The sequence below is a fragment of the Nicotiana sylvestris genome, chromosome 4 (genome assembly GCF_000393655.2).
Source record: "Nicotiana sylvestris chromosome 4, ASM39365v2, whole genome shotgun sequence".
Taxonomy (NCBI): Eukaryota; Viridiplantae; Streptophyta; class Magnoliopsida; order Solanales; family Solanaceae; genus Nicotiana; species Nicotiana sylvestris.
Window position 1 is genome coordinate 37,076,386 of NC_091060.1, and position 72,089 is coordinate 37,148,474.

General features: G+C 37.8%; 2 protein-coding genes across 4 annotated transcripts; one reads left to right on the forward strand and one right to left on the reverse strand.

Annotated features, from left to right (window-relative positions):
• The first annotated feature begins 17,684 nt into the window (after window positions 1–17,684).
• Window positions 17,685–41,505, forward strand: LOC104211685 (protein FAR1-RELATED SEQUENCE 4-like). Of its 3 annotated transcripts, XM_070171889.1 has the most exons (4): window positions 17,685–18,137; window positions 31,401–32,561; window positions 32,810–33,551; window positions 33,635–34,188. In XM_070171889.1, the coding sequence occupies exons 2-4, from the start codon at window positions 32,371–32,373 to the stop codon at window positions 34,094–34,096; spliced, it is 1,395 nt and encodes a 464-aa protein (XP_070027990.1). In that variant the 5' UTR covers window positions 17,685–18,137; window positions 31,401–32,370; the 3' UTR covers window positions 34,097–34,188. The 3 variants fall into 3 exon arrangements, 2 of the variants coding, with proteins under 2 accessions (XP_070027990.1, XP_070027991.1); XR_011406740.1 differs by lacking the exons at window positions 31,401–32,561; window positions 32,810–33,551; window positions 33,635–34,188 and adding exons at window positions 29,234–29,301; window positions 41,271–41,505; XM_070171890.1 differs by lacking the exon at window positions 31,401–32,561.
• Window positions 37,354–38,741, reverse strand: LOC138888993 (uncharacterized). Its single transcript, XM_070171572.1, has 5 exons — window positions 38,660–38,741; window positions 38,468–38,566; window positions 37,891–38,001; window positions 37,584–37,808; window positions 37,354–37,489 (listed from the first exon to the last, which is right to left on the reverse strand). The coding sequence occupies exons 3-5, from the start codon at window positions 37,979–37,981 to the stop codon at window positions 37,455–37,457; spliced, it is 351 nt and encodes a 116-aa protein (XP_070027673.1). The 5' UTR covers window positions 37,982–38,001; window positions 38,468–38,566; window positions 38,660–38,741; the 3' UTR covers window positions 37,354–37,454.
• Window positions 41,506–72,089: the final 30,584 nt, after the last annotated feature.

Here is a 72,089-nt window from a genome sequence, read left to right on the forward strand (position 1 = left end):
TTCTTCAAAAATTTCCGGAATCCAGGCACGTGGGCCCGAGGATGAATTTTAGGAACCTTACATTTAGGGATGAGAAATTGGTTTAATAATTAGAATATGAACTTTTGAGCATGTATTGACTAGTTCTTACCCTATTTGAATAGTTTTGGATCGTTCGACTTTGAATTGGAGGTTTGAGCGCATTCTTGAATCGGAATATAGGCTCCGGAGTGAGGTGAGTCTCCTTTCTAACCTTGTAAGAGGTAATTGTCCCCATAGGTGATTTAATTGAATATGTGTTGCTAATTGTGCAGGCTACGTATGCACGAGGTGACGAGAGTCCGTGCGTAGCTACTATTATGCTTATGTCCGGGTAGTCTAGAACCCAAAAGCATGCTTGCTTGTAATAAGTGCAATCTTATTAATAGTTTAAATTGCTTAAATCATATCGAAGTGGCAAATAATTTTCTAAAAGAGTTAAACTCCATTTTATGACTTAAAAATGGGAAATTTCACCCCTTTCAATAATTGTTTCCTTGATGAATGTCCTGATGGACTATTTGAATATGTGTTTCTATGTGTACCAGTGTCGCATGTATGATTCGCGAGCAGGGTGATTGATTATTTACATTTGACCACGTCACACGTATGATTCGCGAGCGGGGTAATAGATGCATCTATGGTTCGCGCCGTTCGACCCTCGGCAGTGCACAATTTACATTTATATTGGATCGGGCCATACGACCTCGGCATGATATGCACATGCCTGTATTGTTTGCCGGAGATTTATAAATGTTGATATTTGTCTTTCCTGGTCGGAGATAAATTGATAAAGATAATGAAAAGTAAATCTTTGGAAATGCATTATTATTTTGGGAAGTTGTTTACCTGTTATCTAACTTTATGAATTATAATTGTTTGTTTTATAAAATCCATGACCTCCTCACCTTTTCACTATATTTTTATTTGGACCACTATTAAGTGTCGAAGTCGACCTCTCGTCTCTACTTCTTCAAGATTAAGCGGGATACTCACTAGGTACACATTGTTTTCATACTTATACTACACTTGTTGTGCATTTTTGTTGCACAGGTTCATGTGTGGCTAGTGGCATAGCGGCATGGTTGATACGGGGACTTAGGTGAGCTGCATCTTGTGAGACGATCCGCAGCCAGTAGAGTCTCTCTCAGAGTACTGTACTGTATTATTTTATTCCTATCCAATTGTATCCCGGACAGTTAGTGTATTTTATTTCATTCCCTAGTAACTGCTCATGCACTTGTGACACCGGGTTCTGGGATGATTATGGGATTATTTGTTATTAAGTTTGTAAATATATAAACATTTATTCAGTGAAATTTATTACTTATGGTTTAATGTAAAAAGGAAACGATTTCAAAAAAAATATTAAAATAAGAAAATTAATAGTAAATTGGCGTTGGCTTGCATGACAATGGTGTCCGGCGCCATCATGATACTTAGTGGATTTTGGGTCGTGACAAACGCCATAAAGCTTTTTGATGTTTTATATTTCAATACCACACAAGAAGGGGGTGATATGTGTGGTACCCAATTTTTACTTAACTTGATTATAGAAGAACCTGGTTCTTCTATGTGTTTTAACTATTACTGTTGCGGAATTATAAATACAGAAATTAAAAAACACAGAGATTTTACGTGAAAAACACCTGGCTCAAAAGGTGAAAAAAACCACGACCTACTTTCCAGTAGGATTTTCCCAAACTCTCCACTAAAATTACTGAGCCAAAAACTGTATTTACAAAAACTCTTTTGTAAACCTACGATTAACTCTAATCCCGTTGTGGCACACGGCCTCAACTATTGCGACAACTTCAAGTTAACTCTAACTTGAAAGACTCTGAGTACCTAATACAATTGCTTCTAGATAAAGCTGAAAGGTACCATATAAAACCACCTACTACAATTGAACTAGTATAAAAGACAGACACTTAGAACTGGTTCTTCTATCTGGTTCAAGTAGCTTCAGGTTTGCACGCTTGAATCACACATAAATTGCTGGCAAAATTGCCTTGCTATTTTGCTCTGAATTCACGTTTAACTTCTGCTTATGTGCATTACCTATAAAAGAGAACAACACTGATATTTATGGAGTTAGTAAAAGAGATTGACTAGAATACATATATTACTCTTCCTTGGTGGAAGATTTCTAGTTGGTCTCATCTTCTAACTCTATCCAATTCTTAAGTTGTGTTTCTCTTTGTGTAAGGAGTATTTCTCCTTATCTAATATGCAACATTTTCGATCAGGATCATGAGATATCATTTCTGGTAAGTTAGGTTTATCTCCTCCACGTACATCTCACATGTTTGAGTTGATCGTAACTGTGCTTCACAAGATGGACCTGGTCCATATCCGAGTTCCTTTGTTAGTCTTCAAAACTTCACCTTTACTTGGGCCAACAAATTTTCCCTTTTTGATGATGACAAACTCTGTGCTTTTCACTCACTTAGGCCCTGTCAGAACTCAGCTTATCTATCAATACAAAGTTAGAAAAATTTACTAATCATCAAGGACCAGGTTCATTAGGTTATAAACATCACTTATTAATAATATATAAAGCACAATATCTCTTCCCCCTTTTGGCATCATCGAAAAGTTGCATAAACAAAGTGTGATTCCCAGAATTTTAACAATTACTCATGGCCACTAGGGCAACTGTAAGTGCAATCATGGATTAATCATCAGTAATCAAACAAACATATTCAAGCTATCAAGGAAATATTAACAATCACCAAGAGCAGAAATAGTAGAATTCATTGATAGAAAATATGATTCTGCCACAATCCACAAAAAAAAAAGCAAAAATATTCAAAATATGACCAAAAGAAAGAGAAATCCCTAATATGGGTCACTGGTGGTACTAGACAATGTCAGGAAATGAAGGCTAGAAGTCCTAAGGCTTGGGAGAGTTACATGATTGATTTTGGGCTTGGAGAAGGGTCAGCATATTATGAAGAATGTCATCATTCTTCTCATTTTCCTTGGAGAGCTCAGTTCTGAGAGCATCCCTCTTAGATTCAACCTCTATTAAGCGAGCCTTCAGCCTAGCTATCTCAGCATCTTTTGCTCCACTCTCTTGCGCTAGGGCTCTGACTTTGTTGTTTATAGGTGTCTTCCTGGATGAACTAGGTTCATTGAAAATGGCAGTAATCTCATAATCACAAGCAATCAAAGTGTTGATTCCAAAATGATCTTTGCTTGTGGTCATTTCCACTTCTTTAGTGGCACCTTGCAGCGATCAAGAACAGTAGTCAGAATAAACCCATAAGGAGTGGCATGGGCCTTGGAGCCATTAATAACTCTGTCCAGTAGCTTGATAATAAACGCAGGCCAGTTGATCTGCCTTCCACTTTTAAGACACTCCATTAGCACCAAGTCCATATGATTAGCAGTGTGTCTTCTTTCCTGTCTAGGCAGCAAACACTTGTTGACAAATTCAAACAAGACTTTGTGGCATGACTTCATTTCAATCTTTTGCATAGCCTTAGCCTCATTCACTTCTACAACATCACAGAATCTCCTAGTGATTGCAAGTGTGAGCACCTAATTTTTGCCCCATATAAAAATAACTACTAAAAATAAATCAAAAATAATTTTAATTGATTTTTAGGAGTTTTTTTATTTAGTTGCATTCCATGCATGTTTAATATTTTTAAAATCATAAAAAATCATAAAATTTGTCACGTTTTAATTTCATGACATCTTAAGTTCAATTTGCATGTAGGAATTAATTTTATTAAACAAAAATTACAAAAAAATTACTACAATAGTCATGTCAACATTTTAGCTTTCAGTTTTAAATTAATTAGTGTTAAATTAGTAAAAATAAGTAAGATTAATTTTCCAAAATAATTTAAGTTAGAGCCTAATTTAGGATTTTATTTAGCTTATTTAATTAATTCAATTAGATTTTTGAAATAAAAAATAAATATATATATATTTGGTCTTCTAATTTCGTTTGGGCCAGCTTAATTTTAAGCCCAAAATTTAATTTGAACCCTAAAAATTCCAAATTATCCAAGCCCATACAACGTCAACACACTACCCAAATACCCATTTCCCTTTATTAAAAGCCCACCTCCTACACTCTAATATATACACACATTCGAGCTTAAGACAAAAATCAGAAGACCCTCTCAGAAAGAAAAAAAACGGCACACCTTCCCTCGATCTTCTTCTTCATTTTCATTTCTCAAAACCCCAACCCCCTCTCCTTCCTCATCTCACTCATCTGATAGTACACACTCAAAGACGGAGCTCCCCCTTTCATTCGTCAACAGAGAACACGGACAAGAATAGGAGTCGGACAGAATTTTTATAGAGGGAGCTCGAAACCCAAATCTGAGGTCCTAAAATCCAAAACAAAAAAAAAGGGTAGAGATTTAGATTGATTTTGCATTCAAACAGTTCGAAAAAGAAGAAAATATTGTGGTTTGTTCTTGTTGATTCAATAACTTTCTTTGTCATTTCGCTGAATTTCGAGTTTGGTTTTAATCCGAAATTGAAGCTGAGTATGCTGTTCTTGAGATGCTAAATTCCGTGTTCAATTCCAGCCTTTATTTGGGTTGTTTTTCTGCAATTTTCCTGATATTAGGTATGCATTCCTTTAAGCTATGTTCAGATTTACTATGATATTGAATTGTGTTTATTGTCTAGCTCATTTTTTTTACTTTAAGCTATGGTCGTATTCGATTTCATCTGGTATTGCTATTAGAACCCCATCTGTTTTGATTTAGTTTTTTTTGGTATGAAATTTTCATAATCAGCTGTGTTGAAAATCAGTGGCTCGGTAGTTGTTGATTAACAAGGATTCTGATTATATCCTTCATGATTAAATATGTATTTTATCCGTAAATTAGTTAATTTCATATCTCCTTATGGATTAGAGTTAGAACTTAAAATAAGATAGCAGTGGAAAAGAACAAACTTTGGAGGTTCAGGAATTCTGCAACTAAGATTCATATCATTAAATGATAATCTCTCCTTCACTCGTTTAAGTAGATTCGTAGTAATGTTAGTCCCATTCAATGTGTGAAGAACTGCTCTTTCTCCTTCCCTGTGACTGTTATTCTCAATCTTGCGCTCTCTATGCTACACTAGCAAGTCTGGTCTCATGTATCAAGTTATGTTCTTTCTTTTAGCTTTTTTTTCCTTTTCCTTAGGACTTTCAGATTCCGGTGTGAACTTTACATTTTCATGAGATCATGTTGGAAGGGTCCATTCGCGAGAAGCTTTATTGTCTGATATCTTCTTCTCTTTTCAATTATTTTAGGTTTTCTTTACCTCTTTTAGTTGTTTACCTAATGAATTTTTCTCTTTCTTGACATGTGCAACTCTATTAGGTCTGGTAAAACATTTTCTACTATGTCTTTTGTTAATCTACTATGCCTTGTGATATTCCTTATGCATGGCAACTGTCTGATAGTGGCTTTTGTATGAGAGCCCAAGATTGCGGGAATATTAGGAGCTTGTTATATGGATTCACTTAACTTAAATAAATGTTTGAAAATAACCATTGCGGGATTTGGAGGAGAAAGTAACATGGAGACTTTGCATAATCTTGTGGAGCGCTTGAAGAATCCTCAAAGTGTACTTGTTTTTAAAAAAAGGGGAATCCTTAAAATGTAGAGAATCACAGTGCTTTAATCTTCTGTCAACATTTAAGGAGAATACCAATTAAGCTCCAATTAATCATGAACAATCGCAGCATACTTTGGCACGATTAATAAACCATCGTGATTATGGGTACGGTTCCCGTAACATAGTTACGATGCCTAATTTCCCAAATTTGGGTGTGCATTTCATGTGAGTCGATCATAACAACTTCGAACAATAATAAAGTAAACATGTCGCAAATCGCGGATGCATTTCATATAGCGTGGTTTGTGATGTGTCCCAAAACAACAAGTGTACGACAATTGTAACTTGTTCAAGAAATAATTCCATAAATCCTAAAAATAGTGTAAATAAATAAAAGCGGTTATAAAAGTTAAAAAATACATAATAGGTTTAAAACATGTAATAAATCATATTTTTTAGGTCAATTATTAATAGTCTAAGCGACCGTGCTCGAACCACGGAACCCGAAAAATGCCTAACACCTTCTCCCGGGTTAACAGAATTCTTTAGAATTTCTGGTTTCGCTGGCTTTTAAATAAAGTCAAAATTCTCCTCAATTTGGGATTTAAAATAAACCGGTGACTTGGGACACCATAAAATTATTCCAAGTGGCGACTCTGAAATAAATAAAATAATCTCATTTCAATTTATATCACTTCAATTGGAAAGATTCTCTTATATACCCCCTTTTGGGTAGTAAAAAGGAGGTGAGATAGCTCTGTCAACTCTGCTGGGATAAGGACCCACAATTTCTGGTTCAGGGTTCAAGAATTCGAGCTTAGAATAACTTTTATACTTGGCTTTTATTTATTATCTGATTTTTATTACATGTCTGAGCCTAATGTGCTAAATACAGCTTTTTATCGCTTTGATATTGTTTGAACTGTATTTAAACTGTTACGAAACCCGTCTTCTCTCTAAGTCTTCTAACTATTCTGGGAAGTGCACGCTGGCGTGACTTCTTTTCTGTTAGAGTCATACCCTAATTTAGAACGAGGTTCGGATCAGTTACAAATCCGAATGGCCTTTTGGTTACCGGTACGTTTCCCCCCTCCGGCTCGAGTTGTCCGCTCGGGTAAGCCAGGTCTAGAACAATACACCCATGTTTTACCCTAGAATAACATAGCATCATGCCGGATCCCTTGTAGGAGTGCTTGTTTGCATCACGTGAATCTGACTTTGGGGACTCAATACCGGGGTTGGGTCTGTCTAGGACAGGTGTACCCAAATTTAAAAGATCATCCTGATGCATCTTACGTGCTACCTGCACATCTGTTTGTTTCGGCTTGCATGTTGACCGGTTTCTGGAATAGGAAAAGAAAATCAAAAAAAAAAAAAGAGAAAGAAAAAGAGAAAAAAAAAAGAAAAAGAAAACCAGAGTGAGCTAGGAAAAAGAAAATTCACCAGGTTCTGAAAACCCCAAGTACTTGAAAAACAATTCTTGAAACTCTGCTGAATTTTTTTTTTTTTTTAAAAAAGAATAGTCATTTCAAAATGAGCCAAAATTTTCAAGTGTCATGTTTCCCTGTTCCGTCAAAACTGACCGAACTACGGGGTCTGATTCTCATCGAATGTGAGATACGTAGGCAAACCTCATCGGTTCTGACCCCAATTTTCAAAAATCCCAAAATATTTTCCTTTAGTTCCTTCTTTAGAAATCTTTCCTTAGAAAATTAAAAAAACGATGTTTTTATTAAACTCAAAAAAAAAGTAGTTTCCTTCTTTCTAAAGTCTTTCATACAGAAAAATGGAATAAAAAAAAATAAAATAAAAATCCAAAATACAGGTTTCCTTTATTTTGAAGTATTTTTCCCAAAAAAAAAATCAGAGAAAAAAAATATTCTTCTCCTTCTTTAAAAGTCTTTCTTTTGTATATATCATAAAAAATTAAAAAATAATTAAAGCCCAAATATATTTTTATTTTTTCTTTAGAAGTACTTTTGTAATAATAAAAAAAAATCAAAAATTCAAAATATTTTCTTAAAAGCCCTTCTTTTCAAAAGTACGAGGCAACATTCAAAAATATTTTCTTTCTTCTTTAGAAAAAGAGAAAATAAATGAAAATTCAAAGAAAAAAATTCTTTTTACTTTTGAATTTCCCAAAGTCCAAATCAAAAGAAAAGGAATTTTTAGAAGTCTTTCTTTCTAAAATAAAAGATCAAAATCAAAAATCCAAAAAAAAATATTTCATTTCTTCTTTTAAAGCATTTCTTTCGAAAATTCAAAAAAAAAAAAAAAAGAAATTCAAAAAAAATATGTTTTTCGTTTTCTTGAAGATTTCACGGTCTGAGTATTATAAAAAATAAGTTAGCTTATTTACTCCATTCCCGACCTACCCGAACTATGTAAGATCTGATTCATGCGGCATCATGATATATAAGCAATCCCCATTGGATTCTATCACAGCTATAAAATAAAATTGAGTGAAAAATAATTTGAAAAAAAATTAATTGAGTGAAAAAGAAAGAAAAAGTGAAAAAAAGAGCAACGTAAAATAAAAGAGTGACAAAAACATAAACGAAAAAAAAAGAAGAGAAAGAGAGTGCCAAAATAAAAGAGCGACAGAAACAAAATGAAAATCAAGAGTGATTAGAGCGAGGCAAAAATGAAGAAAAAGTGGTGCAGATTAAATAAAAGGGTTAGTTAAGGCCGGGATGAAACATGCTACTCATTCAAACACATGGTAGAAATGTTTAGTTGTTTAGGTGCATTGCATCCAAACGTACAATTTCCTATCTGTTAAGCGTCTCAAAACTAACAAGGTTGTTGGGTGTACAAACTAGTTAGGTTTTGGTGGTTGGTTTTGTTGGTAGTCTAGCCTCCCCTCTTTCACAAGATCCAAAGGCACAGATGGCATCCGCAAGAAATCTACCAATCATCGATCCTGAATATAGCCCGGCATCGGCTATTCTGCAGCTAGAATCAGCAGCTGCTGAAGAGAATAAGATGTTGTGTCTCCGCATATTGAAAATGTGGGATGCCTGGTCTAATGGTAGGGAATCGCCAAGTGCAATCCCTGGGTTCCCTGAGTTGATCCCCAGGTCAGGTGAGGTTACCAACGCCCCTGTTCCCAACCCGCTCATCCCATGCGGGCGCCCTCCAATACCATCCAATGATCCTGGCATGCCTTCTATGGTTCGACCCCAGGCACCGGCTTCAAGGGCACCGCCTCTAATATTTATCTTTCAGGGTCCACAGCTTCAACCAGAAATAACATATGTGACCCCGTACTCCTTCACTCAACCTCTGCAATATGATCTCTCGGTGGGGCAAGAAAAGGTTGTTAAAAACCCCGAGCAAGAGGAAATGGCTCAGAAGTTGAAGAGCCTAGAACAAAGCCTGAAAAACATTCAAGGTCTGAGTGGCCAAAAGAGTGTCTCATACTCTGACCTCTGTATGTTTCCCCATGTCCACTTGTCAGCTGGCTTCAAGATGCCAAAATTTGAAAAGTACAACGGGCACAGAGACCCGGTCGCTCATCTGAAACGATACTGTAACCAGTTGAGGGGTACTGGTGGAAAAGAGGAGCTGCTAATGGCCTATTTTGGGGAAAGCCTCGCCTGAATCGCTTCTGAGTGGTATACGGATCAAGAAATTACCCAATTGGCACGTGTGGGACGATATGGCTTGAGATTTTGTCCGCCAGTTCCATTATAATGTAGACATCACTCCCGATAGAAACTCTTTGTCCAATTTGAAAAAGAAAACCGCGGAAAGCTTCCGCGAAAATGCTGTCAAATGGCGTGAGCAAGCTGGCAGGGTAAAGCTTCCAATGGATGAAATTGAAATGGTCACGGTTTTCTCCACTCCCAAAAGACTGACTACTTCTAGAACATGATGTCTGATGTGGGTAAGCCGTTCGCTGAGGCTATCAAAATTGGTGAAATGGTTGAAAACGGTTTAAAAATAGGTCGAATCTTGAGTCATGCTGCATTTAAGGCCATATCACAGTCTACTCAGAATGGCTCGGAGGTTTGATGAATAGAAATGGGAGTGAAGAGGGAGCCATGATGGTTTCGAGTTCGAGGGGGGCCCGCAGGTCATTCAGTCAATCATATGTTCCTCCTATCGTCCCACATCACTATTATCCCCTTCAAGATGCTGCTTATGTCGTGGCTCCGCCTCCCTATGCGGTGATGAACGCGCAACCTTACCCGTGACCACAACATTATCCACAAAACCGAGCACACCTCCCAAAAATGCTCATCCTTACCAAGCTCCATATAATCCCCAACCAAATGATCCCCAGTACAATCGTCGCTCAAGAGAGCCTTTCAGAAAGAATCAATTCACCCATATTGGTGAATCGTATTCCAGCTTGTTCCAAAAGCTAATCAAGCTAAATCTATTGCAGCCAGTGGCCCTGAACCGACCGAACCCCGAGTCCCCCTATCACCGAGCTGATGCTAGATGTGAATACCACTCTGGAGCAGTGGGATACAGTACGGAGGATTGTTGGACCCTCAAAAGAGCAGTTGAAGATTTGATTGAAGTTGAAAGAATTGTTTTTCGGGATGAAGAAGCTCCTGATATAATGAACAATCTATTGTCTGCCCACAACACGGGCCAATAGTCGGAATGATTTTTGAAGATGAGGAATTTGATCCGGCATTGAAGGCCATTGAAGCCAATGCCTAGACGTAAGAAAAGACATGCTTGCGGACTTCATGCCCAGATCCTGAAACGCTTTTAGACCTCGAAATAATGAATCAAGAATTAGATCGAAATGAAGACAAGTTTAAGGAAATAAAACAAAGAGTTGGAACAGCTGAATGAAAATTGGTTCCAGATTGGAAAGGTCCATACATTGCAACAAGAGTACTGCCAAAAGAGTGCGTTGTACTTGGGACACATCGAAGGAAATGTCCCTGAAACAACTGTCAATGCAAATGTAATCAAAAGGTACTATGTTGGATCCTCTATATAGCATTAATATTCTTTGGTTGGGATGAAGATGGTTTTCATTCTCGCTACCAAAACACTATCCACCCTTTGCAAACCATTTGAGCCAGTTACTCTTCTTTGATTACCCTCTTTGAACCTAAAAGTGTTGTTGAAAATAAAAAATAAAAAAAATTGAAAAACAAAACAATTGAAATGAAATATGAAAAAAGAAAAAGAAAAAGAAAGATACGAAAAAGAAGGGGGGAATAAAAGACAAAGAAAATGAAATGAAAAAAGAGAGGAAAAAGGAAAGGAAAAAGAAAACAAAATAGAAGAAAAAGCAAAAGAAAACAAAATAAAAAACAAAGTTCCCTTAACTACGTTCGACTTGATTCCGAAAGGATACATAGGCAGCCTCTCTCTGGGGTTCAGTCACACCAAAATAAAAATTCATATTTCCCCAAAGTTGAAACTGGGGCAGAAGTTACAATGGTTCGGCGATGGTTTCGCCTGAAAGGTTCCAAAGTTGTAATTCAGTCCAAATTCTTTTTACCCCAAATCCTATTCAAGTCCTTCCGATCAATCGATAAAAGATGTTCAAAATTGGAGGATACAGTTACTTGGATCTGATACAACAAAATGAGAGAGTTTTATTGGTGAAAACTCACACGGGTACCGTGAGGCGACAGTACGCAGAGAAACTAGAAATGAGAGAGTCTTGTTAGTGAAACCTCGCAAAGAGCACTATAAGGAGATGGTGAGAAGAGAAATGAGAGTGGTCAGCTAGTGAAAACCCGCAGAGCGCGCCACTGATCAAAAAGAAGATCATCGCAGCCATCGACATCAATAGAGTCCTAGCAAGGTTTCTCGATTTTGATGCAAAAGTTGTGATGAATTTCTGAGAGTCAGACGATTTACACAGATCAGACATCCAGTCCAAAAGGCATGTCATGTTCATTGAAGTCCGCATGTACTACAGATAAGTCCTTCTTTCCTTTCCCCGAAAAGGACACTTCTTGTTTTAAACTCATTCCCCATTCCAGTGTTTGTTTTCTTTGAATCCCTTTCGGTCTAACCCTGTTCTGAAACCAAGACAAAGAAAGGATAATAAGACTGATTTTTAGGGTTCTCATTTGATACAAGCTAATATATAAAAAGGCACCCACTCGTCAGGGGCATAAGTCGACGACCTCGACTGGCCATGGCGGCCGATGCTTCGAAATCGAAACTATTGGAAGCAGAAAATCAAATTGAAGTGCCTACAAAGGCAAAATGAAGTTGAAAAGGTCAAGTCCCATGTGGCTAACCGTCTCGGTAAGGTTTGAAAAGCCAAGATACCCCAAATGCTATGAAATTAAAGTTGGAACAAAGAAACCAGAAATGAAAGGCCTATGAAGGCGAAATAAATTTGGAAAATATTAAGTCCCACGCGACTTGCCGTTGCGACAAAGTTTAAGGAGCCGAAAGTTCTGCAATGCTCCGAAGTTTTTTTTAAAAAAAAAAAGAAGGAAAAAAAAACAAAAAGTAAGAAGGGAAAGGCCTACAAAGGCAAATTAAAGTTGATAAGGTTGAGTTCCACCGACCAACCGTCATGGCAAAGTCTGAAAAAACCAGAGGTTCTCTAGGGCCTGAAATGAAATCGGTCCACATGGAACAAGCAGTTGCAGTTGAGATCTTCATCAAAGAAACCCGACCGAGATCAAGTGATTGAAATAATCAAGGCCACAAAACCAACTACCATTTCAAACTGACAAATTGTTCTTTGTTTGAAAAACAGGAAATAGGTGCAATCCAAAAGCAATCTTGCAAGAAGCAGGTGCAACCAAGAGGAAACTGCGCAAGGGCTAGAAACAGCTCTGCGACAATAATCAATCCAAAAGGAAAGTCTCCTCCAAATTCTTTCATGCATTTTGTTCATGTTCCTAAATAAATAAAAAAGGAAAAAAAATAAAAAAAAATAAAAAGAAAAATTCAAAATCATGGTTGTCGCGTCCCCTTTTTCTCGCGAAATCGGGTTTATGATATTTTGGTTGACAGGGAGTTTGAAATTATCCTAAGGGGAAGGTGTTAGACACCCCTCAGGATCCATTAGTGTGGTTCCCGGCCAGACAATTTTTGTGAATTTGTACAACTAGCAAATAAACCAGTATGGCTCAAATAGTAGGGGATTTAAGTTTAAGAACACAGATGTTTGAAAAGCAATTAATGAAAAGCAAGAGTTTAAAAAAAATTACAATCTAAGCACATTTGTGAATGTAAAGAGGGTGTCCTAGGTTTGTTTATAATATGGATCACATCAATGCAATACTCAGTATGACACTCCTCAAAGAGGTGCTATATGTGGTATTAACGCACTGGTCATCATGTCCATATCTACACTTTCCCGCCCCTTGAAGGTAATTAAAGCGAGGGTTGGTCTCGACCCCTATTGCATGTTGTTATCCGTCCCGTCCTATCAGTTCCGAAGGAATTTAGAACTCCTATCCTATAAAAGGGGGTTCTAGGCAAACCCTCAAGTTTAAAGGCAAAATGCTAAGGCGACATATAATAAACAAGTACGACATCAATTAAAGGGAGCATGGAAGACAAATGAAAGGCTCAAATATACCTTCACACACAGTACACATAAACAGCATGACTCATACACAGTTAAGGTCTGAATTCAGATCCTAAGCATGGTATCTAAGTGATAACAACAGAGTCATATTTATAACATAACTCAAATAGGAAGTCCTAATCAGGCTTGCCTACTGATTTTAACCTGCTGGCAGTTACACAAAGACAGTTCTGGCTTTTATGTAAGCTATATCACCTAATGCTTGCCTAGGCGTAAAATAATATGCAGTAGTTACCAGAATTATAAAACAGTTATTTTACCTAAAGCATGTTGTTCTAAATGTTGCAAAGACATGCAGGATTATGACTAGTTTTACTCAACAAGATAATCAAACATGAGACTGTTTTATGTCCTTTTCATGCATCAGTAGTTTAACTAGGTGTAACTGAGCGAGATCCTAAAAATAGGGTATCTAACGTGCACATATGAAAAATGCAGAATGATTGCCGCATATGTAGAATTCCTAGAGCATGGTTTCTAAGTGCAGGAGCAACAGTTTCATGTTAATGCTGTTATTTAGCATAAAGCAGGATTTTTAAGTGGTAAAGTGATGCCAAATGAGATGCTGAAACAGTAAACCTAAGAACATGGTATCTAATGCATGACATGCTTTGAATATGTTGATCTTACACATGGATTCTAATGCACATATAGGAAATGTAAACCTAAGACATGGTTTATACCCATTGATGTTGATAGCATATATAACTACTCTTCCCTTTTCACTAGCTAGCCCCAACACTTGTTTACAATAGATTATTACAGACCAATACTAAAATGAATTACTCAAGTAGAGAAGAAAAATACAAAGTTACACTACAGGGAGCCTGAAAACAAGCCCATATTTCCAGGACCTGATTAAGACTTCCTCTCTGAGTTATGTAATAAATCACCTCAAGTGCCAAGATTGTTCATAGCTTTTCCTCATATCTGGGTGTGTCAGAGTTCCCTAAGGACCTCAAGGGATCCCGGGCAGTGCTCACACCCAGATTTCATAGCCAATACAGAGTAAGTGCAGTGTGGAAAGGCCAGCTTTCATGTGTCCAAGTTCAGAGGGAGCTCAAGGGTCCCAAGACAAGGCTCACACAAAAGGGACAAAACTTAGTGGTCTAAGAGTAAGGTGAGAGTGCTTGACATAGTGATGAAAGACTTAGTAAAGCAATTTAGAAGTGAAAAGGTTCAGAAATAGTTTTTAAAGATACTAGGAGTTATCAGTTTTGAAATCATTCTTTGAGAAAAGCATACTCAGCAAACAACCCAATTAACTATAGAATACCCAGATTTACTTAACAAGCAGACTTACAAACAGTGGTGAAGGGATTGGGAACATATAGGTTTGAAACCACATAAATAGGGAACATTTGGCACAATAAATATACAGAACAACTATGAGTCTACTGAACAAATCAGTCATGGTAACAGACATTTAAAACATAGGGAAGAATGCAGCAGGATCATGTGGAAGACAAGAGTTTTGTTGAACAAAATTTGACATACCATTAGGGCCAATAGAATGCACTAGAAGGCTAAGTAACTACATGTTCATACCAGTTAAGGGAAGGGTAAGGGAACTAAGTGAACATGCCAGACAAGTATTAAAGAACTAAGTAAAGTCTGATATGATGATTACACATAAGGGTAGAATTTAGACGTGCTTAATAACAGCAAACCTAGAAACAAATTGAAGAACTAGTATAGTAACAAGCATGGATGTATAGACATGGAACACATAAAGTTGAGTTTCAAATTTAAACTAGAGACATACCAGTTAAGGAAGAAAAATGCAGAAAGTAAAGCAAGTAGAGTTTCATAGTCTAGCCTTGGCTTTCAGCCGGCTAGACAAGCAGTTAGCACAGGTAGCAGAGAAGAGAATTTTTTTATGTGTGTGTGTGTGTGTTTTGAACTAATTGTTCGTGTGTTAAGACTGTAGAAGAGAGTCGTTTATATAGTAGTTTGAAAACTAGTTAAAAATAAAGTAAGAATCAATTCTTCAGTAATTATAGAACTCAGTATAAAAAATTGGTTCGAATCTCCCTTTAATTAAGGGAGTCAGTGAAAATGGTAAAGAGCGGGTGGCAAGTAAGGAAAGAAATCATACACGGTTGGAGTATAACAAATAAAGAAAGATTTCAAAATAGTACCAGTATAGAGCTGGTAATTAAGGCTAGGTTCAGAAAGTTTTTAAACTAAGGAAACAATTAGTAAGAATTAAGTAGCAATGCAGACAAGGCAAGGTGAAATTAAAAAGGAAAGGGTGCGTTTGAACCGTTGATCTGGGAGATCAACGGTCGAGATTAAAAAGGGTAGGTGGGTTTCGTGTTTGGGTAAGGGTTAATATGGTATGGGTCGGGTGATCCGGGTGTGAAATTGGGCTGGAAAGGGGTCCAATTTTGGCTATAATTGAAAGCCAAATTTGGCTGTTATTTAAATAGCCAATTTTTCCCCATTTAATTTATAAAAAAAATAATAGGTAATTTCTGGAAAATAAATTAAGGTGCCAAAATGAATTAAAATAAATAATTAACAATTTAAAAATACATGGTCCAATTTTATGCATATAGAACATAATTAAATCTTAAAAGGGCTAATATTGCAATTATGTGCAATTTGCTTTAAAAATACTAAATGTATTTATAAAAATTACCTTAGCTATATTTTGGCATAAATATAGAAATCCAATAGATGAATTATCAAAACAATAATTTTGGAAATAATTATTGGGGATTTTTGGGATAAAAAGGGAGAAAATAAATCAATTTAAAGCCTTAAAATTATGGCAAAAAATAATAAAAAGCTTAGACATGCTTATATATGCATATATATGCTATTTTGAATGTATTTTGCATATTTAAAATATATAGGAAAAAATTGGGTATCAACAACGGTAGCATAGGGTTTCGAAGTCTCTTGCTACGTCTTTTCCAACATAGGGTCCCATCCCCTAGTCGATACTAGCATAACCTGGTAATCTTTTTCAACTTAGGGTCCCATCCCCTAGTCGATGCTAGCATAACCTGATAATCTTTTCCAACATAGGGTCCAACCCCTAGTTAATCCCGACATAACCCGATGACCTTTCTGGAATAACCCGATGACTTCCCCGGCATAACTCGAGGACCTTTTCGGCATAATCCGATGACTTTCCCGGCATAACCCGAGGACCTTTCCGGCATAACCCGATGACTTCCCCGGCATAACCCGAGGACCTTTCCGGCATAACCCGATGACTTCCCCGGCATAACCCGATGACTTTCCCCAGCATAACCCGAGGACTTTTCCGGCATAACTCGAGGACTTTCCCCGGCATAACCCGAGGACCTTTCCGGCATAACTCGATGACCTTCCCGGCATAGCCCGAGAACCTTTTTGGCATAACCCGATGACTTCCCCGGTATAACTCGAGGACCTTTCCGGCATAACCCGATGATTTTTCCAGCATAACCTAGTAATCTTTTCCAACATAGGGTCCCACTCCCTAGCTTTGCCAGCATAACCTGGTAAGCTTTTCCGGCACATGGTCCCACTCCCTAGCTGATGCTAGCATAACCTGGTAATCTTTCCAACTTAGGGCATCCGATTCCCATTTGATTTCATTTCAGATATAGGGTCTCCACTCCCTAATCTCTTTTTCTTAAGGACACACAATCTTGATTTTATTGCTTTCATTAAAGAAATAGTTTAGATTTTGTTGCAATAACTCACAAAATTTTCCTAGTGAAAACTGGGGCAGAAAAATTTCATTCGTTTAAGATGACCAAAAGAAGAAGTCTCAATCCAAATAAAAGAAAAGAAGAACGGGAAAAAAAGTGAACTCTAAGTGTAGAAGTGGAGAAAAGATACAGACTGCTCAAGATATGATTGAAGTCACAAGCTTTTCATGTCCCACCTTGATCCGAAAAGCTGAGGAAGAATGAATCAACGGTTGCAGCTAACGAGCATCAAGATTCAAGTCAGAGTCTACAGGAAGAACCAGCCAAGACTCAAAATCAAGCTTTAGAAGGTTTATAGATAGAAATCTTGTAACTCGTAGTTGATAGACTTAGCTAGTTTAGTTTTTTATTTTTTATTTTGGTGTAATAAGGAGCTCAGCAAGCAGAAACAGCAGCAACAGCAGTGAAATCAAGATGCCATCTTAGGTTCAATTTGCATGTAAGAATTAATTTTATTAAACAAAATTATAAAAATATTACTACAATAGTCATGTCCACATTTTAGCTTTAGTTTTAAATTAATTAGTGTTAGATTAGTAAAAATAAGTAAGATTAATTTTACAAAATAATAAGTTAGAGCCTAAATTAGGATTTTATTTAGCTTGTTTAATTAATTCAATTAGATTTTTGAAATCAAAAGAAAAAGAAAAGAAGTAGATTTTGTCTTCTAATTTCATTTGGGCAAGCTTAATTTGAAGCCCAAAATTTAATTTGAAACCCAAAAATCCCAAATTACCAAAGCCCATACAATCTCAGTCCACTACTCAAATGCTCATTCCCCTTTATTAAAACCCTCCTACTGCACTCTAATATATACAGACAGAGCTAAGACAAAAATCATAAGACCCTCTCCAAAAAAAAGAACGGCGCACCTTCCCTGGGTTTTCTTATTCATTTTCATTTCTCAAAACACCACAGAACCCCCTCTCCTTCCTCATCTCACTCATCTGATAGCACACACTCAAAGAACAGAGAACACGGACAAGAATAGGAGTCGGACAGAATTTTTATAGAGGGAGCTCGAACCCAAATCTGAGGTCCTAAAATCCAAAACAAAAAAGGGTAGAGATTTAGATTGATTTTGCATTCAAACAGTTCGAAAAAGCAGAAAATGTTATGGTTTGTTCTTGTTGATTCAAGGAATCTTTCTTTGTCATTTCGTTGAATTTCGAGTTTGGTTTGAATCCGAAATTGAAGTTGAGTATGTTGTTCTTGAGCTGTTGAATTCCGTGTTCAATTCCAGCCTTTATTTGGGTTGTTTTTTTCTACAATTTCCCTGCTATTAGGTATGTATTCCTTTAAGCTATGTTCAGATTTACTATGATATGGAATTGTGTTTATTGTCTAGCTCATTTTTTTAAGCTATGGTCGAATTCGATTTCATCTGTTATTGCTATTAGAACCCTATCTGTTTTCATTTTTTTTTTTTGGTATGAAACTTGCATAATCAGCTGGGTTGAAAAATTAGTGGCTCGGTAGTTGTTGATTAACACGGATTATAATTATATCCTTCATGATTAGATATGTATTTTATCCGTAAATTAGTTAATTTCACATCTCCTTATGGATTAGAGTTAGAACTTAAAATAAGATAGTAGTGGAAAAGAACAAACTTTGGAGGTTCAGGAATTCTGCAACTAAGATTCATATCATTAAATGATAATCTCTCCTTCACTCGTTTAAGTAGATTCGTAGTAATGTTAGTCCCATTCAATGTGTGAAGAACTGCTCTTTCTCCTTCCCTGTGACTGTTATTCTCAATCTTGCGCTCTCTATGCTACACTAGCAAGTCTGGTCTCATGTATCAAGTTATGCTCTTTCTTTTAGCTTTTTTTCCCCTTTTCCTTAGGACTTTCAGATTCCGGTATGAACTTTACATTTTCATGAGATCATGTGGGAAGGGTCCATTCGCGAGAAGCTTTATTGTCCGATATCTTCTTCTCTTTTCAATTATTTTAGGTTTTCTTTACCTCTTTTAGTTGTTTACCTACTGAATTTTTCTCTTTCTTGACATGTGCAACTCTATTAGGTCTGGTAAAACATTTTCTACTATGTCTTTTGTTAATCTACTATGCCTTGTGATATTCCTTATGCATGGCAACTGTCTGATAGTGGCTTTTGTATGAACTGGAAATATTAGGAGCTTGTTATATGGATTCACAAAACTTAAATAAATGTTTGAAAATAACCATTGCGGGATTTGGAGGAGAAAGTAACATGGAGACTTTGCATAATCTTGTGGAGCGCTTGAAGAATCCTCAACATATACTTGTTTTAAAAAATAGGGAATCCTTAAAATGTAGAGAATCACAGTGCTTTAATCTTCTGTCAACATTTGAGGAGAATACCAATTAAGCTCCAATTAATCATGAACAATCGTAGCATGCTTTAGGCACGATTAATAAACCATCATGATTATGGGTATGGTTCCCTGACATAGTTACGATGCCTAATTTCTTAAATTCGGGTGTGCATTTCATGTGACCCGATCATAACAACTTCGAACAATAATAAATAAACATGTCGCAAATTGCGGGTGCATATCATGTAGTGCGGTTTGTGATGTGTCCCAAAACAACAAGTGTACGACAATCGTAACTTATTCAAGAAATAATTCCGTAAATCCTAAAAATAGTTTAAATAAATAAAAGCGGTTATAAAAGTTAAAAAATGCACAATAGGTTTAAAATATGTAATAAATCAGATATTTAGGCCAATTATTAATAGTTTAAGCGACCGTGCTCGAACCACGGAATCCGGGAATATCTAACACCTTCTTCCGAGTTAACATAATTCCTTACATAGAATTTCTGGTTTCGCAGACTTTTAAATAAAGTCAAAATTCTTCTCGATTTGGGATTTAAAATAAACCGGTGACTTGGGACACCATAAAATTATTCCAAGTGGCGACTCTGAAATAAATAAAATAATTCAATTTCGATTTATGTTACTTCAATTGTCAAAACTCCCTTATATACCCTCTTTCGGGTGGTAGAAAGGAGGTGTGATAGCATGGACAATTGGAAGGGAGTCCGGACATGGCCATCTTTGCCTTGTGTAGTCATCATACCCTTCAGAATGGATTTCAAGAGTCGCCTTCCTTGACCTCTGCATTTGCCATGAATTCAATGATCTTATTCCTGGATAGCCTTTCATCCATCTGAAGGACCATGTCCTTCCAGCCCTGAGCAGCTAGTGCATCCACCAATCAAACCATTCCTAATTCCATCAAGTCTTTCAACAATCTACCCTTCAAAATGTTTCTTTTGTCAAACTTGGCTAGCTTGTCTTGTTCACCATCAGACTCACTCTCTTCTTCACCACTCTATTCTTCATCCTCAACAATTCTATCCCGTTTGTTTTTCACTACAGACCTTGTCCTCTTGGCCAATGAAGGATCAACAGCCTTAGACACAGATGAAGACTTCTTGAAAGAAGTCTTGGTCTTTTTGGGCTTGGGGGTCTGAACCTCCACAGTTGTGTGTTCCTCCTGATGGACCTGCTCCATCTCCTCAACATCAACAGCCTCATAGGGCTCTGCAACCTTAGCTTTTCCTTTATCCATCCTTTCTTCTTCTTTTCTGCCATAACCTTTTGTAACTTACTCTCACTCTGCTTCATCATGCTTCGTGTGGCCCTTCTTTTTGGTAAAGAAATCTCAGCAGTTTTTGGAGAAGAAGTCTTTCTTTTCTTAGAAGATTTTGCAGTGCTGGGGCTTTTGGCATTGAGGTTCTCCTTTTCTTTGGATCATAACTAGCACCTACTTTCTTCAGAAGGTCTGTTAGGGTCTCCTCAATAGATGAACCAGGTTCATCTGCATGTGCACTTAGATTAACCAACCCTTCAACAGTCTCCCCTGAACCACTTCCCCCTGTCTTCTTGCTACTTTCTTCTACAGTTGCATGTTCAACACCACAGATAGCTGGTACCACCAATTTAGAAGTGGGTGAAGAACCAGCCACTTCTTTCCCTTTTCCCCTCACATCACTACGCACACCCTCACCCTCACTCTCCTTTTCTTTTTCTCTTTTATTTTTATCACCTCTCCTTCTTGACTCAGGCAATTACACATTCCTAACAGACCCAACTAGAACAAACCTATTGTCTAAATTCTAAACCAAAGCAGAACGTACCTAAGAAAGGGAGTTTTGAGCCTTCTCAGAGTCAGAAGACCCAGTTCCTACCCCCCTTACTCGTAGATTTGAACGAATCGTCTGAGTTCTCAGAATCTTGGGCTTGGCTTGCCTTTAATTTCTCGTTTAATCTCTTTGAAAGAGCACCAGTTGCCACCGTTTTGCGGGCAAGCATTTTTACTCGCCTTCTCCTAGGTTGAAGGGTTGTGCTAGGTGGAGGAGGGGTGGATGAATCAGATGGGGTGGGTTGTGGAGGAGTGCCTGAGTTATCTTGGGGATTAGTCATCTTGCTAATTCTAGAAGAGAATTTGTGAATTGGGGTTTTGGAAGAGAGAAGAATAGAGTGCAGAAGAAATTCGATGGTTTTAGAGAATTATGAAAGTGGTAGTGTGACGACCCGGCTAGTCGTCTCATGAGTTACCACTCCGTATCCCCCATTTCTGCTTCTTTATGCTTTGTTGTTCGTGTTTTGTGGTATCGGGTTGGTCGGATCGAATCCGGAATGATTTTGGTAAGGTTTGAGACACTTAATCTCTTTTAAGGAAGCTTAAGTTGGAAAAGTCAACAGGATGTTGACTTATGTGTTAGAGGGCTTGGATGTGAGTTTCGATGGTTCGGTTAGCTTCGAGAGGTGATTTATGACTTAGGAGCGTGATCAGAATGAGTTTCGGAGGTTCGGAGTAGATTTAGGCTTGAATTGGCGAAGTTGATATTTTGGCGATTTCCGGTTGGTAGGTGAGATTTTTATATAGGGGTTGGAATGGAATTCCGAGAGTTGCAATAGTTTTGTTGAGTAATTTGGGATGTGCGTGCAAACTTTCAGGTCATTCGGACGTGGTTTGGTTGGGTTTTTGATCAAAAGCGGAATTCGGAAGATTTTAGAAAATTTGGCTTGAATCCGATGTGTTTAGGTTGATTCGATGTTGTTCGAGATGTTTTGAAGATTGGTACAAGTTTGAATAAGGTATTAGGATATGTTTGTGCTTTTGGTTGAGGTCTTGGGGCCCTCGGGATGATTTCAGATGGTTAACGGAGAAGTTTGGACTTTGTTGCAGCTACTGAATTTGTTGCTTCTAGTATTTCCACACTTGCGGATTGGGGACCGCAGGTGTGGCACCACATAAGCGGAGGAATTGATCGCAAAAGAGAAAATGGCTCGAGGAGCAGGAACCGCAGAAGCGGGTAAGTGGACCGCATTTGCGATGTCGCAGATGCGGGTAGGGGACCGTAGATGCGGACTAAGGTCAGTAAGTGATTTCAAACCTTATTTACTTTAGTTACTTAGTGAGTTGGCGTACTGACATACTCCCTGCACCTTGTGTGCAGATCCAGGTGCCCGAGCGGCAGAGTGAGGGTCCTCAGCATTTTCAGAGTTTGTCGGAGACTGCAAGATAGCTGCATGGCGTCCGCAACCTTGCTTTCTTCCTCTTATCCTTCTTTTCCTGCATTTTAGACTTGTTATGTATTAGACAGTCAGATTTGTATATTTAGAGGCTCTAGACTCGTGACACCAGATTATGGGGCTGTGTAGTTTCCTGTTATTTGACTTCCGCATATTTCCTGTTGCTTTAAGCGTTTATAATGAAATTGGGTATTTAAAAACTGTGTTAGAAAATGGCTTATTGTTAAAGGAAAAGGGGTTGTGATTCATTGATTGATTGGCTTGCCTAGTAATCTGATAGGCGCCATCACGACTGGTATTTGGGCCCGTGACAAGTTGGTATCAGTGCTTAGGTTACATATGTCTCGCGAGTCATGAGCCGGTTTAGTAGAGTCTCACGGATCAGTACGGAGATATCTGTAGTTATCCTTGAGAGGCTGCAGAACCTTTAGGAAAATTCTTCATATTCTTGAAATTCTTGTCGTGCGAACTTGTTGATCCGAATACTAAACTTCTGTTATTCCATTCTCTCACAGATGGTGAGGACACGTGCTATTGAGCAGGGTGGACGACCACCAGTTCCACCAGTTGGGGTCACCAGAGGTCGAGGACGCGATCGAGGCCGTGGTAGGGGCAAAGCAACTAGGGCAGCACCTGCAGACCCACCAGTTGCCCCAATTCAGGATCAGGTCCCAGTTGTAAATGCTAGGGCAGCACCAGCTTAGGAACCAACTGTGCCCATTGTGATTCCAGGCCTTCAGGAGGCTTTAGCTCAGATCTTATCAATGTGTACCAGTTTGGCTCAGGCGGTTTCAGTTACTATAGCCGCAACTACATCTCAGGTCGGGGGAGGCACCCAGACTCTCGTTTCTCGCACTTCTGAGTAGGTTGTGCAGGTACTCCAGACACCGGGGGCACCTCCAGCCCAGCGATTGCATCAGTTCAGGAGTTTGTGGTACCAGTTATGCCGGACGACGAGCAGCGTCGACTAGAGAGGTTTGGTAGACTCATGCCTCCGACTTTTAGCGGTGCAGAGGGCGAGGATGCCCAGGGGTTCTTGGATAAGTGCCACAGGATGCTTCATACAACGGGGATCCTAGAGACCAGTGGTGTAGCTTTTACCACCTTTCAGTTTTTTGGGCTACCTTCACTTGGTGGGAGGCGTATGAGAAGCGTAGGCCTTTTGGTGCAGCGCCCCTTACTTGGCAGCAGTTCTCCGTTCTCTTTCTGGAGAAGTATGTGCCACAGTCTCGCCGAGAGGAGCTGCGCAGGCAGTTCGAGCAGTTGCGTCAAGGAGAGATGACTGTGACACAGTATGAGATGCGGTTCTCTGAGTTAGCTCGTTATGCGGTCTGGTTGGTTCCCACAGATCGAGAGAGGACTATGAGGTTTGTTGATGGTCTCACATATCAGCTTCAGATTCTCATGACTAGGGAGAGGGTGACAGATGCTACTTTTGAGGAGGTTGTTGATATCGCCGGTGAGATTGAGTCGGTTCGTCGCCAGGAGCGAGAGGAGAGGGAGGCCAAGAGCCCTTGGGGATCTAGTAGCTTTAGTGGTGCTCCTTCGAGGGGTCAGTTCCAGCAGGGCAGAGGCCGCCCATTCAAATAGGCTCATTCAGCTTGCCCAGGTTATCGTGGGTCATCATCGGGTCATGGTTCTCACAGTTCTCATCAGGGCCACTCATCACTCAGTGCCCTCCCAGCCTAGAGTTCGTCCCGTGCTCCATCTGTGCAGGGTTCTTCCATGCCAGGCCTTTCTACTGGTCATTCTGGTGCCAAGGGTTCCCTTCAGTCCCCATCTCCAGCACTGGGGAGTTGTTATGAGTGCGAAGAGTTTGGGCATATAAGGAGGCAGTGTCCTTGTCTTCATGATGGTCAGTCTCAACAGAGGGGTCAGCCCTCGACTTCTGCTCCAGTTACTTCACCATCTGCCCAGCCAGCTAGGGGTGAAGGTCAGTCAGCCAGGGGTCGCCCTAGAGGGGGAGGTCGATCAGGTGGTGGTCAGGCTCGTTTCTATGCCCTCCCAGGTAAAACAAATGTTGCTGCTTCAGATACAGTGATTTCAGATATTGTTTCAGTCTGCCACAGAGATGCCTCCGTATTATTTGATCCTGGTTCCACCTTTTCTTATGTGTCATCATACTTTGCCCATTATCTGGATACGCCCCGTGAGTCTCTTGTTTCACCTGTTCATGTATCTACTCTAGTGGGCGATACTGTTGTTGTAGACCGTGTGTACTGGTCGTGTGTGATGACTATTGGGGGTCTGGAGACCAGAGTGGATCTTTTATTACTGTGGGTATATTTCGATATCATTTTGGGCATGGACTGATTATCTCCGTGTCGTGCTATTCTGGACTTTCATGCCAAGACAGTCACATTGGCTATACCGGGTGCGCCACGAATTGAATGGCAAGGTTTGACTGACTATGTTCCCAGTCGAGTGATCTCATTCTTGAAGGTTCAACGTATGGTTAGGAAAGGATGTCTTTCGTATCTAGCCATTGTTAGGGATGTCGATGTTGAGACTCCTAGTATTGATTCTATTCCAGTTGTGAGGGATTTTTCCGATGTGTTTCCTGCAAACCTGTCAGGCATGCCACCGGACATGGACATTGATGTTGGTATTGACCTGGTGTCGGGCACTCAACCCATTTCTATTTTGCCGTATCATATGGCACCAACGGAGTTGAAGGAATTAGAAGAACAACTTCAGGATCTCCTTGATAAAGGGTTCATTCGGCCTAGTGTGTCATCTTGGGGTGCGTCGGTTTTATTTGTGAAGAAGAAGGATGGCACTATGAGGATGTGCATTGATTATAGGCAATTGAACAAAGTAACAATTAAGAAGTATCCTTTGCCTCACATTGATGATTTATTCGACCAGCTTCAATGAGCGAGAGTGTTCTCCAAGATTGATCTCCGTTCGGGTTATCACCAGTTGGAGATCAGGGACTTGAATATTTTAAGACAACTTTCAGGACCCGATATGGTCATTATGAGTTCTTGGTGATGTCTTTTGGGCTGACCAATGCCCCCGAAGCATTCATGCATTTGATGAACAACGTGTTCCTGCCCTATCTCGATTCGTTTGTCATAGTCTTCATTGATGATATTCTGGTGTACTCGCGTAGTCAGGAGGAGCACGCGGAGCATTTGAGAGTTGTGTTGCAGAGATTGAGGGAGGAGAAGCTTTATGCAAAATTCTCCAAGTGTGAGTTTTGGCTCAGTTCAGTGGCTTTCTTGGGGCACGTAGTGTCCAGTGAGGGTATTCAGGTTGACCCGAAGAAGATAGAGGTGGTTCAGAGTTGGCCCAGACCGTCCTCAGCCATAGAGATTCACAGCTTTCTTGGTTTGGCGAGTTATTATCGCCGTTTTGTGCAGGGATTCTCATCTATCGCATCGCCCTTGACCAAGTTGACTAAGAAGGGTGTTTCATTTGTATGGTCGGATAAGTGTAAGGAGAGCTTTCAGAAGCTCAAGACAACTTTGACCACAGCTTCAGTGTTGGTTTTGCCATCAGCTTCAGGTTTATATACCATGTATTGTGATGCTTCGAGAGTTAGGATTGGTTGTGTATTGATGCAGGAGGATAGAGTTATTGCTTATGCTTCTCGACAGTTGAAGCCCCATGAGAAAAACTACCCTGTTCATGATTTGGAGTTGGCTATCATAGTTCACGCGTTGAAGATTTGGAGACATTACTTGTATGGTGTGTCTTGTGAGGTGTGTACTGATCATCGTAGCCTCCAGCACTTGTTCAAACAGAAGGATCTTAATTTGAGGCAGTGGAGATGGTTTGAGTTGCTTAAGGATTATGATATCACTATATTGTACCATTCGGGAAAGGCTAATGTGGTGGCCGATGCTTTAAGCCGAAAGGCATTGATATGGGGAGTTTGGCATATATTCCAGTTGGGGAGAGACCTCTTGCAGTTGATGTTCAGGCCTTGACCAATCGGTTCCTGAGATTAGATATTTCGGAGCTCAGTGGGGTATTGGCTTGTGTGGTTTCTCGGTCTTTCTTATATGATCGCATCAGAGAGCACCAATATGATGATCCGCATTTGCTTGTCCTTAAGGATAGAGTTCAGCACGATGATGTCAGGGATGTGACTATAGGTGATGATGGGGTGTTGAGGATGCAAGGTCGGATTTGTGTGCCTAATATGGATGGGCTTCGGGAATTGATTATGGAGGAGGCCCATAGCTCGCGGTATTCCATTCATCCGGGTGCCACTCAGATGTATCAGGATCTGAGACAGCATTATTGGTGGAGAAGAATGAAGAAAGACATTGTGGGATTTGTAGTTTGGTGTCTCAATTGTCAGCATGTGAAATATAAGCATCAGAGACCAGGTGGCTTGCTTCAGCGGATGGATATTCCCGAGTGGAAGTGGTAGAGGATCACTATGGACTTTGTTGTTGGACTTCCACGGACTTTGAGGAAGTTTGATGCTATTTGGGTGATTGTGGATCGGCTGACCAAGTTCGCGCACTTCATTTCTGTGTGTACTACCTATTCTTCAGAGCGGTTGGCAGAGATCTATATCCGGGAGATTGTTCGTTTGCATGGTGTCCCAATTTCCATCATTTCAGGTAGGGGCACTCAGTTTACTTTACAGTTTTAGAGGTTTGTGCAGCAAGAGTTACGTACTCAGGTTGAGTTGAGCACAACTTTTCACCCTCAGACGGACGGGCAGTCCGAGCGTACTCTCTAGATATTGGAGGACATGTTGCATGCTTGTGTCATTGATTTCGGAGGGTCATGGGATCAGTTTCTACCGCTTGCAGAGTTTTCTTATAACAACAGCTACTAGTCGAGTATTCAGATGGCTCCATATGAGGCTTTCCAGTTGGTTGGTTTGAGCCCGGTGAGGCTAGGCTATTGGGGACAGACTTGGTGTAGGATGCTTTAGAAAAGGTGAAGGTAATTCAGGAGAGTCTTCGTATAGTGCAGTCGAGGCAGAAGAGCTATGCTGATAGGAAGGTTCGGGATGTGTCCTACATGGTTGGCGAGAAGGTTTTGTTGAAGGTTTCACCCATGAAGGGTGTTATGAGATTTTGGAAGAAAGGGAAACTGAGTCCTCGGTTTATTGGGCCTTTTGGGGTGCTTCAGAGGATTGGGGAGGTGGTTTATGAGCTTGTTTTGCCACCCAGCTTGTCGAGTGTGCATCCAGTATTTCATGTTTCTATGCTCCAGAAGTATATTGGGGATCCGTCTCATGTTTTGGATTTCAGCATGGTTCAGTTGGATGATGATTTGACTTATGATGTGGAGCCAGTAGCTATTTTGGGTCATCAGGTTCAAAAGTTGAGGTCAAAGGATATAGTTTTAGTGAAAAGCAAGTGGAGAGGTCGGCCCGTGGAGGAGGCTACCTGGGAGACCGAGCGGGAGATGCGGAGCAGATATCCTCACCTGTTTAAGGCTTCATGTATGTTTCTTGACTCGTTCGAGGACGAACGTTTGTTTAAGTTGGGGAGGATATGATGACCCGGCCAGTCGGCTCATGAGTTATCGCTATGTTTCCCCCATTTCTACTTCTTTATGCTTTGTTATTCGTGTTTGTGATATCGGGTTGGTCGGATCGAATTCGGAATTATTTTGGTAAGGTTTGAGACACTTAGTCTCTTTTAAGAAAGCTTAAGTTGGAAAAGTCAACCGGATGTTGACCTATGTGTTAGAGTGCTCGGATGTAAGTTTCGATGGTTCAGTTAGCTTCGGGAGGTGATTTATGACTTAGGAGCGTGATCGGAATGAGTTTTGAAGGTTTGGAGTAGATTTAGGCTTGAATTGGCGAAGTTTATATTTTGACAATTTCCGGTTGATAGGCGAGATTTTTATATAGGGGTCAGAATGGAATTCCGAGAGTTGCAGTAGTTCCGTTGAGTCATTTAGGATGTGCGTGCAAAATTTAGGTCATTCGGACGTGGTTTGGTTGCATTTTTTATCAAAATCATAATTCGGAAGATTTTAGAAAATTTGGCTTGAATCTGATGTGTTTAGCTTGATTCAATGTTGTTCGAGATGTTTTGAAGATTGGCACAAGTTTGAATAAGGCATTAGGATATGTTTGTGCTTTTGGTTGAGGTTCCGGGGGCCTCGGGGTGATTTCGGATGGTTAACAGAGAAGTTTGGACTTTGTTGCAGCTGCTGAATTAGTTGCTTCTGGTATTTCCGCATCTACGGATTGGGGACTGCATGTGTGGTGCCGCATAAGCGGAGGAATTGATCGCAGGAGCGAAAATGGCTTGAGGAGCAGGAACCGCAAAAGCGGGTAAGAGGACCGCATCTGCGATGTCGCAGATGCGGACTAAGGTGAGTAAGTGATCTCTGTAGAAGCGGAGGAAGAACCGCAAATGCGGTACCGCAGAAGCAGAAATATAGCCGCAGATGCGAAAATCCCTGGCCAGAAGGTATATATTGCTTTCTTCGCGAATTTTTGCAAAATACTCCATTTTTGAAGACGGGAAAGAGGCTAAAGCATATGATTTCAAGAGGAATCAAAGGATATCAGTTGGGTAAGTTTACTAGGCTTAATTAATTGGGTTTAAGATCATTTTTCATTGTTTAATCATGGTTTTTGTGGAGATTAAGGAAGAAAAAATTGGGGATTAGGGCTTAAGATTAAGAGACATTTAAATGGGGATTTGAGGGGTCATTTGGACTCCGATTTCAGTGTTCTTGATAGGTATAGACTCGTGGGAGGATAAGGATTTCGTTGATGTGATTTTTATCGAGTTTCGAGACGTGGGCCCAGGGGTCGGGTTTTGGTAATTTCAGGATTTTTGGTATTATTTAATTGTTTTCGCTTGGGCTTCGTTCCCTTAGCATATTTTGACGCTGTGATTCTAATTTTGGATAGATTTGACACGAGTGGAGGCCGATTCAAGGGGCAAAGACGTCGTGGAGTAGTATTTTCACCGGTTTGAGGTAAGTAACCATTGTAAATCTGGAACTGAGGGTACAAACCCCGATATTTGACTTGTTTTGGTAAATGCGGTGACGCACATGCTAGGTGACGAGCGTGTGGGCGTGCACCGATAGGGATTGTGACTTGGTCCGTCCCGTAGCGACTATTAAGCCACGTGTTTGAATTGGAACCTTATGATATTCTGTACTTTAGCTGTTGATACTATATTATGGGTTGTATGCCATGTTTGGGGCCTTGGGCCGACCTGTTGAGACCCTTAGAGGCATTTTTACTGTTTTCCTCACTTTACTTGTTGAAAGCATATCCTTAGTCATGTTTTACCTGTTAAAATGTTTAAAAATTGGTTTTCTCACTCCACTTCTAACTGTGAGGACTGTTGGGGCTGAGTTCCCTAATTTCTATTGTTGTGCCCGAGAGGTTGTGAGGTTAATGACTGAGAGAGGTTGAGAACCTAATAGTGATGATATTATATGTATATATTATGGATCGGGCTGTACGCCGCAACAATATATATACTGGATCGGACTGCACGCCGCAGCAATATATGTATTGGGTCGGGTTGCGCGCCGCAGTGATATGACGTTTGGGCTGTAGGAGCCCCTCCAGAGTCTGTACACCCCCAGTGAGCGTAGTCGACTATAAATGACGGATCGGGTTGCACGCCACAGTGGTTAGGGCGAACGACACAAATAGCCACTAAAAGCAGCGGCTTTTATTTTAAAGTCACTGTTTTCAATGTATTTAGACTTTAGCCACTCCTTTAAAAAACTTATACCTGACTAGACGAAAATACCCTTCTGGTATAACTTATACCTACGCTATCAACACAAGCAGCAGTTACACAAAGAGAAGAAGCGAGCAGTAGCAGCAGTTACCACAGCGGCGATCAACTGAGGACGAACCACCATTTCTCTTCCCGATATAAAAAATTCAGCATTCTAATCCAAAAAAACGACATAGATAAACAGTAAGTTGTAATTTCATGTGTTTCTATCGATTTTTATTTCGCTATAGTTATACTTTTTTAGATCTGTATTGATTTGATTATATATTAGATAAGAATTTGATTTTTTTTTGAATTTCTGGATTGATAAATTTATAGACATTGCCTCCTATGATAATTCTGTATTCCGGACATAGTGTCTTCATTTTGGAAATTGAATTCAAAAAAATAAGAACACTATGTCCTTAACTTTGATTCTACTGGCCTCATTTTGCAAATTGAATAAAAAAACTTAAGGACAAAATGTCCTTCACTTTGTTGTTGTTCTTCTGTATACAAAGTCCTGTAGCTTGAGTTTCAAATTGTATGTTTTAATTTCTGGTTCAAATGTTAAGGACTGACAGTCCTTAACTTTTAAATACATGTTTAAATGTTAAGGACTAGCAGTCCTTAACTTTTAATTCCATGTTTAAATGTTAAAAGACAGGCAGTCCTTAGCTTTTAATTTCTGGTTCAAAAGTTAAGGACTGACAGTCCTTAATTTTTTAATTCCATGTTTAAATGTTAAGGACTGACAGTCCTTAACTTTAATTACATGTTTAAATGTTAAAGGACAGACAATCCTTAGCTTTTAATTTCTAACTTTTAATTCCATGTTTAAATGTTAAGAACTGACAGTCCTTAACTTTTAATTCCATATTTAAATGTTAAGGACTGACAGTCCTTAACTTTAATTACATGTTTAAATGTTAAAGGACAGACAGTCCTTAGCTTTTAATTTCTGGTTCAAAAGTTAAGGACTGACAGTCCTTAACTTTTAATTCCATGTTTAAAACTTAAGGACTGACAGTCTTTAACTTTAATTATATGTTTAAATTTTAAAGGACATGCAGTCCTTAGCTTTTAATTTCTGGTTCAAAAGTTAAGGACATGCAATCCTTAAGTTTTAATTTCTGGTTCAAAAGTTAAGGACAGACAGTCCTTAAGTTTTAATTTCTTGTTCAAAAGTTAAGGACTTAACTTTTAATTCCATGTTTAAATGTTAAGGACAGACAGTCCTTATCTTGGTCTTGCACTTACAATACACTTGTTCTTAATTCTACAAGGATTGCTTTATAACGTATGTCCTTTGTTTCCCATTCTATTGACTTGTAGGATGGAAACAATATGCATAATAGTTGCTTTTAATGGTAGATGGACTGAAGATTATAAATATCTTGATCATCAAACAAAGCTTTTCCTAGCACCTGAGCCAATTCAGTTTGAAGATTTCGTTAAACAGATTTTTGAGCTTATTGAATTTGATAGAGAAAAGTTTGAAATAGTGATATGGTTTGATATCAACCTTGGAACAAGCAAAGGAATGCTTGTATCCAAAGATTTAGATCTTCACACATGTATAGAGTTGCTAAAAACTCATTCACTCTTCAAGAGCTGTCGTTTCATAGTTGATATTTCGGAAAGAGTTTTTGCATCAACAAGCAATGAACATGCCAACACAAAAACTCAACATGACAATCAAGAGCGATGCCAACAGATAGTTGAAGTAGATATGGTTGAAGCTCAACCATTAAATGAAGAGGTGCATCAAACATTTGATTCTATTCAAGTAGAAGGACAAAACATTATAGAGATTGACAACGAACAAGCTTTGGGTATTCAAGTCTTAGAGAGTGCACCGGTAATCGAAGTAGTTGCTGACAAAACCTGCACTCAAATAACTAGACGAAGATCAAATTTGAAACAAAAAGAATCCCCAACTACGATATTAAGAGAAAATGCTTCTTTGGAGAAAATAAAAGTCGGATAAGTATTTGACAAGAAGAAGAGCATAATTAACTGTTTTTCCAATATAGCAATCAAATGACATTTTGAATTCAAAGTTGTTATATCAAGCTCAACAAGATATTCGTTGACATGCAATGATGATAGGTGTCGTTGGTGTGTGCGTGCTTTCAGAATTAAAGACTCAACATTATTCAAGATAGTAAAGCTTGAGAAAAAGCATGACTGCTCTGTTAACACTAGGAAAGCAGATCAAAGGCATGCTACTTCAAAGTTGATTAGTGGTTACATTATCGATAATCTTCGGGACCCAAGATTTGAAGTTACACCAGCTTTTGTCATGGCAGAGATGCAAAAATTGCATGGACTAGACATTGGATATCACAAGGCGTGGCGTGCTATTCAACATGCTTCCGCTTTAATAAGAGGAAGTCCCGAAGAAAATTATGAATTATTGTGTTCATACTTGTATATGATGACAAGTAAAAACCCGGGAACTTATACTAACATAAAGATAGACGACAACAACAGGTAAACAATTTAGGACATGCTGTCTTTAGCCTTGTTAACTTTTGAGTTGTAACCAGAAGTTGAGGACTGTCTATCCTTAAGTTTTGAACTTGTAATTAAAAGTTAAGGACTTCCAGTCCTTAAGTTTTGAACTTTGAAATAAAAGTTAAGGACAACATGTCCTTAACTTTATAACTTGTAAATGTTACTTAAGGACTGACTGTCCTAAACTTCAAGTATTTTAACCTTGTTTTATATTGTATTTTCAGGTTTCTTTATATGTTTTACGCATATGGATCATCGATAGCTGGTTGGAATCATTGTAGACCAGTGATTGCTGTTGATGCAACTTTTTTGAAGTCAAAATATCGTGGTGTTTTAATGATTTCAGTTTCAAAAGATGCAAATAACCAAATTTTCCCATTAGCCTTTGGAATAGCAGAATCTGAAAACAACAATTCCTATGAGTGGTACTTTAGTCAGCTTCGCAATGCAATTGGGAGCCGTGAGAATTTGATTTTTTTATCAGACAGGCATCAAGCTATTGCAAATGGCATTGTAAAGGTATATCCTGAAAGCCATCATGGGATTTGCATCTATCATTTGGAGCAGAACCTAAAGCGAAGAAAGGTGAAAAGTGAGGTCATAAAACTTTTCCAAAGTGCTGCAAGAGTATACAAGCGTAAAGAATTTGACATATACATGTCAGATATTGCAAATGTAGATAAGAAAACTTATGACTACTTGATGGAAGAACCACCGGAAAGATGGGCACGTTCTTGTAGTCCACGACGAAGATATGACATGCTCACAACAAGCATAGTTGAGTTGAATTCATTGCTATTAGAAGCAAAGGAGCTGCCTATACTAAGAATGATGGATTTCATTCAAGTGAAGCTACAAGATTGGTTTTATGAAAGAAGAAATAAAGCAGAAGGAACATTTTATGATGTTTCTTGTTGGGTAGAGGAGGAATTGAAGAAAAGAATAGATTTAGCATTTACTTTGAACGTAAGTATTATGTTTTATGTTTATATTATGATTTTAACATTTTTTAACATAATGTACTCACTTATAATTTTTCAACATTGAAGGTCTTCCCTGTTGATTCATGGCGTTCTAGAGTTGAAGAAGAAGGAATAACTTTCTTGGTAGACTTAAACAAAAGAACATGTGATTGTTTTCAATTTCAACTTGATGAATTGTCATGCATACATGCAATTGCAGTTATCGAGAAGAGAAACATCAAGAAGTCCGACTTTTGCTCGCACTGGTACTTAAAGGAATCTTGGCTGAAAACATATGAAAGACAAATACATCCTGTAGGACATACTGATTCTTGGATTGTACCAGAGAGTGTTAAGTCACAAATTGTTAAACCTCCAGATTTCAAAGTGCCACCAGGTAGAAGGCAAAAGAAAAGGCATATTCCTGCTACCGAGCCATCAAAAATAACATTCAAATGTGGTCGTTGCAGAAGAATTGGTCATAATAGAACAGCTTGTATATATTCTCCGGCACTCCATCCATTTTCAAGAAAGCATAGAGAAGAGTAGAAATATACACTTATGTTTATCGACTCTTTTAAGTTTTTGCTATAGATTGTATTCATTATTATTCTAATTTGAGCGGATGCCTAGATTTTCAATATTTATATCTTGTTACGTTCTTTTAATTTCTTTTGAGTTCAACAATTAAAAGTTATTAACAGGAGTCAGTAAGTTCAACTTGCAATTTTGAAAACTTATGGATTGTCTGTCCTTAACATTGAATTTCAAGTTCAAAAGTTAAGGACATGATGTCCTTACGTTATAGTCCCATGTTAAAAACTTAAGGACTATCTGTCCTTAACTTTGAATTTTAAGTTCAAACGTTAAGGACATGAGGTCCTTAAGTTATAGTCCCATGTTAAAAATGTAAGGACTGTCTGTCCTTAACTTTGAATTTCATGTTCAAAAGTTAAGGACATGAGGTCCTTAAGTTATAGTCCCATGTTAAAAACTTAAGGACTATCTATCCTTAACTTTGAATTTCAAGTTCAAAAGTTAAGGACATAAGGTCCTTAAGTTATAGTCCCATGTTAAAAACTTGAGGACTGTTTGTCATTAACTACAGGAGTCCTTAAGTTTGAAATATAAGTTCAAAAGTTAAGGACATGAGGTCCTTAAGTTATAGTCTCATGTTCAAAACTTAAGGACTGTCGGTCCTTAACTTTGAATTTCAAGTTCAAAAGTTAAGGACATTTGGTCCTTAACTTTGAATTTGAAGTTCACTTACACTTAGTTATGAACAAATACTAACAAACTCTAGACAAATCAACAGTTGAGAGAAACAACGAAATAAATAACAAAATGCCTTGACATAACTTTTGAAATTGTAATTTTGCATAGCTGTTACAAAAAATTACGCTATGTCAATAAAACAAAATATAAGTGCCTTTTCACAAATTTATAGAATATTTCAGAACTATCCTAAACTAGCAGAATTCAGATGTCACCTTTACAACAATTTTATACAAAATAATACCACAATTTCTTTACAACTCCTTTGGACAGAATGTTTCATTTTCACTCTCATAATCATCACCAACATTTTCTGGTGGAGTATCATAACCAGAATTTCTTTTTCATTCACCATGTGCCCAAAGATTTGCAGCAAGTTCTTTTCGAAAGTCTTTTATGTCTTCGGGTTGGAATTGTTGCACGTCCTTTCCCATCATCAGCAACTCGGCAAATTTGACCAGGAATGCACCACAATCAGTCCTAAGAGAAATGTAAGATATGCAGTGAATTAAACAATAAATCTTAAGTACATATAAATAATATAACAAATAACAACACGTACGATCCAGTTTGGTGTGATGATCTTTGCCACTGTATATCAAATTTGTTGAAGACAATCATTCCTAAAAGACTTGTGATTTTTGTCAAACTGTGAGAACTTTAGCAAATGGGGGATCATTCGTGCATACATTTGCATGTAATTCATTCCTGCTTCATATGACTCACTGTATATGGAATCATATACATCAATATTTTTCTGATTCAAGTCCAATACTCCCAACAGAAAGTGTGTCACAACTTTATCATCTTCTGAAGGAAGCCGACATGGAAAAAAGATTTTGTCAACCTCAGTCCATGCAATTCCACATCTCGGCTGTCCCCCCACACATATGGTGTCAGAAATAACTGATTATCACCAGCACACCAAAACTCATCACTAGCATCTTCACTGAAATCTTTATACACAAGTGCCATATAATTATCAAAAAGAACATCAGTAGTTGTGCATCGAAAAGGATGATCGCGAGGGTGGTAGCATTCCTTCTTTCTCAGATAATAGAGTGCAATGTCAATATGCTTCATAAAAAGGCAAAAAATAAAACAAATCAATAACAAATCAGTTATAAAATAATGAAAAAATGATAAATTAATAATAGAAAAAATAAATGCCTTGTGAATTATCTAACCTTATCATCAAGAACAAATTTGCTATCTGAAAGCTCAAGGAAAAATATTTTGCTACTGATTTTTTGATGATACAATTTGTATGATTTTTTCCTCACACTATTATCATCAGCATATAAATCAATTTGTCCCCTGAAAATTTTGAAAATGTCAAGTTAGAATTTAATCCTGAACTTAGCCTTTCATGCTGGAAAAATTAATGACAGACAGTCCTTAAATATGAATTAGAAGTTCAAAAGCTAAGGAGAATTGGTCCTTAACTTATAGATTCAAGTTTAAAACTTAAGGACTGTCTGTCCTTAAGTTTGAATTCAAAATTCATAAGCTAAGGACATGCAGTCCTTAAGTTTGAGTATCAAATTCAAAAGCTAAGGACACTTGGTCCTTAACTTATAGATTAAAGTTTAGAACTTAAGGACTTTCTGTCCTTAACTTTGAATTCCAGGTTCAAATCTTAAGGACAAGAAGTCCTTAAGTTTTAAACTTGAATCTATAAGTTAAGGACAGTTAGTCCTAAAATTAGTCTTACAATCACAGAAGTTAAGGATGTAGTGAAACACATTAAGAGACTTACTCTTTTTTGCGACCTCTCCTTTTCTCCTTGCCCAACCACACAATGAATTTCTTCACTAATTTTTCATCTTCTGTGGCATAATGAAAAATACACCTACGAGTATAGGTTGATTTTATCCAACCTGAACTCTTCGGAGTATTTTGATTGTCTGCCTTGGAACTTACTGATTTTCCTTCCTTATCAAAAGGAGATTTCAACTGCCAGCTTAACTTCTTGTTCCTTTTACCTCGACCAAGTTCTTCTTCAACATTTCCTTCACCCTCCATAGTCAAAGTCGTATCAATGTCCATTTGTGTACTTGGAGGAGTAGGAGTAAAAAGAGAAAATGACGGACCATCATAACCAATACTGTCTCTCTTTCTTTTCCTTGTATATTGGTTAAGATCGTCATCATTGGTGTCCTCTTTGTTTTCCTCTACTGGCGACACTATATATATATATATATACATATTCATATTAGTTTTCTGCAACAGGTCAAATGAAGAGACAAAATTTCAATTGTACATATAATAATTAGGGCACAATCAGTACCTGTCTTCTCCGCAGTACCTTCTTGTGTTTTTTCAAGAAACAACTCAGCTATGATATTGCGTGCAGTATTTTCTTTTTCTTGCAATTCCACATTTTCTTTATCTTGCAGTTGTTCACCATGATCTTTTTAGATGCTTGTTGACAAGATTCTGCAAAAATATTTACAAGAGCTAACATGTTAATAATCTTTAATTAAAACAAACATATATAAAATTAAAAAAGCACTGCCTAACCATTTGCAATATCCAAGATCATTCCAGCTATATCAGCATCATCACATGTTGCATCTATAGATTTGGAACCAATCTCACTTCTGCTTATGTCTTGAGATTGTAGTCCAGTTTACTCTTGATACTGCACTCCAGCTTCTTCGCTTGCTGCTTCAAAAAATACTGTAACATTTGCAATTAATACCCATTCTAATAATGCACTAAAATAAAGATACAATATATAATGAAAATTTTATCTAACCTTGACTGGAACAAGTTTGAACTCCAAATTTTTTTTTGTATGACAGCGGTGTAGAGAGATCATACGTTCCTTCTAAGCATTTGCATACAATCTCGCTGACACTTGCCCCCAATGGACTTGTTAAATCCTCCTGTGATTGCAATCCACAAACTCTACAAATTTTCTCTGGCACTCCTTTCTCTTGTTGATTCTCCTGCTCTTGACAATCTCCTAAATCTTCAACTTCTGCATGCACATGCATAGTTTATATGTATTAATCTATTGAATATACATTTCAACGAAAAAAAAATCAAAATCTATACCTAACCTTTCCCAATATCAGTAACATTTTCAGTTTCATCATCTAGATGTGCATCTCTAAATTCTCTTTCATACTGACCCTCTGCATGCACATCCATATCATCACATTCAACACCACCTGCATCTTGGTTGAATATGCCAGTAGGCTCAGTAGCACGACAATGATCATCAACTCCATATTTTCTAATTGGAACACTAGATTCTCTATCTGTGTTCATCTGATCAGCTTTCCCAAACATGTTCATCAAAGTATCAAGCTTTGATCCTAGAGTTTTCTTTAAATCCTGAGAAAGCAACTAAGTTACAAAGAGAAGGACAGGTTTAAAACTTAAAGACAGACAGTCCTTAAGTTTGAACTCAAAGTTCAAAACTTAAGGACATGCAATCCTTAAGTTTGAACTCCAAGTTCAAAAGTTAAGGACAAGAAGTCCTTAACTTTGAATTCCAAGTTCAAAACTTAAGGACATGATGTCCTTAAGTTTCATTTCAAAGTTCAAAAGTTAAGGACAAGAAGTCCTTATCTTTCAATTCCAAGTTCAAAATTTAAGGACACAAAATCCTAAAGTTGGACTAACTGAAATTACCTTGATTTCATTCTCAATCTTTTTTTCTGATACAACAATTTTCTGATTAACTCTGGTAACTTCTGCTTGCAAATCCTTCTTAAAACTCTCTGATAATCTCTGAATCAAAAAACATAATATAAAAAAAAGGTGTTCGTAAGCAAGAAATAATCAAATAAAAAACTAATACTATTCAAAGGCAGAAACACATACTCTAACAATTTCCTTAAGTACGCCTTCGTCAAATTGTGTGGAAGAAGACCTTGAGCCTTGATCTTGTGAAACTGGCTCCTCCACACAAAGATGCTCTGTATCTTCTTCTTCCACGGGAATAAAGGGTGGCACCTCAATCAACTTAAACACCTATTATATAAAAAAAAACTAAACATAAGTATACATAACTAAAACAAATAAACAAAAAAAGAGATAGTAATTACATTAACTTACTTTTTCATTATGGAAATATTTTCTACAAAGAGCATCAAATTGTGGAGACTTCATTTCAGAATAACATAACATTCGAGGATAACCAGCTTCTTTGAAGTTCACAAATTGTTTCTCTTGGAAAATAGGAAGTACTTCCATAATCCAGACACAAAACGCAAAAGGAAAGCCAACTAAAGTGTAGCTATCAATATTTTTTTCTTTCTCTTTCTCCTTCTCAACATCATTCTCATTTGATTTCAAGCAACTCTTCAATGATTTTAATAGCGTCTCATAAGCAAGAGAGCCCCAGTTGAAGGAAGCGCAAAGTGCATCATCGTCAACAATTTTCATTATTTGCTCCGACACATTCCTATTTTTCCTCTTGCCCATCAAAACCGACTCAACAAAATAGAGTATTGCCAACTTCAAAGCATCATCATCACTGCCAGCAAATGATGAAGTTGTACCATGTGGGCGACTAGAATTAAAACTATACAAATCAGCCAACTCAATTTTGTGCTTTCCAGGGAAATAGACTCTTAAAAGCCTATTCTCTTTCTCATTTAAACCTTTCATGTCAAGCGACGAATAAGACTTCAAACCAGTAATAATATGGAATGCATCACGAGTAAACTTAATATCGCGGTCAAATACCTTGAAGGTCATCGAATCAGGTTCATTACTAACAATTTCAGAAAGCAATACACAGTGCATAAGTTTACCCGAGAACTTCACACTTTGTAATCTGAAGAAGTTGCCAAAAATACTTTCCCTCAATTTCTTCCATTGGCTATTCGACAGAAAACTTTTAATTGTTTCCTTATATTGAAAATCTCCTTTCCAATATACCAGAAAATTACGTCAATCGTCAAAATCAAACAAATGATCGCCTTCCATTATAACACTAGAAAAGAAGGAAAAACAAACAAAGATTAGGACTTAACTTAAAATTTCAAGTTTAAAAGTTAAGTAAATACAATCCTTAACTTTAAATTTTAAGTGCAAACGTTAAAGAAATACAGTCCTTAACTTATACTTTCAACTTCCAAAGTTAAGGACACTTAGTCCTTAACTTCAAGTTTCATGTGCAAAAGTTAAGGACAATAAGTCCTTAACTTTAAATTGTAAGTGCAAAGGTTAAGGAAATACAGTCCTTAACTTATACTTTCAACATCCAAAGTTAATGACACTTAGTCCTTAACTTCAAGTTTCATGTGCAAAAGTTAAGGACAATCAGTCCTTAATTTAAATTGTAAGTGCAAAGATTAAGGAAATACAGTCATTAACTTATACTTTCAACATCCAAAGTTAAGGACACTTAGTCCTTAACTTCAATTTTCATGTACAAAAGTTAAGGACAATCAGTCCTTAACTTTGAATTCCAACTACAAAATTTAAAGTCGTTTCTTCCTTACATTTAATGAACACAGTTAACTGAAAATTCATAATCACAGTAAGCTTATGAATTTCTATGACTATTTTTATGAAATATACCTACATAATCAAATATATTGGATCAACCACAAACACATTTCAAATTTCACACACTAAAAATTTATCAAAAACAGAATCACACAAAATATACTACACTGAATCAACATATAATGCTAATTTTTTGAAATTTCACACATACTTCACACGGCATTGAACCAACTTACACATAAAGAAAAACGAAAATGCATAAAAAAAAACATATTACCAGTCGCGATTGACAGAAGATGACGGAGAAGATGAAGGAGTAGAAGTTTAACTGAGATTGCAGTTTCCATGCGAGGAAAATGAAGAAGCGCAGAACACGGAAATAGAGGGTTAACCGCTCTCGTCTGAACTCTGAACGAATGAAAATAAGGGTTTTCGTCGATTTTGGGATTATACAAGAAATAGAGAAAGGGTAATTGTGTCTTTTCCCCCTTAGTAGTGGCTATTTTTTATAAGCATTTTAAATAGTGGATAAAAATTAAATACACCCTTATTTAGTGGCTACTACACGCCATTTTTACCAGTGGTTACTATGATTTCTATTACTATGAGATATTAATGAGCTTGAGTGTTGAGAGCGAGTATTGAGTGACGAGAGTTGAGTCATGAGTGACTGAGAGGCCATTTTCTGAGTGATACCTTGACCGAGGGGCCCAGTTATAATATTTTTACTGATTTCACTCTTCTTTTAAAATAAGCTTCTGTTGAAAAAATTGCTAAGTATACGATTTCAAGTGTTTAAACTGAAATTTGATGATTTTACGACGAAACTGGTTTTAAACTGTGAAGTTGACCTGTTATCCTGTTGTTTTCTTCAGTTATATGATTTTTAATTGTTCGTCACTACTTTCCGACCTTATTTACTTTAGTTACTTGCCGAGTTGGCGTACTCATGTTACTCCATGCACCTTGTGTGCAGATCTAGGTGCCTGAGCAGCAGAGTAAGGGTCTTCCGCATTTTCAGAGTTTTTCGGAGACTGCAAGGTAGCTGCTTGGCATCCGTAGCCCTGCTTTCTTCCTCTTATCCTTGTTTTCCCGTATTTTAGACTTGTTATGTATTAGACAATCAGATTTGTATATTTAGAGGCTCTAGACTCGTGACACCAGATTATGGGGTTGTGTAGTTTCCTGTATTTGACTTCCGCATATTTCCTGTTACTTTAAACATTTATAATGAAATTGGGTATTTAAAAACTATGTTAAAAAATTGCTTATTGTTAAAGGAAAAAGGGTTGTGATTCATCGATTGGTTGGCTTGCCTAGTAATGTGATATGCGCCATCACGACTGGTATTTGGGGTCGTGATAGGCAGTGATTGTGATGATGGGATTTTAAATAGAGAGGCTTAATTAATGACCAACAACAGCTTTTTGTAGTCAGATAGAAGTCGACTCAACCTGAAACTTCGGGTTGAATAAGCGGTTAAGCTTCCCTAGATTCTAGGCATTTTATGTGGTGAGGATTCTATGAGAGACGAAACTGGTTCAAACTTTAGAGGGATAGGTTTTTGTGATGATTTTGAACATGGGTAGGACTCTGCTCATGAATTAAATATCAATATTTCTAATTGTGCAGAGTGTAGAAAACATACCTCGTTATTTTCTCTTGACAGCAATCAAGTGGGATTCCTTTGAATTTTCTTGAAATCGAGCACAAAGCCATACACTGAAAACAATGTCAGATCTGTTAGCAGTAAGATACAAAAGTGAACCAATCATACCCCTATGCAACTTCTGATCAACAGATGAGTCAAGTTCATCTATGTCTAATTTTGTGGTTATTGCAATAGGAGTGTCTATTTCTTTTGATTCTTCTATTTTAAACTTCTTAATCAACTCTTTTGCATATTTCTGTTGATGGATCATGGTTCTATTTGAGTTTTATTTAATTTGCAAGCCTAAGAAGAAATTAAGCTTACCCATCATACTCATTTCAAATTTACTCCCCATAAGTTTTGCAAATTCCTTACTTAATTTTTCAGTTGTTTCCCCAAAAATTATCTTATTGACATATATTTGTACTACAAGAAGGTCCTTACCTTTTTTCTCTTAAAAATAGAGTGCTGTCAATTTTACCTCTCTTGTAGCCATGTTCAAGCAGGAATTTGGACAGTCGTTCATACCATGCTCTAGGAGCCTGTTTGAGTCCATAGAGAGCCTTGTCTAATTTGTATACGTGTTTAAGACACTCCTTGCTCTCAAACCCTGGAGGTTGTTTGACAAACACTTATTCCTTTAGGTAGTCATTTAGGAAAGCACTTTTGACATTCATCTGATGAAGATTAAATTTCATGTGTGCTACAAAAGCTATGAGGAGTCTTATTGCTTCCAATCTTGAAACTGGAGCAAAGGTCTCATCATAGTCTATGCCTTCCTCCTGGCTGTAACCTTGAACCACTAACCATGCCTTATTCCTTGTAACAGTTCTATCTTCATCAAGTTTGTTCTGAAGACCCATTTAGTGACAATTACTGATCTGTCCTTGGGACTTGGAACCAGATGCCAAACTTGACTTCTTTCAAATTGATTGAGTTCATCTTGCATTGCATTCACCTAGTCTGCATCTTGCAAAGCCTCAGCAACATTTTTAGGTTCAATAAGAGATACGAAAGCATCAAAAGCACACAAATTCTTTAATTGAGATCTAGTTTTAATTTCGGAGGTTGGATACGTAATTATGTTCTCAATGGGATGAGAATTTTGATACTTGTAATGTTTCACAACCAACTGGTTTCCATTTGATGTTTCTCCCATGTTCTGTTATTGAGGAATAGGCTCATGGATAGGTTCCATTTGGGGATTACATTCAGTTCTTCTTTGTTTAGCTCCCCCTATCAGGTTGCCCTGGATGGAAGAACCTGTTCCTTCTTTTGGTGCAGCTTCATTTAAATCTTTTACCAGCCTAATAGCTTCATCTTCATGTTCAAGTCTCTCAGAAAGAATGTTAGTTTCATCAAAACTACATGTACATTTTCTTCTACACACATAGTTCTTTTGTTATATACTTTATAAGCTTTGCTATGTGAAGAATATCCCAAGAATACTCCCTCATCACTTCTGGGATCAAACTTACCTAGGGAGTCCTTTCCATTATTGTGCACAAAGCACTTTCATCCAAATGCCCTAAGATGGGATATATTGGTTTTCTCCCTTTAAGTAACTCATAGGGAGTCTTCTCTACAAGAGGTCCAGTCATGCACCTATTGATGATGTAACATGCAGTATTTATAACCTCTGCCCAGAAGCTATGGGGTAGTTTACTAGAAAGAAGCATAGTCCTAGCCATATCTTCAAGAGTCCTATTCTTTCTTTCAGCTACTCTATTTTGTTGAGGAGTCCTAGGGGCACAAAAATTATGATTTATACCATGCCCATCACAAAATTTAGCAAACTTAGCATTTTCAAATTTAGTTCCATGATCATACCTAATTGATGTAAGTTGATTACCTAGTTGTTTCTGAGTTTTTCTAACAAAGACAGTAAGCATGTCAAATGTTTCATCCTTAGATGTTAAAAACAATGTCCAAGTGAACCTAGAGTAATCATCAACAAGCACCAGCACATATTTCTTACCACCTCTGCTTAATATTCTTATTGGACTACAGAGATCCATATGAACCAGTTCCATCGACTGGTCATGCTTACTACTTTCTTGCTTTTAAAAGAGGATCTTACCTGCTTTCCCCTTGCACAAGCCTCACAAACTTTGTCTTCCTTAAACTTGATGTTAGGAAGCCCTATCATCAGGTCCTTGGAGACTAATTTGTTGAGTTGACTTAGACTTGCATGTCTAAGTTTTTTTTGCCAAAAGAGGGGATCATTGTCCAAAACACTTAGACAAGTGAGTTCATTTTCTGAAAGAGTGGACAGATCTACAATGTATATATTGTTTACTCTTTTTTCCTGTAAAATAATTTTGTCAGTGGTAAGAGTTATCATAAAACATTTGGTAGAGGTGAATGCTACCAAGTTACCTCTGTCACACAGTTGTGATACACTGATTAGACTATATTTCAAGCCATCTATCAAGTAGACATTCTCAATAGAGTGTGATTCTGTCTTACCTACCTTTCCAACCCCAATGATCTCACATTTCTTACCATTTCCAAAGGAGACTGAGGTCCTCAAGTGAAAGGAACTGGTTCTTGCTACCAGTCATATGCTTTGAGCAGCCACTATTCATGTACTATATTGGTTGTTTCCCTTCACTTTGACCTGCAAGAGAAAATCAGAGGTTAGTCTTAGGAACCCAAACTAGTTTGGGTCCCTTTTTATAGGCAAAAGGGTGAATTAAATTCTTTTTAGCCCATCCTGGCAGCCTATTTTTCCCTTGAACAAAGGTTTTGTTCTTCTGACTGGCCTTTTCTTTTGCATTACATTCACTTTTAAAGTAACAAGTCTTTCCATAGTGTGTGCAGATTTTGTTTTCAGGAAGTGTGAGATACTTGCTTTTAGGATCCCAATTAGGTGCTGGGGTCCCATAGCCAAGTCCTCTCTTATTACTACTGTAATGCTCTTGTAGCCAGGATAGTGCATCAGAGGACTTATTTCATTTGCAAGTTCTGTCTAGTTCATGCTTCACCTTGCCTAGATCTTCTTTTAGTACTCTTATCTGCTCATCTCTCTTGTACAACTCATCCTTCATTTTTTCTAGATTTTCTTCTAAGGTGAGGTGTGTGTGATCAGCTTTCTTTTTACCTGTTCCTAATTTCAGTTTTAAATTTTCAGATCTAAGTTCTAAGACTGTAGTGTCAAGTTCAAGAACCTGGTTCTTCAACTCAGTATTTTTACTATCACTTTCACTAGTCCTAAGTTCCAAATTTTTGCACTTAGCTTCTAGAATCACACATTCCCTAGACAGTTGTTCATTCTCATTGTTTATAACCTCACACTCATCAATGAAATCTAGTAGTAACTCAGATAGCCTTTCTTTAGACAAAAATTTAATCTTGTCTTTGAGATGAATCACATTTACCTCTTGTTCATCATCTGATTTTCCAATGGCCATAAGTGTTTGTTCATCTCCATCTTCATCTTCTGAATCCTCATCTGAGCTTTCTCCCCAAGCAGCAACTATAGCCTTTGTTGATCCTTTGTTCATCTTGGGTTAAACCTGTTCCTTCTTCCTGTTTCTTCGTTCAGCCCTTTCTTTATTCCATTTAATATTTCCCACTGAGGACAATTCTTGATCATGTGCTCAGTCTTACCACATTTGTAGCAGCCTTCGTTGATCTGTTTTTCAGGAGCCCTTGGTTTGTTGAAGGTTGCACCTCTTGAAGACTCATTTCCTCTCATTAGGTACTTCTTGAAATCCCTTGTGATCATAGCCATTTCATCATCCTCTAAGTCTACACCTTCAGCTATTCTGAGAGCCAGGCCTCTTTCCTTCTTGGGTGCATCCATCTTCATGGTTTTCCTTCTCAATTCATAGGCAATGAGATTTCCAATCAGCTCATCTAACTTGAGAGTATCAATGTTCTTTGATTCTTGAATAGCAGTGATTTTGCTTTTCCAAGTTACTGGCAAGACCCTTGTCAAGATTTTCTCAACCTTGTCTTCCTCAAGGATAATTCATCCAAGAGACTTAAGTTCACTTGTTAGTGTTGTGAACCTTGTGTACATCTCTTGGATAGTTTATCCTTCCTTCATGGTGGAATTCTCATATTGAGAATACAACAGTGTTCCTCTTGATTTCTTTACTTGAGGAGTTCCTTCATGGGTCACTTGTAGAGTGTCCCAGATCTCCTTAGCAGTAGTATAACTTTCAATTTTGTTGTACCCGTCTAGACCTAGTCCACACACAAGCCATTTCTTGGCCTTGGCATTCTTTTCTCACTTCTTCAAATCTTCAGCAGTACAGTCAGCTCTAGTTTTTGGCACATCCACTCCTTGAACATTCTTCTTTGTAGTAGCCAGGGGACCATCAGTAACAATGTCTCAAAGTTCATAGTTTTCTCCTATGATGTGGTCTCTCATCTTGTTCTTCCATCAGGAATAGTACTGACCATTAAAGAGTGAAGGCCTAGCAGTGGATTGTCCTTCCCAGTTTTCAGGTGGTGCATTCATCTTGATCTGTTCCTAAGGTGTTAGCCTCTTCAAGGATAACCTGCTCTGATACCAATTGATATTTTATACTTCAATACCACACAAGAAGGGGAGGGGCTGATTTGTGTGGTACCCAATTTTCGCTTAACTTGATTGTAGAAAGACCTGGATCTTCTATGTGTTCTAACTACTACTGTTGCGGAATTATAAATACAGAAATTAAAGAACACGGAGATTTTACGTGAAAAACACCTGGCTCAAAAGGTGAAAAAAAACCACGACCTACTTTCCAGTAGGATTTTCCCAAACTCTCCACTAAAATCACTTAGCCAAAAACTGTATTTACAAAAACTCTTTTGTAAATCTAGGATTAATTCTAATCCCGTTGTGGCACACAGCCTCAACTGTTGCGACAACTTCAAGTTAACTCTAACTTGAAAGACTCTGAGTACCTAATACAATTGCTTCTAGATAAAGCTGAAAGGTACAATATAAAACCACCTACTACAATTGAACTAGTATAAAAGACAGACATTTGGAACTGGTTCTTCTATCTGGTTCAAGTAGCTTCAGGTATGCATACTTGAATCACACATAAATTGCTTGCAAAATTGCCTTGCTATTTTGCTTTCAATTCACGTTTAAATTCTGCTTATGTGCATTACCTATAAAAGAGAACAACACTGATATTTATGGAGTTAGTAAAGAGATTGACTAAAATACAGATACTACTCTTCCTTGGTGGAAGAGTTCTAGTTGGGCTCATCTTCTAACTCTATCCATTTCTTAAGTCGTGTTTCTCTTTGTGTAAGGAGTCTTTCTCCTTATCCAATATGCAACCTTTTTGATCAGGATCTGGAGATATCATTTCTGGCAAGTTAGGTTTATCTCCTCTACGTGCATCTCACATATTTGAGTTGATCATAACTGTGCTTCACAAGATGGACCTGGTCCATGTCTGAGTTCCTTTGTCAGTCTTCAAAACTTCACATTTACTTGGGCCAACACTTTTGATGCCATAATGGTGTCGACGGTGTAAAGCTTCAATTCAACCGTAAGTATCAATATCGACGACGACGAAACGTTTCATTTCGACGTAAGGCTTGCTGCTATCTTCCTATAGATTACAGTAGCTTCTACTTGTGGTTCCCGCCCGTTGGATTTGTTAACTACAACACATGGAGGCATTCGGCATACCAGTTAAGACTTTCTGCTTTCAGACAAATGCTTCATGGAGTAATGCAGATGATGTCTTTGGTTCGATAGCTCTGTTGGTGCACGAGCAATACTTATCCAAACCTCATGTTCCTTGGAAAAAAATGGTTAGCATGATCGGTAAAAGAAAGGTTAACTAAAGCAAATTGTCATGGAAAGAGAAGTTTAAATTAAGGAGCCTCATTAATCTCTTTCTCGCCCATGAACTACGCCGTTAGTATTTGACACCGGCAGTTCCAACCAGTCACGCACAAGCAACATGGACGACAGCACGATGATCAACTAGAAACAAACAGCAATGAAGAAGACCAGCAGCGTCGGACACACCGTTCGAAGTGGGAGACTTTCGGTATTTGAGAACGAGTACTAGCAGCCAAAGAAAAAAATCAAGGAGTTGAAAGAAACTGTGTGGAACTAGAGGCCAAGTTCTGATAGAAAGTTAATTTGGGTTGGATGCAGCTCTTTTTATAGACCACACTCACGAAGGAACTTGTATTTCACTAGGAGAGGAATTTCAAGCCAAAGTTTTTATTTTAAATTAAACCAAAGGAGGTGAGATGTTGGATATCAGAACCAACAAATATAAACAGCTGGTAAAAACTCAAAGCATATAAAGCTAGTTGCTATTGAAAAGAATCTTAGTTGGATGGAAATTTGCCAATTATTGGAAGAATAAAATAAAGGACCACACAATTTTATTGAACAAGGTAAAAATGCGTCAAAGATTTCGGACTTCAAGTTCTGCGAAAGTTTAAGGTGGCCAAATCTTTTTCCACCGATACAATAAACTAAGTGCATCTGACGTTCATCAACATGGATATGACATATATCTGGAATGTATTCGTTGGACTTGCCAATTTCTCAAGGAAATTTGGATGAATTATTTAATTGTGTACAATATAAATTGTCACACCTTTTTTTTGCATGACATGTGCAATTTGATTCCAGTGAGAAATGGAGTCAATGGCTCTATCAATACTTCAAATCTCATTTTTTTCCACAGTTGATTAAGCTTACACTTCAACGAGCTTTGAAGTAGGGAGCATACGTAGACATGCAAAAAATTATAGAGTTTAGTCATGCAAAAAATTATAGAGTTTAGTCCATATAAAATTTGGAGTAAATTTTAAATGATTTGGGATATTTGCATCTATACTCGCTTTTTGTGTCTCGTTTTAATTTGTGCTCGTTTTGCAAAAACAATTACAAGTGTACCTGCTTTTTCGCATAACTTCAGCATACGGGGCTGAAGTAGCAAAGACAATCACGCAAAACTTCAGCATTCTAGTAGCCGGGCCTGACGTTCAGCTCTAGAGCTGAAGTTTTTGTTTTGTAACTGACTAACTTCAGCTCTAGAGCTGATGTTTTTGTTTTGTAACTGGCGAACTTTAGCTCTAGAGCTGAAGTTTTTGTTTTTGTAACTGGCAGCTAAAGTTTTTGTTTTGTAACTAGAGCTGAAGTTTTTGTTTTGTAACTGGGAAACTTCAGCTCTAGAGTTGAAGTTTTTGTTCTATATTTGATTAACTTCTAACATGTTTTATGCTTTCATGTTTTATGCTATCTGATCCAATCGTACTAAATAGTAAAACTGTACTTATTCCAAATTGAATATTACAAACATCACAAGAGCCAATAAAACCTATGAACATGTAAGACATTTACGTAGTGTGTGCAGGAACATGTACATTTTACACTCTTATATAATGTGTGAACATATCATCAAAAATGTACTCAGCATATCACACAGAAGAAACCCTCAAGTTCAAAATTTTAGAAACAACAATGTTTCCTGCATTAGAAGAATTCTGTAGCTTGATATTTTCACTTCGTCATGAAATCAACAGTACATTTCTACTTTGGCTTCAATTTCAGGGCAGCACTGCACATATAAAATAAGTTGTAAATCTCAAAGAAACATTAGAGAAAAAGTTTGCAGCAATGAAAGAAGAGGACAGCCCACATTAAAGGAAATAATGTTCCTATTGATGCAGTAACGCTTTCCAGTAGGCGGAGGGCCTACTGTAATATTCAATTTGGAATAGAAAGGGGGCGGAAGTTGTTTAAAAAGTGGGCACAAGTTAAAAAAAAATTTAAAAAATGGATATAGGTTAAATGGGGGCGACCAAATAGGGCGCCCCGTGCAATTTTTACAAATTATTTTAGGTCGAATAATTAATTTGGACTTTACAAATTAAATATGTCCATTTTATATTCAAGCACAGGGTCCATTTTACCTCAAGGTCCAGACTCATGCCATGTGTCAAGTGACATGGCACATTCAGTCAAACTCAAAGCCAAAAAGATGACGCCACGTGTTAAATGATGTAGCAATCCCAGTCCAAAACATTGACTAATCAAGAGTCGTCAAGTGTCTAAAATGACATGCCTTTGTCAATCACAAGCAATCTTATTACATAGCTTTTGTGATAAGTTTGATGACTCACATGAGCCAATCAAAATCAAGCAAGAGAGTTCATATGTAGCTAGATTGTCCATCCTCTACAACTATAAATAGAGGGGTTACATAACTTTTTGGGACATTCGGAGTTGGAGAAAAGCATTCCGTAATTAGTAAAGGCATCCGCAAACAGTGAGATCAATCATCAAAGGCATAGTTCTTCAACAAAGAAGTGGTCAACGGAGTTGTTCCCGGAGATCAACCCGAAACAACGAAGTGTTGGTCGACGTTCTGGCGATTAAATACATCACAAGAAGGTCTGCATCATCCTACATTCGGGAAAGACACTTCTCAAGCACTCAAATCACGGAAAATTTCAGAGAGGACACTCACGAATATTTTCAATAAAATCTCTTTTTCATTGTATTTTTATCGTAGTTTATTTTCCGTAATATGAAAATTTATTGCGAACAGATGCACTTTTACATTTAATCGAAATTTGTATTGTATTTATGGTGCCTTTACTAATATATCACTATTTTTTTTAAAGACATACATGCATATATGAAAATTTTGCCGAACCTTCTCGGTGCCAGTGACTCCTTTCTTTACAGCATAGGTTCGCATCTGCTCCCAGGGGTGTATCTAGGTTAAATGGCATGGGTTCACGTGGACTATCCTTCTTTTCCTAGACCATATATAATAATATCATATTTTTTCAAAATGACTTATATATATATATATATATAATGTGTGTGTCGGTTTATGAATGTGTACACGCGCGCGCCCAAGCTCAAGGACTCCTATGGTGCAAAACTATTGGGTGCACCTTTATAAGTGAAATTAGCGGTTCAAATTCCACTTCGCGCAACCTTATTTTCGGCAAAGGTGAAACGAAGGATGCGAAGAAAGTACTGCCGCCTGTCATCATGCTCAATCAGTAATAAGTTGGCTTCACCTCCGGGGATCAGTCCAGCCTTGTGAAGGGAGAGGACTCTGTGGGCGGAAGCTACTCTGTTATCTTGCTTTCCTCATTCGCATGAGAGACAGACACATTGTGCACTCAAGATGATGAATGCCACAAGAGAGATAGAAGAAAGAAGATCTGTCTCGATTCTATCTCTATCTTTCGACATCTCATCTCTATAATAGAGATAATAATGGGTGGAGAATCCTTGTGTATTCTACTGGTATAGAATCTTTGTGGAAGGCGGGAAACTTCCGTCTAGCGGTCATGGGAAAGCCAAAACTTGTATATAATAAATATACATATATATACATACATATATATATATATATATATATATATATATCTTAGTGTAGTGTTAATTTCACTTGAAATAAGAATAGGAAGGTAATAAGTCATCTGCAAAATATTAGTGTGTGTAAATAAATTTTTTTGGACAAGTTGATGGGCAACTTATGTTTTTACCCCGAAAAGATAAATTGAAAAAGGTGGTCATAGTCGCAGATGAGCTTTGCACTCTGGCGTATCAATTGATTGAAACTGTAACTTCAATATATGACAAAACCCCTCCTTCCCCTTTTCCACCCTTATTAAAAAAAGAGTGAGATTTGATTAATAGAACAAACAAAAGATTTCATGGGTTCTCCACTCACTTTGGTATCAGCCTAACATAACAAAAAAGATAGAGCGTGTCGCATTCTTTAGGAAATTTCTTACCTCTTGCTATTGCTACTTTATTTCCTGGTTCCTGGGAAGCATGTTGAAGATTTTTCTCTCCCCTACTTTCCAGCTGCTTTCCAAAATTAATGAGCATTTATTAACTCTTAGAATCTCAATCTACAAGTGATCCATTCTAAAAGTCCTTTTAGCCTTTTAAATTTGGTCTAAAATAAGAATCCAAGAAGACATTAGTTAGAAAAATTTGAGCACTTCAATTGGTTGGCTAATAGAATTTTTATTTTATTGGCAGGGTTTAATTTTCTGACCTTATAATTTCCTTTTTTATTCCCCCTTCTCCTTCCGTATGTACAATAAAATATTTAATAAAAAAGAAATTAATTATTCTTTTAAAAATTTATCCTTAAATTAATTATTCTTTTAAAAATTTATCCTTACTCCAATAAATAATCTAGAAAGTATTTGCAAATATTGATTGACCACATCAATATTTGCAAAGGCCATTAATTGAATACTTGAAATAGGGAAATAATATTTGATTCCCAAGTGGGTACTAATTAAATAATGTAACGTCCTCCTCAAAGCCTGATAAGCTATTCTTATACATACATATATATGTATATATATATATATATATATATATATATATATATATATATATATATATATATATATATATATATATATATATATATATATATATGTATGTATGTATGTTTGTGTGCTTCAATAGAGAAAAACGCGCACCTGCTGACTAATAGGCTGCTGGCATTTTCACGCGGCTGTGTGTCATTCCTTATTATTGGTTAAGACTTTAACACCCTCGCACATGAGCCAATATCTATAAATACATACATCCAACACACATCTAAACCTCATTATATTACTCTAAACAACTCCAAGAAAAACTCAAGACTCAACCCTCAACACAAAATTAATCAACCAAAATGGCAACAACATCAACTTCCTTCCTTACTTCTTCTCCAATTCTTCCTTCACTATTCTCACCAAAAACAAAGTCATCGTCAAGAGCTTCAAGAACAAAGACGCTGGCAATGAAAAGAGAAGCACATGATCAAAACTACTATAACGGTCGTCTTGTAGATGAGAACATGATCGTCCTTCGAAAGAGAATTCATGAGATGAAGATGATCGAGAGGAATTACGAGCCTCCAGCTGAATGGACGAATTGGGAGAAGAGTCTTTACGCGAATTATGACTCGAATATTTGTGAAGCAATGGGATTCTTGCAGTCCGAGTTGATGGATATAAGACCAAGTTTGGCTTTAGGCATGGTTGCACTCATTGCATTGAGTGTGCCCACTTCAACTGCTGTGGCTTTGTTTCATTTGGTAGAGTTGGCTAAGGAGGTTTTGGCTGGATTGCATATTTCTTAGAGTCCTCGCTTCCGATCCTTTATATGTACATTGATACTACAAGCGTTAACATAACATTCTCTATTCTTTTCATTCTTTATTTTACCGTATTTGGATGTGTAATAAGGTCCTGGTTTGGGAAATGTTATAAATAGAATGGGAACTTTTATCTTTTATACAAAAGAAAATAATTGTATTTTTTGAGGATCAATTCACAAGTTCCCTTTAACTTCTGGAATAATTTACGCGGAGTACTATCAGTATGTAATACTACTATTTAATATCCTTTCACGCAAAAAAAAAAAAAAAAAAAAAAAAAAAGAGAGAGAGAGAGAAGGAGAATTTGATAGCAGAGCTGAATAAAAAATTTCGGGACTAATTTAAAGAAAATATTTGATTTAAATTTTGTAAGAAAAGCATAATTGAAAAAGGGTGGTCATATTGGCACTGTGGCACATGAGCTTTGCCCTTTACTTCGGCACGTCCTCTGGCACGATAAATTGATTTAAAGTGTCCTAAGGGCAACTTCAATTATGACAAGACTCCCCCTCCCTCGCCCCTATTTTAAAAAAAAAGCGAGTGAAATTTGATTAATAGAACAAGAGAAAGATTTTATGAGCTTTGCATTCAATATTGCGATCCAATGGTCAATGAAATAAAATGGAGCGAACCATGAGAAATATGGAGTTCAAATTTCAGTGAAACGCAAAAAATAATCGGTGATTTTTTTCTATTTTCGCAAGTCATGAGTAGACAGAGTTACTCTGTACCTGTGCTTGTGTAAGATATCATATACTCAATAAAATTAGCAAAGTATGCGCAAACTGATTTGGATACTAACGTCATACAAAAAACAAAAAAGAAAAAAAGAAAAAAGAAGAAGAAGATGGTTATGACTATCCAACTGAAGATCCTTCTCTCCCTCAGAAGCCGAATCCAAAATTTGTCTCCCTCATGAGAAGAAGAAGAAGAAGATGGTTATGAGCCGAATACGAAATTTCTTGTCTCATGCATGTTGTTGCTACTTTATTTCGTGGTTCTTGATTTCTGGGAAGCCTCTTGAAGATCTTACTCTCTTACTTTCCAAAATTAATGGCCATTTATTACTCTTAATTTAATTGTTGTGTACTATGAATTGAAGTTTTATTTTGTGTCTTATACATCTTACACTAGTTGTATGAGTCTCATTTTTGTGTCACAAATTTGTGGACTCCAATTTTACATTTCTGGGTCCACAAAAATCTGGGCCCACAAAACTGTGAGACAAAAAAGTTGTCTCATACAACTAATATCAGTTGTATGAGACACAAACTAAAATTTTCCGTACTTATGAATAGTAGACCCTACGTGGAATGACGATTGTGACGATGCAAAACATACAAAGAACTGAAATAGGGAAATAATATTTGATGTCCAAGTGGTAGTATATAATGTTACGTCCTCCTCCTCAAAGCCCGAAATATGTTATATAAATATAATGTGTGTGTTTGTGTGTACCAATATAGAGAAAAAAACGCACCAATATAATCTAGTGGGCTCGTGGCTGCTGGCACTTAATTTCACGCGGCTATTCGTCTTCATGCCTTATTGCTTAAGACTTTTAAGTTTTAACACCCTCGCATGAGCAAATATCCATAAATACATAGATTCAAGATACATCTAACCCTCAATATTACTCCAAACAACTCGACAATTCAAGACTCATTAATCCTCAACTCAAAATCAACCAAAATGGCAACAACATCAACTTCCTTCCTACTTACTTCTTTTCCAATTCTTCCTTCACCAAAAAGAAGGCCACCAAGAGCTTCAAGAACTACAACGATCCTTGCAATGAAAACAGAAGCATGATCAGAACTACTATAACGGTCGTCTTGTAGATGAAAACATGATAGTCCTTCGAAAGAGAATTCATGAGATGAAGATGATCGAGATGAATTACGAGCCTCCACCTGGATGGACGGATTGGGAGAAGAGTCTTTCGCGAATTATCACTCGAATATTTGTGAAGCAATGGGATTCTTGCAGTCCGAGTTGATACTAGACCAAGCTTGGCATTGGGCATGGTTGTACTCATTGCATCGAGTGTGCCCACTTCAACTGCTGTGGTTTTGTTTCATTTGGTAGAGTTGGCTAAGGAGGTTTTGGCTGGATTACATATTTGATATTTCTTAGAGTCCTCACTTCTATTTTCGTCATGGTATCTCTTTTTAATTTGGCTTTCCAATTAGAAGATTGTAGTTCTATTCTTTTCATTCTTTATTCAATACTGTATATATTTGGATGTGTAAGCTCTGCCTGGTTTTGGCAATGGTTCTCTGTTATATATAGAACTTTTTTCTTTTTTCAAAGATGCAGATTGCATTTTTTTTTTTTTGGAGGATTAGTAATTATTTACCTTGCAAATAGTGGATAGGTCTTTCATAAATATTGGTATTAGGATAAGAGAAAATACTCATTTATATCAAATGCGTAACTTGTTTTACACATGAAGTTTATCATTCAACTACGACACTTAATATATATTTTATTTTAATTTTATCATTTGTTATAGTAATAAGTTACCATAATTTGATGCCATTGAGATTTCTTTTTACTAGTACTATCCGAAACTATCCGTACAAGAGTAATTTCTCCATTTAATTTATGTGGCAATATTTTCTTTTGAGGTTGTTTCAAAAAGTATAACAGCTTTTTAAATTTAAAAATAATTAAACTCAAACTATTCATTTATTGTTAATGAGAAACTATTATATCCACATAATCATTTATGAATTTTTTAGATCATAAATTTTTTTAAATTCATCTCTTTCTTAAATTCTAGGCCGGTTTAAATTAATTACATAAAGTGGAACAAAGGGAATAGTTAGCTAATTTGTTTGTGTTGAAAAATTAATTCAAAGTTGTAGAAAGAAACATAAATTATTTAAGATTTGATAGTTTATTTAATTCATGTCTAAATGGGATTTGTAGTCATAATTAAATAGGAATGGTTGTTTCTAATTAAAAAAGGTAGCATACTATATAAATAAAGGTATTGCTAGCTTATTTTATATGTGTAGAGATTTGTAAAGAATTTAAATAAAATATTTTCTTCAAACTTGGTATTAGGGCCTCTTCAATCTTGGGAGAGAATGAAGTAGTTTCAGCTGCCGGCCGACAGCACTAGTCAATATATGCCGCATGTCTGGCCATTGAGTATGTTGGTAAACGTCAGGCCAATGATATATGCATGGAAACAATAATGCTGAGAAGGATTGAGCAAAAAGATTGCAAACTTAAAAGGTGCAAGCAAATACAGGATAAGAAGAGGAGGCTCTTCTTTAAATATTAGAGAAGCGGTCAAGAGAAAAAAAAAAAAGAGTTGGTGACAAGGACATCATCAATTGAGTGTTGGTGACAAAGTGCATCAATTGAAGTTAAAGATATGTGCTTCAGCAAAATTGTGTGTTGGTGATAAAGTACATCAAAGAGAGTTGAAGACAAGTGCTTCAATAAAATTAGTTATTGGTAACAAAGTGCATCTACAGGAGTTGAAGACGGGCGCTTCAATAAAATTAGTTGTTGGTGACAAAGTACATCAATAGGAGTTGAAGACAGTGCTTCAACAAAAATTGATTGTTGATGACAAAGTGCATCAACAGAAGTTAGAGATAAGTGCTTCAACAAAATCAAGTGTTGACGACAAAGTGCTTCAACAGGAGTGTGAAACAGGTGCTTCAATAAAATTAGGTGTTAGTGACAAAGTGAATCAGCGAGGCTTGGAGACATGTGCTTTAACAAAAGTGGAAGTTGAGGAGAAGTGCTCCAACACAATAACACACCGAACAAATCAGACGTATAACTTTGAATTACGGAAGAATATTGAAAAACTAATTTAAAATTATAGTAGAAAACCTAAATTATTTAGGATTTGATATTTGATAGTTAATTTAATTCATATCTAAATAGGATGTGTAGTCATAATTATATAGGAATGGGTTTTCTTGTTTCTAATTAAAATAAATGTCAGACTATTATAAATAGAGGTATTGCTAGCTTATTTTATGTGTGTAGAGGTTTGTGAAGAACGATGGAGATTCGTAGAACTTTATTGGCAAACAGAGAAGAAACTACCAAAAATAAAATGTTATCATAATTTATCTGACTGTAAAACTTCATTGGCAAACACAGGAGACTACAAAAATAAAATGTTATCTTCCTTGCTTCTTCGTTTGCTAACAGGTTCGCCGCCCTATTTTGCTCCTTAAAGCTATGTTTTGATTAACTGATAATATGTTATATTTACATTAAATTTGATGTATTTTACCCTCACTTTAATGTATTTTTTTAAGTGCTTGAAGATTGAAATATGATAAATTGAATTTAATGGTTGAAGGTTGTATGTGTGAAGCCAAGAGTCGAAAATGGAGATGATTTGAGTGAGAATGAAGTTATAAGGGCAAATTCTGAAGAAATGAAAGGGAAATTGTAAGTGAGACAGTGAAGTAACTGCCCATAGCACATAAAAAATAGGATATATAGTGTCTCAGGCAGTGAAGTAACTGCCCATAACACATAAAAAAATAGGATATATAGTGTTTCAGGCAGTGAAATAATTTCCCAAAGCACAGAAAAATTTGGAATTTCGTCCAAGTATTGTACGAAGCATAGCTATAGCACCAGCACAAAATTTTATGTGTTTTATTTTGAGGAGCAACTTAGTCATTTGAATTAGGGACGTTATATAAATTCTTCTAACCCTCATTTCTGCCGCACACTTGACCTAAGAAGGCAAGAAACACTATTGTTGAAGCTAATCTGATCCGGGAAGATCCTCAAGTCCATTCCACAAGGCGAATCGAAGAGTTTTTCTTTATTTTTCTATCTTTATTTCTATGGATATTGGTTTGACAATGGTTTATGTATTTTTAAGTAGTTTTATGAGTAGTTAAACCCTTCATATAGGGTTGTGATGGAACCTTTTGTAGAATAAATTCTTGTTACATTTTATACAATTGAGCCCTTTGATTTCTCTACTTGTTCAACTATGTGCTTATTTCAGTTGATTGAATGACCATCGATTGACTGTACCTATTGTATTGCTTGAAAATAAGTACATATTTAGGTAATTGTTGAAAAATATCACTCTTATTGTATGTGAGAAATCAATATGGCGGGTTTAAAGGTGGGTTTAGGAATAACGAAACGTTGACGTGGTTATAGTGAACGGTAAGATAGTGTCAGCTAGCATAGTTCAAAAAAATATGTCTTGTAAATTATTATAGTTGCTCACGAGAATTACAATACCTGAAGTGCTCACAATCAATATAAAATACTAGGGCGAAACTATAGGAGATGTAGCCGGAAGAATTCGGATAATTGAAAAAATCATAACTCTAGGTCTACTTATTCTTATTTTTGATTTCGTTCTCATTAGTTAATAATTTTACTGCTCTTTTAGATTTGTTAGTTAATTAGTTTAGAATAAAAACACAATCTTTATTATTAGAAAAATTATCTGGACTTGTATTTCTTAGCGATATTGAACGTCTATAGCTAAACATTAGTTCTCTGTGGAATTTGGCTCCGGATTCTTAGACCGAATTATATTTACAATGACCGCTTACTCCTTTTTATAAGGCATAATTGTGCGTAATCAAATTTTGGCGTTGTTGCCTCTGATGCTGACAACTCTGACTATAATACTTAGAGTGAGTATTTCTTTACCCATGTTCTTTGTTTTGCTGCATTTAGGACAATGCAGACCCTTAAGTATGGGGTGGGGGAATATCTTATTTGTAGTGTATGTTAATTTTTTTAGCATAATAATCTCATTGAATTTTCTTGGACTTGGTTCTTTCCTAGTGAGCTTTTCTTTTGAACCAAGCATATTTATTTTTCTTTTCTTTCTGTTTGTAATAAAGAAAATATTGAGAGAACATCAAGCAAAGAGAATTTAATTCTTGAAAAGATGTATTTTGTGAGAGTCACCTAAATTGTTCTTGAACCTCCTTTCAAAGCTCATATTTATATATTGACGGCTGAAAATGAGTGACTTATAAATTCTATATAAATTGTGTGCAGAGTTTTTGTTGTGCATTTTCGTGTATGCATGTCAGTCAAGAACTTGTCATGCCTGTTGTTTGAGGCAAAATCCTAGGAAGATTTGAACCTTAAAGTGATAGTAGGCTTTATGTGATATAAATCACTAGTACCTAAATTAGCCTACCAAATGAATGAATATCTCTAGCATCCCAATTTCCGTCTATTAATCGTTTCTTTGGCAGCCCATGTTACAAGCCATGTCCATTTTGCATCAATATCTCTTGTTGACCAATCTTTCCCTTACTTACTTTAGGTTGTGTGATTAGGCAGAACTTACGGTTATTAGAAAATATTATGTACTTGTAAAATCAAAGTTGCGCCAAAAATAAAAGTAATGAAAGTTAATTCCTTTTATATTCCCTTTTTGAATCTCCATTCTCATCTTAAAATCAAAAAAAAGGGGAAAGAAAAAGAAGAGAAAAATGTAGTTGGAAATATAACAGGGAGACATAAACAAAAATTGGGAACTTCTGTGATTGAGCTATAAAAAAAATGAAAGTGGGAAATATTTAAAAAAAGAAAAGAGTGGAAAAAGTAGAAGTTAGTGATGCTTAAAGTGTTTAGGGCAAGATATAGTCACTATATAATAAAAGTATCTATACCTTACCCCAAGCTAACATTACAAGTTTTGAAATGTCCTACTTGACTGTGGATTGAGATTCCTACATTAGTGGATAGTGACAGAATGAGTAAGTTTATGGTATTGTATGTGTTGCATTAGAAATTTCTTGATGAGTGTGAGTATTTGTTTTATATGCCCTAGTGTTTATATTTGTTATTATAGATGTGTGTTTTGGGGGCATTTTTTTTATTGTGAGGTACAATGAAATTTGTAAGAGGCAAAATTTTGATTTTTAATATATGAATATGAGCAAAAGAAAGGTGTTCTAATCTTGTGGTTGATGTATTTGAATAATCGCTTGACAGGGAATTTGAATGAGCTTGACTGCTTCTTTGTGATTTGTTTGTGATGTTTAGTGTTTGCTCGAGGATGAGCAAAAGTCTAAGCGTGTGGTGGTAATAATATGTTATTTTTACATGAAGTTTGATGTATTTTATCATGACTTTAATGTGTTTTTTTAGGTGCTTGATAACTACGGATTCTAGCCTATCTTATGTTCTCTTTTGCTTAGGTTTTGGATAAAAAATGTGTAAAAGTATTCCTGAAAACTAACTTATTGTGTTTGTTTGCAGGGTTTGGTCAAAAATGAAGCAACGAAGTCATAACCAGCTCATAAAGGAGTTAAACTGCACAAGTTCAAAGCTGAGCCAAAAGCGCTGACAGCAAGGAAAAAGGGGCGGTCGCGGAAGGTCCATAACTGGGGCGGCCACAATTACGCTAAAATCGGAATTGAGATACAGAGAAAATATTTTTGGGATACAACAGATACCGTTGATCGCGGTGAAATAGTGCAGCAGCAGAATATTTAACGCGATCGTGGTGCAAATTACGCTATCAGCGAAGTAGAGATTCAGAGGCCTAGAAAATTGAGCTCAAATGAAGAGCGCGGTTCGCGAACATTTTAAGCGACCGCGGTTGAAGACAATGTTGAGGCGGTCTCTTTACGCTCCTAGCGAAATCAAGCCCAGTCCTAGTCCAAAATGGAAGAAACACGGTCTGTGGTTTGCTTTTGCGCGGCTGCGAAAGTTCAAGCGCTGAGGCGCATATTATTACGTTGTCAGCAGAACCTCCGTAGGGGCATTTTTGTCCAGTAATTTTAGTTGTGTATAAATATAATTTTTTCACATTTTAGGTCATTTTTTGTATTCACGAGCTCGTGAACCGCCGTACTTAGTTATTTTGAGTAGTTTTAGAGTAGTTTTACCTATTATTATTAGATTTCAATCTTGTAATCAACTTTTATGGCTATATTTCATCTCTATCTTTGATTTCTACCTTTATTATGAGTAGCTAAACCTATTAGCTAGGGTTGTGACCCAACCCTAGTGTAGGTATTTAATAGGTCTTCTATTTTAGGGTTTAATTGTTTATGGGTTAATGATATTTAGCTTGATTCATACTTTAGTTATAGAATTGGTGGTTGCAAACACTGATTCATGGCTTTATAACTTAGACTCTTCATGACAAAGAGGGACTAATTTTAGGAAATTAAGGCTAACAAGGAATTGGGGTGCACTCAAGAGATTGATAGCCTCAATTAAAGGGTTAAACCTATAGATAGTAATACCCGACTTGAGTCAATTTTACTTGTATCGTTTGAACACCCAATTGGGCTTGAGAAAGCCAATTAGGTCAAAGTGACAAACTACCGAGGGGTATAGAGTAAGTAATTTTGTATAAAGATTATATCACAACCCCAAATATAACAAGCTTGTCCTAAATTTTAGATCTCATAGATACTCGCCTAGGTGTAAGTCACTTCCCTAGTGCCTTTTATCAATTGAGAAACCCCTTACAAAAATATTGTAATTAGTTTATTTTAAGCAATCAATAGCATTAAACATAGATTAGAAATATTAACTCCATGTGGAAATCGATCCCAATCCTTCGGGTAAAAGCTGCATCGGCCACTCCTTGCCATTATATAGTGGTGTAGGGTTGGATCCGATCACTTTTTGGCGTCGTTGCCGGGGAGTTAAACGGTTTTGGCTATCTATCTAACTAGTTGTGTGTCTTGTTTTTCTTTCCATCTATTTTACTAACGTGTGTGAGTTAATTGATTCAGGTACAAAATGGCAAATAATGATCCTATTGGAAATGTTCTCCCGAGGGAGGAGGTAGATGATAATGGTGAAGATGAGGTACCTCTAGTACCTCAAGGTCAAAGAATTTGATGACAGGCCAATGAAAACATTTCAGACCTTCCCCCAGCTCCTCCGCAAATAGCTCCTCGGGTGCTTCCAAATAAAGGGTACGCAAGTGCAACTGTCCTACCTCAGATATGGGTGGGCAACTTCCATATTATAAATGTCATGTTGACTTTATTAGAGCAAGGATGGTACTTTATGGGTGCTCCCCATCAGAATGCATATAAACATCTAAAGGGTTTTGCAGATACCTGCTGGGGTAGCAAACAAACAAATGTGTCGGATGATGCATTGAGACAGAGATTGTTCCCTTTTTCACTTAGAGGGAAAGCTTTGGACTGACTCGAAAAACTCCCCAACCATTCCATCACTACGTGAAATGAGTTGGCCGACAAGTTTATAGCAAAGTTTTTCTCACCGGGACATATAGCTGCATTAAGGGATGAGATCTTAGCATTTAAATAGGAACCAAATGAACCCCTTCATGAAATCTGGGATAGATATAGAAATATAGTCAAGGAATGCACCAACAATGATATGACTGAAGCAATGATCCAACAGACATTTTATTAGGGTATCAACATGACCAATCAATGTGTGGTAAGCCAGCTAGCAGGGGGTAATTTTATGAAGCTGTTGTTTTCCAAGTCCTGTGATATTCTTGATGAGATGGTTGACACTTCCTCAGCTTGGCAGAGTCGGGCAAATGTTCCTCACGGGGATCCTCATGCCATAAATCTTCACAAGAAACTTTAGGACCACAGACAAGCTATAGCTGAGTTGACAACAACCATGAACCAATTAGCCAAAGCACAGGTTCAGCAGATTCAGGGACTAAAGCAAGTAAACACAATGGAAGGAGTTAATCTATTTATAAACAAGAGAAGACAGTCTGGTCAACAAATGCATAGCAATCAAGATCAATTTGGCAAGGTAGCAGTGGTTACAACCAAGATGATGGTTATGGTGAGCAAAGTGAAGAGGTTTTGTATGCCAACAACTATCAAGGATGAAGAGGTAATGCTCCAAATCAACAATGGAGATCACAAAGGAATAATCTGAATTGGGGAAACCAAGGCCAGGGAAATTGGAACAATAACAACAACTCCAACAATTGGGGGAACAATAATCAGAATTGGGGTAACAAGAGCAATTGGGGTGGCAACAACAACCAAGAGGGTTGAAATAATGGTAATCAAGTAATCGGGGGCCGGGTTTTCAAATACCTCCAATATTTCAACAACCAAACAATCCGCCTCCATTTCCACTCCAAGGTCCTAGCTCGTACCAATTGGCATCCCATAATACTTCTATCTGCAATCTAGAGGTCCAACTTGGTCAGATTTCGCAAGCTTTGAACACTCGCCCTAAGGGGGCACTACCTAGTGACATGATAGTAAACCCGAAGGGTGGGGACAATAAAGGCCATGCAATGGCAGTGACCACTAGGAGCGGTAGAGGTAGTGAAGCAAGTACCTCCAAACAAAAGAAAGTTGTGCGTGATGATGTTGAAGTGCAAAATGATGATGATCCTATGGTTGTTGAGCAAGTGAGTGAAGAGAAGTTGGATGGTGAGGTGAGAATTGATATTCATGACAATGAGGAAGAGACTCAAAATGACGTGAACCCGTCTAGGGAACACGTGATAGACATGCTGGAAATGGTACTGCCTAAATCCAAGGCTCCTTTGCCAAGGCCTCCTCCACCTTACCCTCAAAGACTTGCAAAGAAAAAGAATTAAAACCAGTTCAAGAAGTTTATTGAGATGATGAAAAGATTATCGATCAATGTGCCATTGGTGGAAGCTCTAGAGAAAATGCTGGGATATGCCATATTTAAGAAAGACTTGGTAACTAAAAAGAGATCTATGGATTGTGAGACCATCAAAATGACTCATCAAGTGAGTGCCATTGTGCACTCGATGGCTCCAAAGCTTGAAAATCCTGGCGCATTTACCATTCCATGTACCATAGGGAGTGCAGATTTTGCAAGGGCCTTATGTGATTTAGGAGCAAGTATAAATTTGATGTCTTACTCCGTATTCAAAACTTTGGGTATTGGTTAACCGAGAGCTACTTCAATGAGATTGAAAATGGCGGATAGAACAATGAAGAGGTTGTTTGGTATTATTGATGATGTTCTTGTCCGGGTTGAGAAGTTTATTTTGCCTGTTGATTTTGTGATTCTCGACTGCGAAGTCGAGTATGAGGTGCCGATAATATTGGAAAGGCCTTTCCTAGCAACAGGGAAGGCATTGGTTGATATGGAAGCAGGGGAGATCACCTTCCAGGTGGGTAACGAAAAAGTTGTCTTCCATATGTGAAAATCAATGAGGCAGCCGAATAGTACTGAGGTTTGTTCTTTTGTGGATTTAGTGATAGAGGTGATAGTTGATGACACGAGTGTCATGGTCAATGTGGAGGATCCTTTGGAAGCTGTATTGTTGAACCATGATGTGACGGAGGATGAAGGTTTGGTAGAGTATGTCAATGCCTTACAAGGAATGGGTTCTTACTCCTATGAGCCCCGTAAACTCTCCTTGGATCTTGAGAACAGAAAGACTCCACCAACAAAGCCTTCAATCTACAACCTCCCGTATTGGAGTTGAAGCCTTTGCCTCCACACCTCAAGTATGAATTCTTGGGACCTTGTTCAACTCTACCTATTATTGTTTCTTGTTTCCTTACTAACGTGCAGGTAGATGCCACCCTTGAGGTGCTTCAAAGAAGGAAGAGGGTAATTGGATAGAGTCTAGCTGATATTCGGGGGATAAGCCCCGCCTTTTGCATGCACAAGATTATACTTGAGTAAGATGCCAAACCCTCCGTGGAACATCAAAGGAGGTTGAATGAGGCTATGCAAGAGGTTGTAAAGAAGGAAGTTATCAAGTGGCTAGATGCAGGGATTGTGTATCCCATCTCGGATAGTTCATGGACTTCACCGGTACAATGTGTGCCGAAAAATGTGGGTATGACCGTGGTCAAAAATGAGCAAAATGAGTTGATCCCCTCTAGGACTGTCACCGGATGGAGGGTATACATGAACTACCAGAAGCTGAACAAAGTGACCCGCAAAAATCATTTTCCTTTGCCCTTTCTTGACCAAATGCTGGATAGACTTGCTGGACATTCCTATTATTGCTTTTTAGATGCGTACTCAGGCTACAACCAGGTTATGATTGCACTAGAGGACCAGGAGAAAACTACTTTCACATATCCGTATGGCGCCTTTGCATTTTCACGGATGCCATTTGGTTTGTGTAATGCACTGGCTACCTTTCCGTAGTGTATGATGGCTATATTTACTGACATGGTGGAAGACTTCTTGGAAGTGTTCATGGATGATTTCAGTGTTATGGGTGACTCTTTTGAAGAATGTTTGGGTAATCTTGACAAAGTGTTAGCTCGATGCGAAGAGACAAATCTATAGCTTAATTGGGAAAAGTGTCACTTTATGGGCGAGGAGGGCATTGTCCTCGGCCATAAGATCTCAAAGAACGATATCGAAGTGGACAAAGCGAAGATTGAAGTGATTTTAAAACTCCCTCCTCCTACTTCCGTAAAAGGAGTGAGGAGCTTCTTTGGGCATGCGGGGTTCTACTGAAGGTTCATCAAGGACTTCTCCAAGGTGGTAAATCCCTTGTGCAAATTATTGGAAAATGATGCAAAGTTTGTATTTAATGACGAGTGCATGAAATCTTTTGAGCTTCTCAAGTATAGATTAACTACCACTCCCATCATTACCGCACCCAATTGGAGCTTACCATTTGAGATCATATGTGATGCTAGTAACGTTGCAGTAGGAGTAGTCTTGGGGCAAAGGTTGAACAAGATGTTTCATCCGGTGTACTATGAAAGAAAAACTATGAATGATGTCGAGGTCAATTTTACGGTGACAGAAAAAGAGTTGCTAGAAATTGTGTTTGCAATGGAGAAGTTTAGGCCTAATCTCATGGGTGACAAAGTGATTGTTCATATTGATCACACAGAACTCCGTTACCTGATGACCAAAAAGGACCCTAAAGCTCGATTGATGAGATGGGTTTTGTTGCTTCAAAAATTTGACCAAGAGATTGTTGATCGGAAAGGAAGTAAAAATCAAGTGGCGGACCAGTTGTCCTACTTAGAGGAGGAGGGGAAACCCAAAGATGGTCTCGAAATTAATGATGCATTCCAATATGAACAACTCTTCTCAGTTTCTTTGAATAGTATGCCTTGGTTCGCCGATGTGGCCAATTTTCTTATGACCGCATTGTTTCGAGTTAGCTCTATTCTAACAAAAGGAAGAAGCTTAAATGGTATAGCTTGGATTATTATTGGGACAAACCTTATCTTTTCAAGATTTGTAATGATGGTATGATCTAGAGATGTGTTCCGGAAGAGGAGCAAATGAGTATTTTTTATGCTTGCCATTCCTCGCCCTACAGTGGTCATCATGGTAGGGTGAGAACTGCTTCAAAGGTTCTTAGCTGTGGATTTTATTGGCCTACTCCGTATAAAGATGTTGGTGAGATTGTCAAGAGATGTGATGAGTGTTAGAAATCTGGTGGAATTTCCAAGAATGATGAAATGCCTCTCACCACTATTCTTGAGGTTGACATTTTTGACGTGTGTAGCATAGACTTCATGGGGCTTTTTGTGTGTTCGTGTGACAACACTTACATTCTAGTGGCCGTTGATTATGTTTCCAAGTGGGTCGAGGCCATGGCTTTTCCCAACAACGAAGCTCGGAGTGTGGTGGTGTTTCTCAAGAAAAATATCTTCACACGGTTTGGCACTCCTCGGGCAATCATCAGTGATGTGGGTTCTCATTTCTGCAATAGGGCATTTGACACTTTGCTTGCAAAGTATGGTGTCAATCACAAGGTATCAACCCCTTATCATCCTCAGACTAGTGGACAAGTTGAGGTATACAATAGGGAGATAAAGAGCATATTGTCAAAATTGTCATTGCAAATAGGACTAACTGGTCAAGGAAACTGGATGATGCTTTTTGGGCTTACAGGACTTCTTATAAGACTCCAATTGGTATGTCTCTGTACCGGTTGGTATTTGGGAAAGCATGTCATCTTCCGGTTGAGTTAGAGCCTAAGGCCATATGGGCGTTGAAGAGGTTAAATCTTGAGTGGGATGTTGTAGCAAATCTCCGGGTAGAGCAACTCAATGAACTTGATGAGTTTAGATTTCATGCCTATTCAAGATCGTCCTTGTATAAGGACAAGATGAAGTACTTACATGACAAATATGCCTGGAGCAAGGAATTCAAGGAGGGTGACTTGGTTCTCTTATTCAACTCTCGGTTATGACTGTTTCCTGGAAAGCTCAAGTCAAAATGGAGTGGCCCTTTTGAAGCGGTACATGTGACTCCATTTGGTGCTCTTGATCTGAAGAATAAAAATGGTGAAGTTTTCAGAGTTAGTGGGCACCGAGTCAAATACTACCTGGGAAAATTTGATGACAGCCACGTGGTGGCCTTGATCAATTTCAAATGATGATGGTAACATGCATCGCGCCGCGACGTTAAATCAGGCGCTTCTTGGGAGGCAACCCATGTGTTTTTTATTTTCTTAGTGTAGGATTTATTTTAGACTAACTGTTTGTGAGATTTGTGTAGGAATTTTCGATGCAGTGCGGGACTAATACTGAAAATTTTGGTCAAGTATGCATTTGGACCGCTGACCGCGCTCAAAATTCCGCGATCAGCGGAATCTTTTTTTGCGGGAGCGTAATTTGGCAGCGGAAGCAGACTTTAAAAGTCCAAAATGTGACAGCTCTAAAGTTTCAGCTGCGTCCGCGGTGCTTTTTTCGCAGTCAGCGGACCCTTTTCGCGGTCGCGGCCACTTTTCCGCTCTCAGTGATAATGATGATTCTGCAGCTCTTCAGAACAGCCAAAAGCGCGGCCTGCGGTGGAATTTCGCGGCCGCGCTAGGTAAGTCAGTGTGGGCCCTAGTGTTTTTCTATAAACAGGAAGGTCCCCATCATTTTACCCTTTTCGCACTTTGCAATCACAAAAGAAAGAAGTTACTGTTCATCAGCCCTAAATCTGATCCCATTTGCATAACACTAATTAGAAGTCAATTTCCAACACAAATTCAAACAATTGGTATGTTCAAATCATAGCATTGCTTCTATAATTTTGTTTTTTTCTTCCTTTCTTTTAGTTTTAACTTCTTCATCTTTTCTTTTAGTTCTAGCTAAGGTTAAGTAGTTGTTAATTAATTGGTGTTAAACATTGAAAGAGAAACTTGTTGTGCATGCCTAGTAGGGGTTAGTGGTGTTTATGATACCCGTTAATGACAAGAAAAAGTAAAACCCTAAGTTGCCCGTTTAATTTTTGAATTCCGCGGCCGTGACTATAATTTCGCGATCAGTGTTCTTGTGAAAGATTGAGCTAAAAATGGTTTATTTTCTACGGTCAGTGGTGGAAATTCTACTGACAGCGGCCTGCTTTACGCGGGTGCGCTTCAATTTTTGCGGACAGCAGATTCTATGTCCAAACAATGGTAGAATTGGGTCCGCGACAACGTTTGTTTTTTCGCGAACAGCAGTGCAACTTTAGCGACCGAGCCCAAATTTCCGCTCTCAGCGGTACCTCAGATTCAGAGATTGGGTAGTCTGATCCCCAGTATTTCGCGGTCGCGACCCTTTTTTCACTTTCAGTGGTACCCATTCTGCGGCCGCTCTCCTTTTTCCGTTGTCAGTGGACCTGTGCTTGTGAAACACTATCAAATTTTCATCTGTTTTTCTTTGATAATTCTGTTGAAGACAATTCTAATGATCTTTCATTGATATTCTCTGCAGACAATGGTGCAATCTAGAGGTGCCACTGATACACAAAAAAGGGAGGGTTGAATCCTCCCGAGACAAGGGAAGAGGTAATTACCATTAGGAAGGAAGGACAAAATTACCATTAGCGGTCCAGAAATTGATAGGGAAGCTGAGGAAAACAATCAAAGCTGCGGACAGAGCCATAGACTTCCAAGGGAGATTTCAGTTAAGAGACGAGCCTACACCCCCAGCTTCCCCTACTTCTTCTGAGTCGTCTGATGGCTTAGAGGAACGTAGTGAGTCTTCAGCATCAGCCTCTCCTCCAGATTCTCCACCTAGACAGAACCCGATTGATATAGATGCTGAGGTCCTTGATAACGGGAAGGGTGGTGACACCCAGATAGGAGGGTTGGAAAGAAAAAGAAACCCGGTGGTATGGCAAAAAGATTTGTCAGTGAAAAATCCTACCACAAGTTTTGGGAGTGGTGGCCTTAGAGGTCAATCACATATGAGAGGTAATTTGTAGAAAAGGATCTTCTACTCCACAACCCCAATGTGAAGAGACAATTTGATGAAAGAGTAGGGTGGAAATTCTTCACAAGCAAGCTGCCGGAGGCCAATGAGCATTTAGTCAAAGAGTTCTATGCCAATGTAGCTCACATCAAAAGGGACAACCAGAAGATCAGATTTGATGGCAAGACGTTGAATGACTATGATGGGTTCAATAATGAGGATGGGCCCTTGTATCTGGAGAAGATGGCAATGGATGAGTTAGCCCGCCCGTGGCTGGCATCAGTGATTGCTCTCCCGGGGACTACTCCAGCTTGGATGACACCTGGGGTCCCAATCTATAGGAACACATTGAGCTTTGAGGCGAAGGGTTGGGAAACATTTATGTGCAGCCGGTGAGACCCCACTACCCATAACAGGGATATGTCGGTCTCTCAGGCGATTATTGTGGGAGGTCATCATGGCGGGGTACCCGATCAACGTCGGAAACATTATGTCGAGGGTGATCACCAGAGTGGTCAACAAGAATGAGAGCTCATACCCTTTCTGAACTTCCTCACCATGTACCTGGAGGATCAGAAAGTCGAGGGAAGGGACTTTGATACGAAGGTGAAACCAAAGAGGTCATTCTCCTGGTACAGGTCCAAGGGCAAAGCTACTAGCTAGTATGAAAAGCCAGGGGTGGTGGCCACTAGTTCCGAGCCTCCCACTACCATACCACATCCTCCCTCCGGACCATCTACTTCAGTGCCCTCTTCGGTGCTTTCTTCATCAGCTTACCCTCTCACTGCCCTAAGGGTTAACCAGACTCTGTCTAGCATCAACAACTAGATGTTGCAGCTACATCTAAGCTATCTTTCATATCCAGCACAGTGGTAGCTCAGTTAGCTCTGGCACAGCCTCAGGTGTCGGCTTCAGTAAAATAATCACTTAAGGAGATTCTGGACAACCAGAAGCTGATTATGGCCACTTTGGAGGCACAGGGAAATGCAATCACAGACCTGAGCTAACAAACAAAGAAAATAAAGAAAACTCGGGCTTCTAAGGAGTCGGTACAGATGTCTAGGAAGGAGGTGGAAAAGATTAGATCATCTAGCGACATCCCATTGGAACTACTATTGGAGGACCCAGCTCCAGCAGCTCAGGCAGCACAGGCACCAGAGCAGGAGGCTTACAGAGTGCCCGTGAGAAGAATGGTGATTCACTAGACTGAGGATCTAGAGATTGAGCTGGAGGACCCCGAGAAAGGTGACTCAGTCCAGCCAGTGACCCCATGCAGACAGAGGCACCATAGGGAGTTTTCTTTACTCTCTAACTCCTCTTTGATCTTATTTTTGCTATTAGCAATGAGGACAATGCTAGTTTTTATTTTGGGGGTGGTCTTATTTTGATTTGATAACTGGAATGTAATTATGATACTTAATTTTTTTCTTTATCGTTATTTTTCACTTTTGGTATGTATATAACTTTACCATTTATTTTTCACTTTTCATCAGTTTTCAATTTCGGTATGTATATAAAGTTACCTTTCCATGTATATATATATTCATTCCCCTTTTATGTATATTCATCTCAATCCCCTATTGTACATATTCAGTTTACTTTCCGTATTTCACTTTATAACTTCTTTTGCAATTTTCCTTAATAGCATAGCTTATTATTTTCATTTAGTAGTTTCTTTTTCAATTTGTAGCATCTTACGTTTTCAAGTTTTCGTGATCAATAAGTCTTTGGTTTTCTTAATGCCACGGTCTTTCCAAAGGTGGAATTTGTGTGAACCGGGTGGCTCTTCCCCATAATGGATGGAATGACAACCTTCTTAAGGGTTTGAGTCCGTTTTCTTTATGTTTTTGTGTAAATAGTAGCAAATGAATAAAAGCATCTCAAGCAAAGCTTCATGTGGGCCTAACACATTTACCTTTGACCTTATGGTTAGAAACAAATTGATGTGTAAAGAATGGTGATAGTTGTGACTTTTAGACTCTTGTGTTGACTAAACAATCATCGAGTAGTTTTTGGGGACCATTTGTGTTGCTCAACTCTTAGCTAAGGATGTTGTGGTCTCTCAACTCTGTTCTCTTTAGCAATCCAACAGCTTGTGTGGTAAGGTTTTGATTTGCAAGTCCAAGTCCTGTGCCAATAAGTCTAGAACTTTCCCTGAATGTTTGTCAAGGAGAAATTATAATTGTAGCTCGACTTGAGAAATGATTATAGTCTCTCCTTGATCCAAACTGAAACTTGAAAGCTTCCATATCCCACTAAATATGATATCCCTAGTCAACCCCGATAAGCCGAAGCCCTTGCTATTTCAATAACCATGATACAAGCCTTTATCCGTTCTAAAATGACCCTCTTTTGGCACCCAATCTTTCCTTAGCACAATTGGCAATAGCATAAGTTTGGGGGGAGACGAGAAATGCAAAAGTGATAAAAGGTACAAAATAAAGAAAAGGAAAGGCAAAAAAAAGAGAAAGAAAAGCCAAAAAGTCAAAAAGAAAGTGAACAATGTAGGAAAATGAAGGGATTCAATAAAAGCAATGATAAAAGGCTTGGAATGATTAGAAAGGAGAAAAATGATTGTCATGAACAAGAAAGAGTGACAATGTGTCTCTCTATTCCCCTAAGAAAGAAGAAAATGACTCAAAGTGTCAAGCAAATGTGAGCCGAAATCAGAAAATGAAGTGCTTAAGGAAAGATGAAACCTCCATAGATCAATATATCCTACCTTGAACCAAAAGCCTTCATTACACTCCCGCAAAATCCCTATATGATTTCGAGTTGAGTGAGATTACATTAGTGGTGATTCACATAAGGGGCAAGCTTATGGTAATTAGAGCCGGACTTGTGACCTTCCTTTGAGAGAGATGAGTGTATTTTTCCACAATCCTTGTCCTGAGTGCTATAATCTAAAGTGAGATTTTCTTATG

Bases quoted from the DNA above. Each gene is read 5' to 3' on its own strand.
- LOC104211685 (XM_070171889.1), top strand. From the start codon at position 32,371: ATGGCAGAGATGCAAAAATTGCATGGACTAGACATTGGATATCACAAG. The intron at 32,562-32,809 runs GTAAACAATTTA...TTGTATTTTCAG, and splicing joins AAGATAGACGACAACAACAG to GTTTCTTTATATGTTTTACG. The intron at 33,552-33,634 runs GTAAGTATTATG...TCAACATTGAAG, and splicing joins ATTTAGCATTTACTTTGAAC to GTCTTCCCTGTTGATTCATG.
- LOC138888993 (XM_070171572.1), bottom strand. From the start codon at position 37,981: ATGGATGTGCATGCAGAGGGTCAGTATGAAAGAGAATTTAGAGATGCA. The intron at 37,809-37,890 runs GTTAGGTATAGA...ATGTGCATGCAG, and splicing joins TGTTACTGATATTGGGAAAG to AAGTTGAAGATTTAGGAGAT. The intron at 37,490-37,583 runs GTTAGATAAAAT...TTTTTGAAGCAG, and splicing joins TCAAACTTGTTCCAGTCAAG to CAAGCGAAGAAGCTGGAGTG.